Below are 72089 nucleotides of genomic sequence, written 5' to 3'. Positions count from 1 at the left end.
CTACTGTGCTGTAAAAGGCATCAATTCTCCTGCAGTGTGTGAGTGTGACTAATACACTTTATAAAGTCTGTCAAAATCATCCAATACATCATTGGTCAGTGTTGATGTTTAGTGAAACAGACATCAAATAGGGCTACTATTTCATTTAGATTAATGGATGTTGATTTTACAGTTCAAAATACTTACACAATTTCATAATGAGAAGCCAAACTTTTAATTTGTCTGTTATCCAGATGGCCCAAAGAACACCTCAGTGTCAGTCAGTCCCTCTGGTGAAATAGTGGAGGGCAGTTCAGTGAATCTGACCTGCAGCAGTGTTGCCAACCCACCTGTGGACAAATACACCTGGTACAAGATAGCATACAAGAAAATGTCAATGAGACATTCTGGACAGAGATACACCATCCATAACATCAGCTCTGAGGAGAGAGAGGGATACTACTGCGAGGCTCTGAACATTATAGGGAGAGAACATATCCCTGTCCATATTAATGTTATATGTAAGTATGTCACATTCTGATCATTTTTGGTTCTCTGTAATTTTACAGATTTCATTCTGACATCATGCATTTATAATCTCAAGATCCTGCAGCAGTGTTTCCCTGGGTTCCTGTGGTGGGGGTGGGGGCTGTCCTGACTGCTGGAGCTCTGCTACTCACCATCTACTGCAGTCTGAAGAGGTGAGACTTTCATTGAGATATACTGTTAGTTACACATCAACCTCCACTAGAGGTCAGTAGAGAGCAGAACTCACTCTGTCCCTCATTACAGGAGACACACAGGAGGAAGTGATGCCACAGCAGACACACAGGTAATAATGTCAACAACCAAAGATTTCAATCCTAATACCATAGACAGTAAGCAAATTAATTTACATAAAAATGTTGGAGGGAGGGGTTCGTAAAGTGCTCATTCAGTGTGTCTTCTTTCAGATTAAGGGACTCCCCTGTGACACAGCCCCTCAGACAGATGCTGAGCCCTCCGATTATGAGAACTGGGGAGAACCACCACAGAACCTGGACAGTGACACAGCCCCTCAGATAGATGCTGAGCCCTCCGATTATGAGAACTGGGGAGAACCACCACAGAACCTGGACAGTGACACAGACCCTCAGATAGATGCTGAGCCCTCCGATTATGAGAACTGGGGAGAACCACCACAGAACCTGGACTGAACAGAACCACCACAGAACCAGGACTGAAGAGAACCAAAACAGAACCTGGACTGAAGAGAACCAAAACAGAACCTGGACTGAAGAGAACCACCACAGAACCTGGACTGAAGAGAACCAAAACAGAACCTGGACTGAAGAGAACCAAAACAGAACCTGGACTGAAGAGAACCACCACAGAACCTGGACTGAAGAGAACCAACACATAACCTGGACTGAAGAGCGACAGCATCAAGGTTTACCAGACAATGATCTTTATCTTTTGAGTAAATGCTGGAATGTAGATTGTTCTCCTAATGATCAATACAATATGTATATAGATGATAAATACAGTTAATAGATGATAAATGGGATAGATTATGCTTCTGCTCTTTTTCTATGAGATTTGGTAATTTCCTGATTACATTTCACATAGTGAGAAACAGCAAGTTACAGCAGCAGAGTCAGTGGAGGAAAAGAAGCCAGCGTATAGTAACAGTAGTTACAGCAGCAGAGTCAGTGGAGGAAAAGAAGCCAGCGTATAGTAACAGTAGTTACAGCAGCAGAGTCAGTGGAGGAAAAGAAGCCAGCGTATAGTAACAGTAGTTACAGCAGCAGAGTCAGTGGAGGAAAAGAAGCCAGCGTATAGTAACAGTAGTTACAGCAGCAGAGTCAGTGGAGGAAAAGAAGCCAGCGTATAGTAACAGTAGTTACAGCAGCAGAGTCAGTGGAGGAAAAGAAGCCAGCGTATAGTAACAGTAGTTACAGCAGCAGAGTCAGTGGAGGAAAAGAAGCCAGCGTATAGTAACAGTAGTTACAGCAGCAGAGTCAGTGGAGGAAAAGAAGCCAGCGTATAGTAACAGTAGTTACAGCAGCAGAGTCAGTGGAGGAAAAGAAGCCAGCGTATAGTAACAGTAGTTACAGCAGCAGAGTCAGTGGAGGAAAAGAAGCCAGCGTATAGTAACAGTAGCAGTAGTAGACTGATGTGAGAACAGACCCGGTCAGTTTAAATAGACCACAGAATAAGGTGGTGGTGAATGATACTAGTCTCTAATTGGACACTCGGGTTTCCTTTCTGAACTGGCCTACTTTTCTCGTGTACTTATCTGTTTACTGTCTATAGATTGTATTGCTTATCTGTTTTTATGGGATTTTGCCAATTCCAGATTTTATAACATATAATGTTTTGGCTTGTCTGCGTGACACAAAAAGAAACAATATTAACAGGAGCTTTTAAATATTTGTAGCTCTGGAGTTGTTCCTGATTGGTTTAAAGATGTTTTACTTTGTATTGCTGTCAGATATTATTGGGCATTTTATATTTTGTATTATGTAATACCATATTGTTCAGTGTCATAACATTGCTTGTTTTATTATCAAATTATTCATTATTCATTATTATGTATTTTAGATACATTGAGTACAGTATAAACATCATGTTGTAAATAAGCTCAAGGTTAGGCAACAAATAAAGTGATTGTTTTATTAACTTACATTGATTCATAACTATTTCCACTTTGATGTTGTTTCTTGTATTTCTACCTATTGGACACAAGATGGTAATACTGAACCATGTAAAAGTGAGTGGCTATACACACACACACACACACACACACACACACACACACACACACACACACACACACACACACACCTCTCGACCTTGCCAGATTATTTCCCAGTAGTTCAGACATTGTACAAGTGTGTGCGTGTGTGCGTGTGTGTGTGTGTGTGTGTGTGTGTGTGTGTGTGTGTGTGTGTGTGTGTGTGTGTGTGTGTGTGTGTGTGTGTGTGTGTGTGTGTGTGTGTGTGTGTGTGTGTGTGTGTGTCAATCCCTAGACTATTGCAGGAGTACTATAATATAAGTTGTCCAACAGATTTCCTAGGTGGTGAAGATCTGGATGGACTATTTCTACTTTCTTGTATTTCTTTGGGAATCGTTCATACTGCTACTGGTGTCTGGAGCTCTACCCCTCAGCCCTATCCAGAGCCGGGCGGCCCTATACGCTCACTACGCAAGTTGCGTAGGGCCCCACAAATTACGCAAGGGCCCCGCCTCCCCCTCGTGTTAAAGCGAGTGTCAATGTGTCAATGTTTACAACTTCGATGAAAGGATGAAGTGGAACTATCCTTCCGGTCACAAAAAGAGAAATAAAAACAACGAGAGTGAATTGCGGGAACAGCAATCAGGTAAACTTGTGTTCTCTCCTCTCCAAGTTTGATGTAAAGTTAAATTGATGTGCTAGCTTGCAGTGCATCTGTCTCTAGTCTGTCTATTTTGTTATCCTAGCTGGGCAGTGCATCTCTTGGTCTGTCTGTGTCTTGCTTGATTACCAGCCACTTCCAGGGCTGTGTTCTGTTACTTTGTGCCTGACAAAAGTGAGAGTGAAATACAACTATCTATTAAGTTTGATAAACGCTAACGGGCAACGGTGTTTATAAACTGCAGCTTGGAAAAGATAACCGCGTCGCCCGTGAACATGCGTTCATATGTGTTCATATGATTGTGCACAAAATGAAACTTGCGCTTTCCAGTGGCAACCTCTGTGGGGACCAGTCCAGACAATATATGGGCGTGATGGCACTCCTCTTAGGCGCACATCATTTTAAAGCAAGACAATGAATATCTAGTCTCTCAGTCAAGGTTTAGTTACAACTCTGGACTAATGCATTATGGAAAGCAATGGATTGACATTGACTATTTTTAAGGGCTGTCGTGAGAGAGAGTGGACCAAGGTGCAGCAGAGTTAGTGTTCATCATAGAATATTTAATAGCAGAGAGAACACTATACAAAACAATATGAGAAAACTGACATCCAAACAGTCCTGTCAGGTGCAAACACTAACAGAAACAATTACCCACAAAACCCAAAGGAAAAACATGCTCCTTATGTGTGACTCCCAATCAGCAACAACGAGCTTCAGCTGTGCCTGATTGGGAGCCACACACGGCCCAAAACAAATACAAAAACATAGAGAAAGGAACATAGAACGCCCACCCAATGTAACACCCTGGCCTAACCAAAATAAAGAACAAAAAACCCCTCTCTATGGCCAGGGTGTTACACTATTGATCTATATATTTAATTTAAAATCTTGATTAGCTGGGCATACTCGGCAATATGGATGCACATCTCTCAGTAAATAATAACCATCAATTATTCATCCAAGCCATAGTGTAAATAGTATTTTATATTTTAAAATGTATAAAAGGAAATCTGGGGGAGCCAGTTTGAATGGGCCTGATGCAGCTGATAAAATTAATAATAGTATTGATATCTTTAATTTATAGGTGCTATGCTTAGGTTTGTCAGTAGAGGAGATGCTCGATCATCAGCCAGTACAAGCACAGACTCAGTTGATCCACATCCAGCTTCAACCAGTACTAACACAGACCCAGTACAGCCGGCTTCAGCAAATACTAACACAGACCCAGTACAGCCGGCTTCAGCAAATACTAACACAGACGCAGTACTGGCAGCTTCAGCAAGTACTAACACAGACCCAGTACAGCTGGCTTCAGCAGGTATTAACACAGACCCAATACAAGTACTAACACAGACCCAGTATGGCTGGCTTCAGCAAATACTACCACAGACCCAGGTGAAGTACAGGCAGCCTCAGCCAGTACTAGCACAACCAGAGGTGTACAGCCAGCATCAGATACAAGCAGCTCAGACCCTAATAGAACAGTTTGCTGCTCCACCAAATGACCCAGCAGACTGGCCCCCCAGTCTTAACAGACTCTATGAGGACTGAGTTAGTGCGCAGAGGTCCATTCAAACCAGGACTGGATTTTTCTTACCCTAAAGACAAGTCTAGAAGAGGTTTCCATTCAGGCTTATTACAGAGACAGCTGTCAAATGGGGAAAAGATTACCAGGAGCTGGCTAAATGGGGAAAAGATTACCAGGAGCTGGCTAAATGGGAAAAAGATTACCAGGAGCTGGCTAAATGGAGAAAATATTACCAGGAGCTGGCTAAATGGAGAAATGATTACCAGGAGCTGGCTAAATGGGGAAAAGATTACCACGAGCTGGCTAAATGGGGAAAAGATTACCAGGAGCTGGCTAAATGGGGAAAAGATTACCAGGAGCTGGCTAAATGGAGAAAAGATTACCAGGAGCTGGCAAAATTGGGAAAAGATTACCAGGAGCTGGCTAAATGGAGAAAAGATTACCAGGAGCTGGCTAAATGGAGAAAAGATTACCAGGAGCTGGCTAAATGGGGAAAAGATTACCAGGAGCTGGCTAAATGGGGAAAAGATTACCAGGAGCTGGCTAAATGGGGAAAAGATTACCAGGAGCTGGCTAAATGGGGAAAAGATTACCAGGAGCTGGCTAAATGGGGAAAAGATTACCAGGAGCTGGCTAAATGGGGAAAAGATTACCAGGAGCTGGCTTTCATACTCAATTAAAAACAACGCTGTGTATTGTTTTTGCTGTAAGCTCTTTTCTACAAAAGACTACAAAATAATAAAGGAAGGCGTGAATGACTGGTCAAATATCAACGCCATTCTGATACACCATGAGGGTAGTCCTGAACACAAACAATATGATTAAGTGGAGAGAACTTGATCTGCGCCTAAGTCGGGGACAGACTCTTGACCAGATACAAATGACAATTTTGGAGGCTGAAAGAAAGAGATGGTGGGATGTCCTTACACGTTTAATAAGTATCATCACCCAGTCTCTGGCTGAAAGAAACCTAGCATTCAGTGGTTCATCAGACAAACTCTTCCAACCAGATAATGGAAACTTCCTAAAAGAGGTTGAATTACTGGCAAAATGTGGCCCCGTTATGGAAAATCATCTCAGCAGAATTAAAGATGGAGAGACACATGCTCATTACCTTGAAGTGCACACAGAATGAACTGATACAGATTATGGAAGCAATAGTGACTCAAGTAAGAGACAAAGTACTTCTCAATTATCGTGGACTGTACACCTGACATTAGTCACCAGGAGCAAAGTCCATTATTCTGAGAAGCGTGGCTTTAAAGGGAAAGCCAGAGATCAAGGAGCACTTCCTCTGCTTTGTGAATTTAGAGGTTTACAACAGGCTTGAATCTGTCCACTGTCATCTTAGATAAGCTCAACAAGATGAAGATTCCATTTGAAGATTGCAGAGGGCAAGCTTATGACAATGGGGCCAACATGAAGTGCAAGCACCAAGGAGTACAAGCCAGACTTCTCAAAGAAAATCCCAGAGCCGTGTTGGTCCCATGTGGAGCACATACTCTAAACCTTGTCATTGCAGATGCTGCCAAATCTTCAAAAGATGCAGTTGTTTTTTTTGGGCATGTGCAAAAGCTCTTCACCTTCTTTTCAGCTGGTACACAAAGATGAAGTATTCTGAAGAAACACGTGAACATAACAGTGAAGTCATGGAGTGACACAAGATGGGAGAGTAGGCTCCAAAGTGTTCATGCAATCAGGTATCAGGCTTCTGAGGCTCGGGAGGCAACTCTAATACTCTCTATGTTCTGTCTCTCTCTAGTTGTGGTTATATGTGTGGTGAGATAGAGAGTATCAGAGTTCTACATGAGAGATTATGTGCCTTCGTCAACTTCAAGAATACCAACATGACCACTCGCGCCTTGGAGAGGCTCCAGGTGAGTGGTGGGATGAAACATAATGCTGTCAAATGCATTTAACTATGTGAGATGTGCTTTCAATTATTTAGCATGCATTATAGGAGATTGTACTTTTGGGACTATGCAATTGGTTCCATTGTACTATTAGGACTAGGCCATTGGTTCCATTGTACTTTTGTAACTGTGTTATTGGTTCCTATTGGTTCCACTTGATGTATTTTGACAGTGGCCACTGGAGAGCACCAGGCTGGTGATCAGGTACCCAGACCACTAGATACAGAGAACCCCTCCCTCTTCTCAGAGGACCAACCCTATAGGCCTCAACACCTCCTCAGCCTTCCAGTACGCCGCCACAGGGTAAGGACATCTGTCTGTCAAAACATAATCTATCATTTAAAATGATATAAGCATTTGTAATGTTTTATTCTAAAGTGTTACTAATCTATGGGCCATGAATTGTACAAAATTACAGACAACTGACAGAAGGTGGGGACAGGATTGTGTTTTCATACTGTTTGTGTGTCTCTCTCCCAGTCCCAGGAGGATGGCTCCCATCAATTGTGATGAGTGTTTCTTCTGGAGGACCACTGGCTGTCTCTATGACGATAAATGTTGCATCAAATACAAGCCTGACCATAGAGGAAGAGACAGGAAACCATGGCAACCCTGACCACTCTGAACACCATGACCATCCAGACTATCCTGAACACCACGCACCGTCTGGATATGACAGAGGGAGGAAGAAGAGGAAGAACAGAATAATGAATATGAAGATTGAGGAAGAGGAGGAGGGACCGTGTACTGTACCTACCTTAAAAGGGAACAGGTAGCTTGGATAGAATGGGGGTGTTGGGGAGTGTCACCACTTTTGTAGTCCTCTGACACACAGACAGAACACTGGACATACAGTATGAGTGTGTGAAGTGTCAATCAAAGTGAAGAGGGGTGCTTCTCTGATTTCCTTTCCCCTCTCCCTCGGCCTGAGCTGTTTTGGAAATGAATTGCAATTGAATATAGGGCATGTTCCAGGCAGACTATATTGTCCCAGGCAGACTATATATATATATATATATATATAGGTATGTGTTTAAGATATGAGTTAACCCGTGATTCCTGACTGCGCAATTGATGATGTGGCACACAAACATTGGTTGCTGCGCACAGCTTGACTGTACAGCCTTCCCTGTAGCTCAGTTGGTAGAGCATGGTGTTTGCAACACCAGGGTTGTGGGTTTGATTCCCACGGGGGCCAGCACAGAAAATTTTTTATGAAATTGTATGAAATGTATTCACTACTGTAAGTTGCTCTGGATAAGAGCGTCTACTAAAATGTAAATGTAATGTAGTCAGCCTGGAACGCCCCCAGTGTCCATGAGGTGTTCTAACATCCACACCAGACCACCTTAACTGAAACAAGTAGTGTGCTACTGTGATATTGGAATGAGACCCACATCTTCAGTTCAGTGAATATATACTGTACATGTACAGTCAGTGGACTAATACATGTATGTTCAGTGGACTAATACATGTATGTTCAGTGGACTAATACAATTGAAGTTGACTAAAGTGACAATATGAGGAGCACAGAATGACTGAGAGCATCAACGTAAAATAACAATCTGTCTGTATCCTCTCAGCATATGGGGGAGCTGGATGTACAAATGACTGTTTTATTATGTCAATCAGTTGTACTAATTCATGATAAAATACAGTTTTATCAAATCATATGTAGTGTTGTTATTAATGTAATGTCATTATTCAGAAAGGCTATGTATAACGGTGTTATAAAAACCAAATACAGTTTTAGCAACAAGTTTGGGGAATGAACACCACCCCCACCAGAACTAGTGTTTCTCAAACCTCTCAGGAGGGACCCATCTATCCTCTCTCCATATTGTAGCCACCAATGAAGAAATACAAGTAGCCTATGACATATAAGACAGACATTTCTTGTAAAGTCCCTCTCTCTCCTCATGAAAATGTTCACACCTTTCTTAAAGCTCTTCACCGACGTGTTGGTTGCCAGGAAGAGACGTCATGAAGACAGGGTTTTGTCGGGTTTTGTACCCATATATTTATTCTTCTGTTTTCCGGTGTTTTTTTATTATTAAACTGCGCCGTTGGAAACACAGTTTTTGCTCTCCTGCGTCTGACTTCTCTGCCGCCAGTACGCACCCCTTTCAGTCACTCGCTCTGAGAACTTGAAGTAGTTGTTCCCCTTTTGTGGAGCGATGGGTAACGATGCTTTGTGGGCGGCAGTTGTTGATGTGTGCAGAGGGTCCCTGATTCGAGCCCAGGTAGGGGCGAGGAGAGAGACTAAAGCTATACTGTTACATTGATGCTGTTGACTCGGATCACTGGTTGCTGCGGAAAAGGAGGAGGTCAAAAGGGGGGTGAGTGTAACCGATGTGAAATGGGTAGTTAGTTAGCGGTGGTGCATGCTAACAGCGTTTCAATCGGTGACGTCACTTGCTCTGAGATCTTGAAGTAGTTTTTCCCATTGCTCTGCAAGGGCCGCTGCTTTTGTGAAGTGATGGGTAACGATGCTTCGTGGGAGGCAGTTGTAGATGTGTGCAGAGGGTCCCCGGTTCGAGCCCAGTTAGGAGCGAGGAGAGGAACGGAAGCTATACTGTTACATATGGATGAAAGGCTACATTAGACCTTATATGGATAACAGGCTAAATTAGACTATATATAGATAACAGGCTACATTAGACTATATATGGATAACATGCTACATTAGACTATATATGGATAACAGACTACATTAGACTATGTATGGATAACAGGCTACATTAGACTAATTATGGATAACAGGCTACATTAGACTATATATGGATAACAGGCTACATTAGACTATATATGGATAACAGCCTACATTAGACTATATATGGATAACAGGCTACATTAGACTATATATGGATAACAGGCTACATTAGACTATATATGGATAACATGCTACATTAGACTATATATGGATAACAGACTACATTAGACTATATATGGATAACAGGCTACATTAGACTATGTATGGATAACAGGCTACATTAGACTAATTATGGATAACAGGCTACATTAGACTATATATGGATAACAGGCTACATTAGACTATATATGGATAACAGGCTACATTAGACTATATATGTATAACAGGCTACATTAGACTATATATGGATAACAGGCTACATTAGACTATATATGGATAACAGGCTACATTAGACTATATATGGATAACAGGCTACATTAGACTATATATGGATAACAGGCTACATTAGACTATATATGGATAACATGCTACATTAGACTATGTATGGATAACAGGCTACATTAGACTATATATGGATAACAGGCTACATTAGACTATATATGGATAACATGCTACATTAGACTATATATGGATAACAGACTACATTAGACTATGTATGGATAACAGGCTACATTAGACTAATTATGGATAACAGGCTACATTAGACTATATATGGATAACAGGCTACATTAGACTATATATGGATAACAGGCTACATTAGACTATATATGGATAACAGGCTACATTAGACTATATATGGATAACAGGCTACATTAGACTATATATGGATAACATGCTACATTAGACTATATATGGATAACAGACTACATTAGACTATATATGGATAACAGGCTACATTAGACTATGTATGGATAACAGGCTACATTAGACTAATTATGGATAACAGGCTACATTAGACTATATATGGATAACAGGCTACATTAGACTATATATGGATAACAGGCTACATTAGACTATATATGTATAACAGGCTACATTAGACTATATATGGATAACAGGCTACATTAGACTATATATGGATAACAGGCTACATTAGACTATATATGGATAACAGGCTACATTAGACTATATATGGATAACAGGCTACATTAGACTATATATGGATAACAGGCTACATTAGACTATATATAGATAACAGGCTACATTAGACTATATATGGATAACAGGCTACATTAGACTATACAGTATATGGACAGCAGCAGTCAATACAGCAGGCTATGGTGATGATGATGCTGATTCCTCTGCTAACTAATGCTACTACCAGTACTGTACACAAGGGTCAACAGTGTAACATAATATGATAGTGGTATGTTGTATTACTACAGACATCAGTGTTTGTGTGATTAAATGTGACTTTGTCAAGTAGCCAGTGTTGTGTTTCACCATTCTATCTGATGTATTGTCAGTATGTTATGTTGTTATTAGCCGAACATTATTGAGGACATTATTATTAGGATGGTGCAGTAATGTTGAGATGCCAGTAAGGAGAGCTCTAGTCTAGATCACTGGAACAGACAAGTTAATGTCTTAAAGAGGAAGGAAAGGACAGTTCTGTATCAGCTACTTGTGTTCTGACTACTATAAATATGTATCAACCACAGAACTGACACTTACTAGCAGTTTCCACTCACTACCAGTCAGTTGACTCACTGTACAAGACCTCTCCTCTTCACTTCACTCTATAAGTACTCTAGATAATATCTGGAAATATAGTTTTTGGTTATTTGTTATTAGTCATTAGTCATATTCTTGAGGGTAATATATCATTTTATTTCCTGTTATGTTTTGAGCTGTGTTTTGGTTGTTACTTCAGGGTCAGTATTCATAAAGTGTCTCAGTGTAGGTGTGTTGATCTACATAGAGATGAGATGATTAAACAGGGTAAAAAAGACATGTAAACAAACATTGTAACACTGCAGTGTGTGTGTGTGTGTGTGTGTGTGTGTGTGTGTGTGTGTGTGTGTGTGTGTGTGTGTGTGTGTGTGTGTGTGTGTGTGTGTGTGTGTGTATGACACAGTGGATTTATCTGAGGGCCCTTCAGGACCAGACTGATAAGGAGTAGTGTTGACATCTATACTGTGTAGGATGTGTGTTTTAACTTTTCTACATCCGTAACAACCAGCTCTATAGACGTTGATGGCCTTATTGGCCTTCCTACAGATGGTTTCTGTATTTGTTTGCATGTGTGTGTGTGTGCGTGCGAGTGAGTGACTGTCTGTCTGTCTGTCTGAGTCACTTGCTGTTTATCCTCACAGCTTGGGGATAGGAGTTATCATTGAACCTGGTGGTCAGTCTTTAGGCTGCTGTACAGCTTGATGGACCGTAGAGGATTGAACCTTTATCCTCCTATATTTGTGGATCTGAGAATAAAACAGCTTCAGAACAATCAATGTAGAAATACGTGTTTACAGTTCTACAGATCCGTTCAATAAGTGATTGTTGTTTATAATGATGACGACTTCATTGTAATTATTGCATCATACAGCATGTCATCTTAAATAGACAAACGTAGACAGACATGCAACACATCACACACATTACATACATAGTGCAATAGACTTACAGACAGACAGTATTCACATAGACAACCATATAGCACAACACAACACAACACAATATGAGCCTGGTTCATTTTCAGTAATGAGGCCCTGTACCCCATTTACAGTTTCTACTTCAATGTATCAGGTGGAGTTATTCACCAGCTATAGAGTGACTTGTTGTTTATGTTTCTAAGACTGCAGGGTGGGAGATGCAACAATGGCCTTGAGAACAGCAGGAAGTGTGTTGGTGATCTTTCTCTGGTCTGTAGCAGGTATGGTCTCATTCTTATCTTTTAGTTGCTCTGTTTAATAATCTACAGACATTTCTAAAAGGATATGAATCATAATGTTATTCTGGTGTGTTCTGTTAGGTGTCTCCACTTCACTTAAATGGTTATATTTCATACCTCACTGAGTGATGCTTATCTGTGGTTTTTATTCACACTTCTGCACATCAGCAGCAGCAGCAGTATAATGTTGTCAACCACCAGCAGGGTTGGGGCCAATTTCATTACAATTTCACTCAATTCAGGAAGTAGACTGAAATTCCAATTGAAATTATTTTCAATGCTTTTCAATTAGGAACATTTGGAAATTGTGGAATTGGAATTTGGTTTACTTTCTGAATTGACTGGAATTGAAACGGGATTGGCCCCAACTCTTGCCACCAGTGCTTTTTACTTCCATGATGTATACTGAAATGAATCCTATAATGATATAAGGGAATGTACATTAGAGTAGATGGGTCCTACAGTATCCTGCACATGTTTACATGCATTTGGATGTAATATTGTAATGTCTGTTTTTTTATAGTCTTGATGTCACAGATGAAGTTCTCTCATTTTGTGTTTCAGGTGTTCTGGGACAAAATACAGTGAGGAGTGTCTGTGCCTTAAAGGGGTCATCAGTGGACATGCGCTGTCCTGTTCCCAGTGTGACCCAAGTCACAGAGATTGTCTGGTATAACAAATGGTTGAATCATGAGCCTTATGATCTGAGATGGGACCCTAAGTATGAAGGTCGTGTGGAGTTCCGTGGAACTACAGAGAAAGACTGCATCCTGAGAATAACAGACATGAGACAGAGTGACATAGCAACATATTACTTCAGATATAAAACATACCAGGATTCAGAATGGAAATATTCATATGGATTCACTCTCAGTCTCACAGGTACTGTATAAATAGTATAGTACAACTCAAGTTATTTATTACATGTTCTATGAGAACAGTGAAAAGGTGGTGACTGACAGACTTCCTCCATTATTGTTTCATAACCTCTCCCTTCAGATCTGGAGAGGATATATTACAACAAACTGACCTGTAGCACCACCTGTACTCTGACTGGTAACCCCACCTACATCTGGTACAAGAACAGACAACATCTAGATGAGAGCACCTCCCCCCAGTACAAAGACCCAGTCTACAGTAACAGTAAAGACAGTTACTCCTGTGCTGTAAAAGGCCATGAGGATCTCCACTCTCCTGCAGTGTGTGAGTGGGAAAAAAAGTGCTGATTCAAACAATGTGTTTCCCTCTAGCAATACCAACAGCTAAAATGGTTATGATTTATACTGAAACGACTTGAAATGAAAAGTTTACTTCTTTACTTTGCACCTAAAGGTGCTCAGGGTCTCAACTGCTGGAGGGTGACTTACACCAAGAGGAGAATCTGTGTCTTGAAGGGCTCCACAGTGAACATATCCTGCTCTTACACTCATCCCACTAGTTATATAGAACAAGGTTCATTCTGGTTTACACAGAAACACCCTGTAGATCTCAGTTCATATCCAGAGTATGCAGGTCGTGTGGAGTACAATAGGAACACAGAGAACCACCAAACCATGACAATAACAGACCTGACAGAGAAGGACTCGGCTGAATACACATTCACATTACTAACAACAGATGAGGGGAGATTTTCTGGACTTCCTGGTGTGATGTTGACTGTCACAGGTAATACTCCACCTTCCATTAGTACTGTAATAGGACAAGTCTAATCACATGACAAGCCTGTCTGGAGTCAAATATGACTGATGTTTCCTCTTAGATATCCTGTTGGAGATGGATCCTACGTCTGTGTCAGAGGGGGAGAGAGTCACACTGAGATGTAGAACCAAATGTAGAGTCAGTCTCAACCCCACCTACACCTGGTACAAGAATGGACAACGTCTGACCAACCCAATCACCAGTTATAACAGCCTGATCCTAGACCCAATCACTAGTTAAAACAGCCTGATCCTAGACCCAGTCACCAGTTATAACAGTCTGATCCTAGACCCAGTCACCAGTTATAACAGTCTGATCCTAGACCCAGTCAGCAGTTATAACAGTCTGATCCTAGACCCAGTCAGCAGTTATAACAGCCTGATCCTAGACCCAGTCAGCAGTTATAACAGACTGATCCTAGACCCAGTCAGCAGTTATAACAACCTGATCCTAGACCCAGTCACCAGTTATAACAGCCTGATCCTAGACCCAGTCACCAGTTATAACAGCCTGATTCTAGACCCAGTCAGCAGTTATAATAGTCTGATCCTAGACCCAGTCAGCAGTAATAAAAGTCTGATCCTAGACCCAGTCAGCATTTATAACAGTCTGATCCTAGACCCAGTCAGCAGTTATAACAGTCTGACCCTAGACCCAGTCAGCAGTTATAACAGCCTGATCCTAGACCCAGTCAGCAGTTATAACAGTCTGATCCTAGACCCAGTCACCAGTTATAACAGTCTGATCCTAGACCCAGTCACCAGTTATAACAGTCTGATCCTAGACCCAGTCAGCAGTTATAACAGGCTGATCCTAGACCCAGTCACCAGTTATAACAGCCTAATCCTAGACCCAGTCACCAGTTATAACAGCCTGATCCTAGACCCAGTCACCAGTTATAAGAGCCTGATCCTAGACCCAGTCAGCAGTTATAACAGCCTGATCCTAGACCCAGTCAGCAGTTATAACAGTCTGATCCTAGACCCAGTCAGCAGTTATAACAGCCTGATCCTAGACCCAGTCACCAGTTATAACAGCCTGATCCTAGACCCAGTCACCAGTTATAACAGCCTGATCCTAGACCCAGTCAGCAGTTATAACAGCCTTATCCTAGACCCAGTCACCAGTTATAACAGCCTGATCCTAGACCCAGTCACCAGTTATAACAGACTGATCCTAGACCCAGTCAGCAGTTACAACAGCCAGATCCTAGACCCAGTCACCAGTAATAACAGCCTGATCCTAGACCCAGTCAGCAGTTATAACAGTCTGATCCTAGACCCAGTCAGCAGTTATAACAGCCTGATCTTAGACCCAGTCACCAGTTATAACAGCCTGATCCTAGAACCAGTGAGTAGTTATAACAGCCTGATCCTAGACCCAGTCAGCAGTTAAACAGACTGATCATTGACCCAGTCAGCAGTTTTAACAGCCTGATCCTAGACCCAGTCACCAGTTATAACAGCCTGATCCTAGACCCAGTCACCAGTTATAAGAGCCTGATCCTAGACCCAGTCAGCAGTTATAACAGCCTGATCCTAGACCCAGTCAGCAGTTATAACAGTCGGATCCTAGACCCAGTCAGCAGTTATAACAGTCTGATCCTAGACCCAGTCAGCATTTATAACAGTCTGATCCTAGACCCAGTCAGCCGTTATAAAAGTCTGATCCTAGACCCAGTCAGCAGTTATAACAGCCTGATCCTAGACCCAGTCAGCAGTTAAAACAGTCTGATCCTAGACCCAGTCACCAGTTATAACAGTCTGATCCTAGACCCAGTCACCAGTTATAACAGGCTGATCCTAGACCCAGTCAGCAGTTATAACAGGCTGATCCTAGACCCAGTCAGCAGTTATAACAGCCTTATCCTAGACCCAGTCAGCAGTTATAAAAGTCTGATCCTAGACCTAGTCACCAGTTATAACAGCCTGATCCTAGACCCAGTCACCAGTTATAACAGCCTAATCCTAGAACCAGTCACCAGTTATAACAGCCCGATCCTAGACCCAGTCAGCAGTTATAACAGCCTGATCCTAGACCCAGTCAGCAGTTATAACAGCCTGATCCTAGACCCGTCACCAGTTATAACAGCCTGATCCTAGACCCAGTCACCATTTATAACAGCCTGATCCTAGACCCAGTCAGCAGTTATAACAGCCTGATCCTAGACCCAGTCACCAGTTATAACAGCCTGATCCTAATCTGATTACGGTGCTCAGACACAAAAACATGCCATACAATATATCCACCATGTTGGAGTCACTCAATAGTCAGAAATAGCATTATAAAGATTCACTTACCTTTGATGATCTTCATCAGAATGCACTCCCAAGAATCCCAGGTCCACAATTTTTTTTTGTTTTGTTCGATAAAGTCCATACTTTATGTCCAAATACCTCCTTTTTGTTCGCGCCTTCAGTTCACAAATCCAAATTCAGGACGCGCATGTCAGACGAAAACTAAAAAATGTCCATTACAGTTCGTAGAAACATGTCAAACGATGTATAGAATCAATCTTTAGGATGTTTTTATCGCAAATCCGCAACAAAGTTTCAACCGGAGAAATCCTTTGTCTTCAGAAATGCAATGGAACTGAGGTACCTCTCATGTGAAAGTGCATGCCTCAGGCTCATGCCCTGCTGGCAGTGTTCTGACTCCAGTAGCTCTTATTTATCATCACTTTACAGTAGAAGCCTCAAACAAGGTTCTAAAGACTGTTGACATCTAGTGGAAGCCTTAGGAAGTGCACAATGACCCCACAGACACTGTAGTTTGAATAGGGAATTAATTGAAGTCCTACAGACCACTTCCTGTTTGGATTTTTTCTCAGGTTTTTGCCTGCCGTATGAGTTCTGTTATACTCACAGACATAATTCAAACAGTTTCAGAAACTTCAGAGTGTTTTCTATCCAAATCTACTAATAATATGCATATCAAATCAAATGTATTTCTATAGCCCTTCTTACATCAGCTGATATCACAAAGTGCTGTACAGAAACCCAGCCTAAAACCCCAAACAGCAAGCAATGCAGGTGTAGAAGCACGGTGGCTAGGAAAAACTCCCTAGAAAGGCCAAAACCTAGGAAGAAACCTAGAGAGCAACCAGGCTATGCGGGGTGACCAGTCCTCTTCTGGCTGTGCCGGGTGGAGATTATAACAGTACATGGCCTAGATGTTCAAATGTGCATTAATGACCAGCATTGTCAAATAATAATAATCATAGTAGTTGTCGAGGGTGCAACAAGTCAGTAACACAAGAGTAAGTGTCAGTTGGCTTTTTCATAGTCGATCTTTGAGAGTATCTCTACCACTCCTGCAGTCTCTAGAGAGTTGAAAACAGCAGGTCTGGGACAGGAGCATGTCCGGTGAACAGGTCAGGGTTCTATAGCTGCAGGCAGAACACTTGGAACTGGAGCAGCAGCACGGCCAGGTGAACTGGGGACAGCAAGGAGCCATCAAGCCAGGTAGTCCTGAGGCATAGGGTTCAGGTCCTCCGAGAGAGAGAAAGAAAGAAAGAAAGAGAAAGATAGAATTAGAGAGAGCATATTTAAATTCACACAGGACACCGGAAAAGACAAGAGAAATACTCCAGATGTGACAGACTGACCCTAGCCCCCCGACACATAAACTACTGCAGCATAAATACTGGAAGCTGAGACAGGAGGGGTCAGGAGACACTGTGGCCCCATCCGATGAAACCCCCGGACAGGGCCAAACAGGTAGGATATAACCCCACCCACTTTGCCAAAGCACAGCCTCCACACCACTGGAGGGATATCTCCAACCACCAACATACCATCCCGGGACAAGGCCGAGTATAGCCCACAAAGATCTCCGCCATGGCACAGCCCAAGGGGGGGCGCCAACCCAGACAGGAAGACCACGTCAGTGACTCAACCTACTCAGGTGACGCACCCCTCCCAGGGACAGCATGGAAGAACACCAGTAAGCCAGTGACTCAGCCCCCGTAATAGGGGTAGAGGCAGAGAATCGCAGTGGAAAGAGGGGAAACCGGCCAGGCAGAGACAGCAAGGGCGGTTCGTTGCTCCAGCCTTTCCGTTCACCTTCACACCCCTGGGCCAGACTACACTTAATCATAGGACCTACTGAAGAGATAAGTCTTCAGTAAAGACTTAAAGGTTGAGACTGAGTCTGCGTCTCTCACATGAGTAGGCAGACTATTCCATAAAAATGGAGCTCTATAGGAGAAAGCCCTGCCTCCAGCTGTTTGCTTAGAAATTCTAGGAACAATTAGGAGGCCCGCGTCTTGTGACCATAGCGTACGTGTAGGCATGTACGGCAGGACCAAATCGGAAAGATAGGTAGGAGCAAGCCCATGTAATGCTTTGTAGGTTAGCAGTAAAACCTTGAAATCAGCCCTTGCCTTAACAGGAAGCCAGTGTAGGGAGGCTAGCACTGGAGTAATATGATCACATTTTTTGGTTGTAGTCAGGATTCTAGCAGCCGTATTTAGCACAAACTGAAGTTTATTTAGTGCTTTATCCGTGTAGCCGGAAAGTAGAGCATTGCAGTAGTCCAACCTAGAAGTAACAAAGGCATGGATTCGTTTTTCTGCATCATTTTTGGACAGAAAGTTTCTGATTTTTGCAATGTTACGTAGATGGAAAAAAGCCTTCCTTGAAACAGTCTTGATATGTTCTTCAAAAGAGAGATCAGGGTCCAGAGAAACACCGAGGTCCTTCACAGTTTTATTTGAGACGACTGTACAACCATCCAGATTAATTGTCAGATTCAACAGAAGATCTCTTTGTTTCTTTGGACCTAGAACAAGCATCTCTGTTTTGTCCGAGTTTAAGAGTAGAAAGTTTGCAGCCATCCACTTCCTTATGTCTGAGACACAGGCTTCTAGCGAGGGCAATTTTGGGGCTTCACCATGTTTCATTGAAATGTACAGCTGTGTGTCATCCGCATAGCAGTGAAATTTAACATTGTGTTTTCGAATGACATCCCCAAGAGGTAAAATATATAGTGAAAACAATAGTGGTCCTAAAACGGAACCTTGAGGAACACCGAAATTTACAGTTGATTTGTCAGAGGACAAACCATTCACAGATCCTAGTTTCTGGGAGTGAGTAGCAGGCAGTTTACTCTGGGCACGTCAGTCATCCAAGCTACTCAATACTGCCACCATCCATAAGAAGTTAAATATTGCAGGTTAGCCTGTCATAAAAAAAGAAAGATTTTAAACGTATTCCACAGTTATTATCATATTGTTTGACATCATTGGCTGTCAAGCATGTAAATGTGGCCGCGTTTGACATTGCAGCCGACTTTGAAGGCGAGTCAAGACTGACTGATCTACAAATAATCTGAAGTAGTTATTTATCATGCAAGGTGATTTGTAGATCAGTCAGTCAGTCAGAATTTACCCGTCACACGTCACAGTTTTGATGCTCTTGAACACAGCCTGTTTGAATGAGGAAGGAAGCCATCTCTGAATCAGCATCTTGGTCACAGACATAGAGTTGGATAGAGGGCACAGATTTGCTTCTTTTCATGATGGCTTCTGTTACAATATCGGCAGCGCAACTGAGGGCTCTCTCTATTTTAAAGTAGTACATTTCTTCTTCTTCAACCTCCATGATTTTAATGACAGTCGATAAACAAACTGGAAGGATGCATACAACGTTATGCCCATGCTTAAACAGCCTTTGTAGCTAGTGTGCCTTTTATCCAACTCTATGGTCTTTCACGACTTCAAAGTTATGTCAACCACAGACCTCATACCTCACAGTCAGTGTCTGTTTCCTCAGACTGACAGATAGTTCATTACAAGACCTCTCTCCCCTTCACTCTGTAAGTAAGCTTGACAATATCTTAAAAAGCTCAGACAGTGGTAGATTATAGTAGATTGTTGTGTTTAGGAGTAGTATTAACATGAGACACAGTGATGGTGGGTTGTGTTTAGGAGTAGTATTAACATAAGACACAGTGACGGTGGGTTGTGTTTAGGAGTAGTATTAACATGAGACAGTGATGGTGGGTTGTGTTTAGGAGTAGTATTAACATGAGACACAGTGATGGTGGGTTGTGTTTAGGAGTAGTATTAACATGAGACACAGTGATGGTGGGTTGTGTTTAGGAGTAGTATTAACATGAGACACAGTGATGGTGGGTTGTATTTAGGAGTAGTATTAACACGAGACACAGTGATGGTGGCTTGTGTTTAGGAGTAGTATTAACATGAGACACAGTGATGGTGGGTTGTGTTTAGGAGTAGTATTAACATGAGACACAGTGATGGTGGGTTGTGTTTAGGAGTAGTATTAACATGAGATGCAGTGATGGTGGGTTGTGATTTTGTTGGTTTAGATGCACACACTCAGTTTCACTTCCCTGTTCTACTTTCCTGTCTGTCCTCTCACAGGCCTCCTGAATCATATTAGAAATCTATAGATGCACATTAGACTATACAGAATATGGTCCTCTGTAACTCAGATGGTAGAACATGGCACCTGCATCATAATGGGTTTGGTTCCTGGGACCACCCATATGTAAAATATATGCACACGACTGTATATTGCTTTGGGTAGTTGAGTCTTCTAAGTGGTATTATTTATGTACAGCAGACTACAATAGACTTCACAGTCAATACAGCAGGCTGTGGTGATGTTCATTGATGTCTCTGCTAGATAAAGCTACTACCAGTACTGTACACCAGAGGAGACTGGTGAGTGGATATATAGGAGGATGGACTCATTATATTGGCTGGAATGACGGGAACAACATTCATTGTATTCCCATTACTTCCCAAATGAATGAGGACATCATGAGGACTGGAGGCTGCAGTAATGTTGAGATGCCAGTAGGGAGAGATCTAGTCTAGAACACTGGAACCTTCAGTACCACTTTGATGCTGCTGATGAGGAGTGACGGTCATGGGTGTATAAATTAAATGGGTTCTAATTGGATGACATCATGGAACTTTGACCTGTATATACAGAACTCAGAATGGCAAGGCAACACAATACATTGTTAACGTTATAAATAGTTGTCACAGCGTCCACAGAAGGTGGCGCCCCTCCCCGGTCGGGCGGTGCTCGGCGGTCGTCGTCGCCGGCCTACTAGCTGCCACCGATCTACATTTCTGTGTCTTTTGGTTTTGTCTGTCTAGGTCCGCACCTGTTCCTTGTTAGTCATTAGTGGGGGGGTATTTAGTTTGTCTTTTTTGTTTGGGAATTTGTGCGGGATTACTACATGTGATGTTCTGTGTGGTAGTCGGCATTTTGCGCTGCTTCAGCTACGCCGCGTAATTTTTGGATTAGGCATTAGGGTTGCCGGGCTGCGCCCCGTATGTTTTTATTTTGGAGCTGTCCTCCTGTCTTGTGTTCTGCGCACCCTGCCTTGTGGCGACTTTATTTATCAGTGAATATTAAACATCTGTTCAAACGGACCTTTGTGTCCTGCACTTGACTCTAGCCCTTTCCTGCCATAAAGGATAGCTCTGACAATAGTACAGTCAACACATTGTTTACATGGATCTGTATGTTGTATAAAGATCACATTGGAAATGAACACATATTTTAAATAAAATAATTGTAGGGCCAGACTCGTCTTTTTCACAATTTCTGTTAAAATACAGTAACAGCCCTTTTCTGACGTGCTGGTCTGGTCGTCGTGCATGTTACTGTGTTAATTAAACATGAAGGACAGTTCTGCATTAGCTACTTGTGTTCTGACTGCTTTTATAATGTTTCAACACTTACTTCTTGTTTTCACTCACTACCAGTCAGTTGACTCACTGTTCAAGACCTCTCCCCTTCACTTCACTCTGTAAGTACTCTTGATAATATCTTGAAGTATAGTTTTGGGTTATTTGTTTTTAGTCATAAGTCATATACTTGAGGGTAATGTATCATTTACTTCTTGTTATGTTTTGAGCTGTGTTTTGGTTGTTACATCAGGGCCAGTATTCATAAAGTGTCTCCCCCGGTGTGGGTGTGTGTGAATGACACAGTGGATTTATCTGAGGGCCCTTCAGGACCAGACTGATAGGGAGTAGTGTTGACATCTATACTGTGTAGGATGTGTGTTTTAACTTTTCTACATCCATAACAACCAGGTCTCTAGAATTTTATACAGACTCCATGGGCCTTATGGTTCTTCACCTCAGATGCACTCTGTGTGTGTGTGTGTGTGTGTGTGTGTGTGTGTGTGTGTGTGTGTGTGTGTGTGTGTGTGTGTGTGTGTGTGTGTGTGTGTGTGTGTGTGTGTGTGTGTGTGTCACTTGCTGTTTATCCTCACAGCTTGGGGATAGGAGATATCATTGAACCTGGTGGTCAGTCTTTAGGCTGCTGTACAGCTTGACTGACCGTAGAGGATTGAACATTTATCTTCCTATATTTGGGGTTCTGAGAATAAAACAGCTTCAGAACAATCAATGTAGAAATATGTGTTTACAGTTCTACACATCTGTTCAATAAGTGATTGTTGTTGTTGATAATGATGATGATGATTATGTAGTTATTCACCAGCAATAGAGTGAGTTGTTGTTTATGTTTCTAAGACTGCAGGGTGGGAGATGCAACAATGGCTTTGAGACAAGCAGGAAGTATGTTGGTGGTCTTTTTCTGGTCTGTGGCAGGTATGGCCCCTTTCACAACTGTTTTAGTTGCCCTGTGTTTCAATTTACAAACATGTCTAAAAGGTTAAGAGTCATAATGTTATTCTGCTGTTCTGTTTGGTGTATCTACTTCACTTTATATAGTTGTCTTTCACTCCTCATTGAGAGATGCTTATCTGTGGTTTCCATTCACACTCAACTCAGCAACTATGGCAACAAAATGTGGACCAACTTTACTGTTAGTGAGAGCCATTTTTGCTTAATTTCCATTTAATAAATGTTGTGTTGTGTGACTGTGTTTCAGTTGTACTGGGGCAGTATGGCTGGAGTGTGACTTACACCACTCAGAGTATCTGTGCCTTGAAGGGGTCAACAGTGGATCTGTCCTGCTCTTTCAGATATCCCAGAGGTCATAAAGTCACATCAACCTTCTGGTTCACTAAATGGGAGACTGAAGATATAGGTCGGGACCCAGAATATGCAGGTCATGTGGAGTATCATGGGGATAAGGAGAAAGACTGTACCCTGAGAATCACAGATCTGAGAGAGAGAGACTCATCTACGTACAGGTTCAGATTATTAACAGATCAGGAAGGAGGGACATATACTGGAAGTCCTGGAGTCACTCTGTCTGTCACAGGTACAGTAAAAACCTGCTATTATGTTCAATTACAATTAGTTCTGGACAATTGGTGTGGTGTGTATGTATGATAGTCTGTATAACATAGGATTTCTTCCATCTTTGTATTAGAGTGATAAGTCAGTGATAAAGGGATTTACAGTGATATTGTTTTTTCTCCAGGTCTTCAGGTGAAGGTGACTGGTGGACATCAGGATAAGACACTAACCTGTATCACCACCTGTACTCTGACTGACAACCCCACCTACATCTGGTACAAGAACGGACAACATCTAGATGAGAGCACCTCCCCCCAGTACAAAGACCCAGTCTCCAGTAACTATGAAGACAGTTACTCCTGTGCTGTAAAAGGCCATGAGGAGCTCCACTCTCCTGCAGTGTGTGAGTGTGAATGTAATACATTATACTGTGTTGGTTTCACTTTGTCATTTGAGAACTTTTAGCATTTCCAGAAATAACTGAGAATATAATCCAGTTGATCTCTTGTTATGTCACTGTGTTTCAGGTGTTCAGGGTCAGAGCTGCAACAGAGTGACTTACACCAAGAGGAGAATCTGTGTCTTGAAGGGGTCAACAGTGGACATATCCTGTACTGTTGGTTATTATTCCACCACATCAACATTCTGGTTTAGAAGTGATAAGTCGACCCCTGAAGACCTAACCAGAGACCAAGGGTATGCAGGTCGTGTGAAGTACACTGGAAAATACAGAGGTCCCTTCACCCTGAGAATCACAGATCTGAGAGAGGAGGACTCAGCTGAGTATCGCTTCACTTTTAAAACATACAACTTTGAATGGGGTCATAGTTTCCCAGGAACAACTCTGTCTGTCACAGGTAATACTACACTGTATGATACAACTGTATATCATATTGAATTACAGGAGAAAATACATGAACCATCCTGTTAACACAGAGGTGTATGTGGTTTTATACATATTGTTTCAGGTCTGCAGGTGAAGGTGACTCCTGCTGCAGAGGGACAGAAGACACTGACCTGTAGCACCACCTGTACTCTGACTGACAACTCCAACCCCACCTACATCTGGTACAAGAACGGACAACGTCTAGATGAGCCCACTTCCCAGCAGTACTCTGTCAATAGTTATTATTCAGACAGTTACTCCTGTGCTGTAGAAGGCCATGAGGATCACCACTCTCCTGCAGTGTGTGAGTATGAATGAAACTAGTATTTTAAGTGGTATCATTTAGAACCAATAAGAATGGTATTACTTTCTCTATCAATATTCTTAACAATATACATTGGAATGATAAACAGTTTTATAGATGTATGTATGTCAAAAAATATATATTATTCAAAAATGAAACTGTCCAATACATCTAAAACACTTAGTCTAATTATCGTTTCAGGAATTGATCAGTTACATTTTGTTTCAGGTGTTCGGGGTGAGAGTTGTATGAATGTGACTTACACCCATCAGAGTATCTGTGCTTTGAAAGGGTCAACAGTGGACATATCATGCTTTTACACACATCCCAGTTGGCATAACGTCACAGAAGTATCCTGGTTCAACAAATGGGAGTCTGGTGTAACTAAAGACCTGAGCCAGGACTCAGAGTATACAAGTCGTGTGGAATACCATCGACAAACAGACAAGGACTCCATCCTGAGAATCACAGACCTGAGAGAGAGTGACTCAACTGAGTACAAGTTCAGATTTACAACTAATGAGGCAAGATGGGGGTACAGCTTCCCTGGAACAACTCTGACTGTCACAGGTAACACTGCATAGCACATTATAACGTTTTGAAGACTCACAACGTTAATAATTAACACCAATTCTGAACCATGTACTCTTTTTTTGCTCTCCTTTCATTCAGGTTTTCAGGTGAAGGTGACTGGTGGACATCAGGATAAGACACTGACCTGTATCACCACCTGTACTCTGACTGACAACCCCACCTACATCTGGTACAAGAACGGACAACATCTAGATGAGAGCACCTCCCCCCAGTACAAATACTCAGCCTCCAGTAACTATGAAGACAGCTACTCCTGTGCTGTAAAAGGCCATGAGGATATCCACTCTCCTGCAGTTTGTGAGTGTTTATTTATTAAGGGACAGATCGAAATGTACTTGGGCACGGGACGGGACAGGACTGGTCTCCAAAGTTTAAAATATTTTCACATGACCATCCCCTTGTACTGTAAAATAAATTGAACACCCTCCCCCTCATAGAATTAACTCAAAATGATGTTTACTGCCACAAATAAAAAGAACTGTAGCGGCCCTGCATTAATACACGTGAATACCGACCTAGTCACTTCAGCATGCTTTTGTGGCATGGACGATGCCACGCAGGGCTACGGGTCAGAAGTTTGAGTGTTCGCGACCATCACAAACAAGCTCGCCCTGCCTGCCTGTTCCATTACACTACGATCATATACAAAATATATGCAACAAATTTTCCACCAACAGGTTTCTGTGCCAATGCATCGCACAACCAATAAACAAAGCATTCCAACTTCGGGCACATCAATGTCATGGTTTGCGTTTTCAACACCACAATAAATAGACAATGTAAATCTGGACAAACAGAGAATACATCCCTCCCTACCTTGTAGTCTTACCCATTATTGAAGGCTTGGCTTGACAATCTCTGAATGTCATTAAACTTTTTGGTGTTTTGTAACAAATGTCTCTTTCCATTCATCAAATGGCTGCTGCAAGGTTTGGATTGATTTACTGATTGATTTCATTTGTCAGTTAAAAAAAATACGCATATACACAATATTTTTTTAAGTGAACAGGATTGCACAAGTAAGTCAGGGATGTATTTCCATTGTGGTCCCTATGTTTTACATAAATACATATACAATTATACTGAACAAAAATATAAATACAATGTGCAACAATTTCATCCATTTTACTGAGTTAGGGTTCAAATAAGGAAATCAGTCAATTGAAATAAATTCATTAGGCCCTAATCTATGAATTTCACATGACTGGGCAGGATCGCAGCCATGGGTGGGCTTTGGAGGGCATAGCCCCAACCACTGGGGAGCCAGATCCAGCCAATCAGACTGAGGTTTTCCTAACAAAAGGGCTTTATTTTAGACAGAAATACTCCTCCCTTTCATCAGCTGTCCAGGTGTCTGTTCTCAGATGATGCCGCATGTGACTAAGCCGGATGTGGAGGTCCTGGGCTGGCGTGGTTACAAGTGTTCTGTAGTTCCGAGGCCGGTTGGACGTACTGCCAAATTCTCTTAAACGACATTGGCAGAGAAATTTAAATTACATTTTCTGGCTACAGCTCTGGTGGACGTTCCTGCAATCAGCATTCCAATTGCACGCTCCTTCAAAACTTGAGACATCTGTGGCATTGTGTTGTGTTACAAAAATGCACATTTTAGAGTGGCCTTTAATTGTCCTTAGAACAAGGTGCAGCTGTATAATGATCGTGCTGTTTAATTAACCTTTTTATGGATAGGGGGCAGTATTGTCACTTTCGGATGAAATACGTGCCCGTATTAAACTGCCTCCTACTCAAACTCAGAAGCTAGGATATGCATATTATTAGTACATTTGGATAGAAAACACTCTAAAGTCTGGGCAGGATCGCAGCCATGAGTGGGCTTTGGAGGGCATAGGCCCACCCACTGGGGAGCCAGATCCAGCCAATCAGACTGAGGTTTTCCTAACAAAAGGGCTTTATTTTAGACAGAAATACTCCTCCGTTTCATCAGCTGTCCAGGTGTCTGTTCTCCATCCACCTGACATGTGTGGCAAATGAAGAAGCTGATTAACTTCTATGGGCTACGTGGGACGATGTTCAAAAGCCGAGGACAGGAGTGGTAGAGGGTAATGATTCTTAACTGTGATGTCATTGAGTCCATGGTAGTCAATACATGGACGCAGGGTCTTGTCCTTCTTTTACACAAAGATGAACCCTGCGCCAGCAGGGGAGGCAGAAGGACGGATTCTCACAGCAGCCAGAGAGTCCTCAATGTACTCCTCCATGGCCTTGGTCTCAGGGCCAGACAGGGAATATAGCCCCCTATGAGGTGGTGTGGTGCTCGGGAGAAGGTCAATACCGCAATCGTAGGAGGAAGGGAAGGGGCACGAGCCTTCCTGAAAACCTCCAGGAGGTCCTGGTACCCACTGGAATGGCGGAGAAATCTGAGTCTTTACCAGAGCCCACAGGAGGACCTCCCGGGGCAAGCTGTTCCGCCTTAAGGCAATGTGAGTGTCAGAACGTGCTCCAGACTAGGATAGAAGCAGTGGTCCAGTTGTGCCTCTGGAGCCATAAAAATCCCAAAACAACAGGAACATGGGGAGATTCAATAAGAAGAAACCTTACGGACTCACTGTGATTGCCCAACACACACAGGTTATTAATAGGAACCGTACAGTGAGTGACCCTGCCAATGGAGCGTCCGTCCATTGCACTGGCTAAGTAGGGAACGGAGAGGAGTTGTGTGGAGATAACCAGCTCATATACCAGAGTAGCGTCCATGAAGCGCTCATCAAATCAAATCAAAGAATACAACAGGTGTAGACCTTACAGTGAAATGCTTACTTACAGACTCTAACCAATAGTGTGAAAAAAAGGTGTGTGCGTGTGTGTGTGTGTATGTGTGTGTGTGTGTGTGTGTGTGTGTGTGTGTGTGTGTGTGTGTGTGTGTGTGTGTGTGTGTGTGTGTGTGTGTGTGTGTGTTTGTGTAGGTAAGTAAAGAAATAAAACAACAGTAAAAATACATTTGAAAATAAGAGTAGCAAGGCTATATACAGACACCGGTTAGTCAGGCTTATTGAGGTAGTATGTACATGTAGGTATGGTTAAAGTGACTATGCATAAATGATGAACAGAGATTAGCAGTAGCGTAAAAAGAGGGGTTGGCGGGTGGTGGGACACAATGCAAATAGTCCGGGTAAACATTTGGTTACCTGTTCTGGAGTCTTATGGCTTGGGGGTAAAAACTCTTGAGAAGCCTTTTTGTCAGCCCCAGAGTCAATGAGCACCAGGAGAGATTTAGACCGGTCAACCCACAGCAGGATAACATGGAAAGGGATACGACTAAAAGGAGCCGAAACCCTCACAGCATGGCCCACCATTGTACTCGTACCTAACCAATGAGTCTGGTCTTTACTTGACAGTTGGATTTGTAATGCCCTGTAGCACCACAATGCAGGCAACTGTTGGAGTTAAGCCTGCATAAACTCTACAACATTCGCAGAGTACGACCCTGCCTCACACAGGAAGCGGCGTATATCCTAATCCAGGCACTTGTCATCTCCCGTCTGGATTACTGCAACTCGCTGTTGGCTGGGCTCCCTGCCTGTACCATCTAACCCCTACAACTCATCCAGAACGCCGCAGCCCGTCTGGTGTTCAACCTTCCCAAGTTCTCTCACGTCACCCCGCTCCTCCGCTCTCTCCACTGGCTTCCAGTTGAAGCTCGCATCCGCTACAAGACCATGGTGCTTGCCTACGGAGCTGTGAGGGGATCGGCACCTCCGTACCTTCAGGCTCTGATCAGGCCCTACACCCAAACAAGGGCATCGCATTCATCCACCTCTGGCCTGCTGGCCCCCCTAACTGTGAGGAAGCACAGTTCCCGCTCAGCCCAGTCAAAACTGTTCGCTGCTCTGGCACCCCTATGGTGGAACAAGCTCCCTCACGATGCCAGGACAGCGGAGTCAATCACCACCTTCCGGAGACACCTGAAACCCCACCTCTTTAAGGAATACCTGGGATAGGATAGGATAAAGTAATCCTTCTAACCCCCCCCCCTACCCCCCCCCCCCCCCAAACAAAAAGATATAGATGTACTATTGTAAAGTGGTTGTTCCACTGGATATCATAAGGTGAATGCACCAATTTGTAAGTCGCTCTGGATAAGAGCGTCTGCTAAATGAGTTAAATGTAAATGTAATGTAGGCGTCGGGCAGCCGTGGATGAATGAGCAGCCGTGGATGAACGAGTGGAGCCGAGAACAGACTACCTCTCCCTCCTGCATTCCCGTAGGCACCCATTGATCCTTATGGTTAAAGCTATGAGGGAGTCGAGGTCTAGGGGTAACTCCCGAGCTGAGAGCTCGTCTTTAACCTCCTCCGATAAGACATGAAGAAAGGTATTGAACAGAGACTCTGGGTTTCAGGCACTCTCGGTGGCCAATGTGCGAAAGTCTACTGTGTAGTCTGCCACACTGCGGGGGTCTTGACGTAATCGAAGTAGCTTTCGGCCGCCTCTCTCCCGGAAACTGGAGAATCAAACACCTTCCTCACCTCTGCAATGAAATCCTCCAGACGAAGGCAAATTACGGATTGTTGCTCCCAAACCGCCGTTAGTCAGGTGAGCACCCTTCCAGACATTAGCGTTATCAGATACGCTATTTTCAAACAATCCGAAGGGAACGAAGACGGCTGCAGCTCAAAGATGAGAGAGCACTGGGAAAGAAACGCCCGGCAGGTTCCAGGATCCCCAGCATAGCGCTCCGGAGGAAGTAAGCGGATTCTCGGGAAGCCGGGGTAGGCTGTACAAAATCACCACTTGGAGGGGGATTACTGTGCGTCCGGGAGGTCTCCGTTGTGGCATGCTGCTTGATAGATAGTCCACGGAGTTGCTCAGTAATGTTTTGCAACCCTGGTCATGGCTTCCCGCCAGTGTATGGAGTCCTTCCATAAGGTTCTGGAGTAGCTCCTCATGTCTTCCAATGGTGGCTCCATGCATAGAGACAGTGTTGTGGAGCTGGTCCGAGTCTGCTGGGTGCCAGACAACATGACAAGGAAGATTTCAATTTACCGGACATTTTATGGATGTTGGCCTAATGAGCAACATTCACATATCCTTAGAAACAGCCTATAACAAATTGTAAAAAGATAAGCATTTTATTGTTAGATTATAGGAGTAAATCTGGTAGGCCAGAAACAGTCTTACTCACCTCAAGTTCATTTGTCGGAGTCAGTAGGAGCGCCGGGGTGCACTGCATTCAGTAGCTGAAACTTAATAACAGCCACAAAACACCAGACCTTCACAAATGGTTATAAACTTTATTAGGATAATATCAAAAGTAATTCAAGCCATTGCTTACAGGGAAAATACGAATAGAAGAGTCAATGTAAACCAGGGAAAAATTGCACTACCCTCTCCTGTGCACACCAAAAAAAACACACAACCCACCTCAAAGCAAAATAAATTGTTTGACAACTCTCCCCCAGTAAATTTCAATCTGTCCCTAATACATAATTGTACAACTGTAACTATTTAACTGTGTTGGTTTCACTATGTAATATTAGAACTGTTAGCATTTCTAGAAATAACTGAGAATACAATCCAGTTGACCTCTTGTTATGTCACTGTGTTTCAGGTGTTCAGGGTCAGGACTGCAGCAGAGTGACTTACACCAAGAGGAGAATCTGTGTCTTGAAGGGGTCAACAGTGGACATATCCTGTACTTATGTTGGTTATGATACAGTCACATCATCACTTTGGTTTAGTCCTAAACGGAGTGCTAGTTGGACAAATAAGTTGACACCTGAGGACCTAACCAGAGACCCAGGGTATGCAGGTCGTGTGGAGTACGCTGGAAGAGAGAGTGGAACATACAAAGGTCCCTTCACCCTGAGAATCTCAGATCTGAGAGAGGAGGACTCAGCTGAGTATCGCTTCACTTTTAAAACATACAACTTTGAATGGGGTCATAGTTTCCCAGGAACAACTCTGTCTGTCACAGGTAATACTACACTGTATGATACAACTGTATATCATATTGAATTACAGGAGAAAAAAAATGAACCATCCTGTTAACACAGAGGTGTATGTGGTTTTATACATATTGTTTCAGGTCTGCAGGTGAAGGTGACTCCTGCTGCAGAGGGACAGAAGACACTGACCTGTAGCACCAACTGTACTCTGACTGACAACCCCACCTACATCTGGTATAAGAACGGAAAACGTCTTGATGAGCCCACTTCCCAACACTACTCTAGTAATACCCTAGTAGTCTTGCGTCATTCTGCGGACAGTTACTCCTGTGCTGTAGAAGACCATGAGACTCTCCACTCTCCTGCAGTGTGTGAGTATGAAATAAACTATTATTCCACTTAGAAAGAATCAATAATTTAAGGTCAATGAGAAGGGTATTACTGCTTAATCTATAAATATTCATCATTACATAGAAAATACAGACAATGTCATAGATGTATGCATGTCTATACGTATCTCCAAATGTATTCTTGTTCATTTTTTTTGTAAGTGATAGTTTTAGATAGTCCTCTGACTTTAGATATAATTTATTGTTGACATGACGTCATTTGAGGAAGTATACAATAGTCCTAACCCTCTGACAAATTCTGCTTTACTAGATGCTCCAAAGAACACCTCAGTGTCAGTCAGGCCCTCTGGTGAAATAGTGGAGGGCAGTTCAGTGACTCTGACCTGCAGCAGTGATGCCAACCCACCTGTGGATATATACACCTGGTACAAGAAGAATGGAGCTTCACTGAAAGGATCTGAAAATACCTTCCTCATCACCAACATCAGCTCTGAGGACAGTGGAGAATACTACTGTGAGGCTGAGAGTATATATGGGAGTCTCAACTCTTCTTCTGTGTCTGTGGACATTAAGTGTAAATACACCTAACCTTCTCTTCTTTCGATCAGAGAATCACACATATTTAAAGTAATATTTAATTTATTTCAATCATAAGTCCAAGTTCCATGATGGTCCTCATGTAAAGCACCTTGTATGAACAATGTGTTACATATTGTCCACCAGATGGCCCAAAGAATACCTCAGTGTCAGTCAGTCCCTCTGGTGAAATAGTGGAGGGCAGTTCAGTGACTCTGACCTGCAGCAGTGATGCCAACCCTCCTGTGGACAAATACACCTGGTACAAGAAGAATTTAACCTCACCAAAAGCATCAGGACAGAGTTACAGCATCACTAACATCGGCTCTGAGGACAGTGGAGAATATTACTGTGAGGCTGAGAATACAATAGCATCTAAGAACTCTACTACTCTGATGATCATTGTAGCAGGTAAAGTTTCATCTTTAATACCTCAATACAAAATTACTTTCCAAAAAATATCTTAATAATTATACTTAGGATTATTACACTTTTGTTTATAACTACAGGTTGGCTTATAAAATCCCCAAGTATTAACAAGTATTATATTGATATTCTATTTTATTATTATAATAATGTTCAGTTCATTAGAACATGCTGTGTACTCATATCATCCATATTTTATTATAGTGAAACAGACCTCAGTTATGACTGCAGCTGTAGGAATCATAGTGGTTGTTCTGGTTCTCATCCTCTGTCTCTCTGGACTCATGTGGTTCAGGTGAGTTTTTTGGTTGTTTATTATTTCACTTTAGAAGATGAATTAATTAATTAATTAATTAATTCATTCATTCATTCATTCATTCATTCATTCATTCATTTGTTTACAAAACAGGAAGAAGGCCTCCAATACCACCTCTGACACAAAAGGCACAGCAGACGGTGGACAGGTGAGTCTGTTGGAATCAGAAGATGACTGTGTATGCTTTGTGGAACATTTCCACTACTCATGTTGTCTGTCCCCTCTCTCCATCAGGGAGACTCTTGTCCAGTGTATGACAACATCTCAGGCTTGGCCATGACCCCTACTGCAGCACAGACAGCAGCCACAGACGACCAGGATGATGTTCACTACACCAGCGTCCACTTCTCTCGCTCCAAAAACCAGGAAGTGCCTCAGCCCCAGAAAGAGGATGAGGATGTCCAGTACGCTGCTCTGAAATTCAACCTCCCAGTGCTGCCACCTGATGAGCATATTCTGCATTAAGGTCATTCACATGCTGCAGTTAATTGTAGATGTCATCAATAAGCAAAACAGTTGACCCTTACACGGAACCCAAACCTGCTGTGCGGGTGCGCGTGCGCCATCGTGCGCTATCGTGCATACATTTATTTTGTCCCCTACACCAAACACGATCACGACACGCAGGTTAAAATATCAAAACAAACTCTGAACCAATTACATTAATTTGGGACAGGTCGAAAAGCATTAAACATGTATGGAAATGTAGCTAGCTAGCTTGCTTTTGCTAGCTAATTTGTCATGGGATATAAACATTGAGTTGCTATTTTACCTGAAATGCACAAGGTCCTCTACTCCGACAATTAATCCACACATAAAACGGCCAACTGAATCGTTTCTAGTCATCTCTCCTCCTTCCAGGCTTTTTCATCTTTGAACTTATATAGTGATCTGCATCTAAACTTTCATAGTATTGCCACGACGACCGGCAAAACAGTTTGTCTCTCAATCACCCACGTGGGTATAACCAATGAGGAGATGGCACGTGGGTACCTGCTTCTATGAACCAATGAGGAGATGGGAGAGGCAGGACTTGCAGCGCGATCTGCGTCAGAAATAGAAAGGAGTTCTATTCTAGCCCTTGGCATCGCAGACGTCGTTGGCAGCGTGCGAGCAGTGTGGGTGCAATAATTGAATAACATATATTTCTACATTTATTTTGCGACGCTTGCGCACCCGACGTGTCCGGTCTGCATGTAAGTGACCACTATGAACCCAAACTATGAACCCAAAAATGGAAATCTTAATACAATTACTATGACATGTCTATAATGAGGGAGTGATGTGATGATGGTTTTGAGGAACTGTTCTTCTGTTCCAAATGGCACCATATTCCCTATTTAGTGCACTACTTTAGACAGAGCCCTATAGGGTGCCACCATTTGGGACGCTGTCTTTGTTTCATTTTTGTTTCTCTCTCTTCAGCAGCACAAGCAGCTGAGGAGGACTCCTCTGTTCTCTACAGTACAGTCAACAAACCCTGAACCAAGAAGACCCGAACACAACAAACCCAGAAAGAAGACCTGAACAGAACACGTTTGACAAAAACCTTGTATATCTGGACCTGTAAATTTAAACAAGTAATATGTGTAATGCCTGTGGAGGTGTGGAATATTGACCATTATAAACCAGGTGGTTTGAGCCATGAATGCTGATTAGCTGAAAGATGTGGTATACCAGACCGTATACATGGATATTTAAATTTGTATTTACTGGTCTAAGTACATTGGTAACCAGTTTAAAATAAGGCACCTCTGGGTTTGTTGTATGTGGCCATATACCACGGCTAAGGGCTGTATCCAAGCACTCCGCGTTGCGTTGTGCATAAGAACAGCCCTTAGCCGTGTTATATTGGCCATATACCACACCTCCTCTGGCCTTATTGCTTAAGTTTATAATAGCAATAAGGCACTTCTGGGGCTTGTGGTATATGACCAACATACTGTTCCACGGCTTATTTTAAACTGGTTAACAAAATAAATAGAACAGTAAACAAGTATTTTTACGTCATACCCGTGGTATATTGTCTGATATAAAAAATAGACTTCTGAAATGCTGTTTCAGCCAATCAGCATCCAGGAACCAAACTACCCAGTTTATAATAGTGTATTATAATATATGCCATCCTGTAGACACTTTTATTCAAATTCACTGTTATTACAGTCATGTTTGAATACACATTTCGTATGGGAAGTCCCAGCAGGAATGGAACCAATGCATCATGCTGTACCAACTGAGCCACAGGACTACTCTATTGAAACTTAGAGTAGGAGTTCTGATCTCAGGTCAGTTATGACTTTGAAACAATGATGAATAAGACAGGGACTTAACATTTTTTTAAATATATTTTTCATTTGAAAAATGTTGTATTTCTGACGTCGGCAACCTTGAGTTCCAGTAAAATTTTACAGTGCATTCGTAAAGTATTCAGACCCCTTGACTTTTTCCACGTTTTGTGATGAGACAAGCTTATTCTCAAATTGATGAAGTTGTTTTCTTTCCTCATCAATCTCCACACAAAACCCAATAATGATGAAGCAAAAAAGATTTTTAGAAAATTTTGCAAATGCATAAATACAACAAACTGCAATATCACATTTACATAAGTATTCAGACCCTTTAATCAGTACTTTGTCGAAGCGCCTTTGCCAGCGATTACAGCCTTGAGTCTTCTTGGATATGATGCTACAAGATTGGCACAGATGTATTTAGGGAGTTTCTCCCATTCTTATCTGCAGATTCTCTTAAGCTTGGTCATGTTCAAATCAAATCAAATCAAATCAAATGTATTTATATAGCCCTTCTTACATCAGCTGATATCACAAAGTGCTGTACACAGATATTTTCAGGTCTCTCCAGAGATGTTCGATCAGGTTCAAGTCTGGGCTCTGGCTGGGCCACTCAAGGACATTCAGAGATTTCTCCCGAAAGCCACTCCTGCGTTGTCTTGGCTGTGTGCTTAGGGTCCTTGTCCTATTGGAAGGTTGAACCTTCGCCCCAGTCTGAGGTCCTGAGCCCTCTTGAGCTGGTTTTCATCAAGGATCTCTCTGTACTTTTCTCTGTTCATCTTTCCCTCTATTCTGACTATTCTCCCAGTCCCTGCCACTGGAAAACATCCCCACAGCATGACGCTGCCACCACCGTGCTTCACCGTAGGGATGGTGCCAGGTTTCCTTCAGACGTGACGCTTGGCATTCAGGCCAAAGAGTTTAATATTGGTTTCATCAGACCAGATAATCTAGTTTATCATGGTCTGAGAGTCTTTAGGTGCCTTTTGGCAAACTCCAAGCAAGCTTTCTGTAACGGCTGTCGTCGGAAGAAGACCAAGGTGCAGCGGAGTTAGTGTTCATCATAAAAGGTTTTAATGATCAACGAACACTATACAAAAGAAACCAAAAAACGACTAGCAACAGTTCTGTAAGGAACACACTAAACAGAAAACAATTACCCACAAAACCCAAAGGAAAAACATGCTCCTTATGTGTGACTCCCAATCAGCAACAATGAGCTTCAGCTGTGCCTGATTGGGAGCCACACACGGCCCAAAACAAAGAAATACAAAAACATAGAGAAAGGAACATAGAACGCCCACCCAATGTAACACCCTGGCCTAACCAAAATAAAGAACAAAAAAACCCCTCTCTATGGCCAGGGCGTAACACTTTCATGTGCCATTTACTGAGGAGTGGCTTCCGTCTGGCCACTCTACCATAACCTCTTACATCTAGACATTCCGCTAGCGGAACACCTGCTCCAATATCCAATGATGGGCGAAATACAAAGTCCTCGAAAATCCGAAAACTTCAATTTTTCAAACATATGACTATTTTACACCATTTTAAAGACAAGACTCTCCTTTATCTAACCACACTGTCCGATTTCAAAAAGGCTTTACAGCGAAAGCAAAACATTAGATTATGTCAGCAGAGTACCCAGCCAGAAATAATCAGACACCCATTTTTCAAACTAGCATATAATGTCACAAAAAACAAAACCACAGCTAAACGCAGCACTAACCTTTGATGATTTTCATCAGATGACACTCCTAGGACATTATGTTATACAATACATGCATGTTTTGTTCAATCAAGTTCATATTTATATCAAAAAACAGCTTTTTACATTAGCATGTGACGTTCAGAACTAGCATTCCCACCGAACACTTCCGGTGAATTTACTAAATTACTCACGATAAACGTTCACAAAAAACATAACAATTATTTTAAGAATTATAGATACAGAACTCCTTTATGCAATCGCGGTGTCCGATTTTAAAATAGCTTTTTGGTGAAAGCACATTTTGCAATATTCTGAGTAGATAGCTCACCATCATGGCTAGCTATTTTGACACCCACCAAGTTTGGTACTCATCAAACTCAGATTTACTATAAGAAAAATTGGATTGCCTTTGCTGTTCTTCGTCAGAATGCACTCCCAGGACTTATACTTCAATAACAAATGTTGGTTTGGTTCCAAATAATCCATAGTTATATCCAAATAGCGGCGTTTTGTTAGTGCGTTCAAGACACTATCCGAAGGGTAAAGAAGGGTGACGCGCCCGGCGCGTTTCGTTACAAAAAATTTCAAAATATTCCATTACCGTACTTCGAAGCATGTCAAACGCTGTTTAAAATACATTTTTATGCGATTTTTCTCGTAAAAAAAGTCATAATATTCCGACCGGGAAACCCTGTTTTCGTTCAAAGACGAAAAAATAAAAACATGGAGTCGTCTCGTGCACGCGCCTCAGTCTCATTGTTCTCAGATCGACCACTATCCAAATGCGCTACTGTTTTTCAGCCATGGCCTGCAAAGTCATCATTCAACGTTCTGGCGCCTTCTGAGAGCCTATGGGAGCGTTAGAAAATGTCACATTACAGCAGAGATCCCCTGTTTTGGATAGAGATGATCAAGAAGGCCAAGAAATGGTCAGAGAGGGCGCTTCCTGTTTGGAATCTTCTCAGGTTTTGGCCTGCCAAATGAGTTCTGTTATACTCACAGACACCATTCAAACAGTTTTAGAAACTTTGGGGTGTTTTCTATCCAAAGCTAATAATTATATGCATATTCTAGTTTCTGGGTAGGAGTAATAATCAGATTAAATCGGGTACGTTTTTTATCCGGCCGTGAAAATACTGCCCCCTATCCATAACAAGTTGAGATTTAACAACTACTTTCAACAAAATTACCAAACCTGACTTAAAATCGAAGCTAAAATACATGCCTGCCAACAGAGCCGATAGTCTCTCCATGAATTAATATCCTAAAGCTAAGTGAACCAAATTCTCTTCCTATCTACTCCTGCTGGCCCCCCTTCTTTCTTCCTGCTACTCCCCAACCCTCAAGGTTTCAGCAGTGCAGGGGAGGATTTCTCCGTCTCCCCTTCTATCTGTCTCCAGCTTTTTCTCATAACAGAAAGTATCAAATATGGGTTGTTTCCAAATATTGACTAAATGTCTCATTGTCTCCTTGGTTGCACTCCTGAATTTTAGAAAAATCAACCTGTCTAGATATTGCATATCTACTTAAATGTATCTCGATACCCTCAATGATCCTGGATCACCTACAGATGTCATATATCCCTGTCCTGTTGACATAAGACTACCATTATTAACCTGTCTGGGGTATGTGGGACGATTTCGTCCCACCTACGTAACAGCTACTGAAATTCCAGTGGCGCGATTTTTGAATCGTTAGAAATACTATTACTTCAATTTCTCAAACATATGACTATTTTACAGCTATTTAAAGACAAGAATCTCGTTAATCTAACCCCACTGTCCGATTTCAAAAAGGCTTTACAACGAAAGCAAAACATTAGATTATGTCAGCAGAGTGCCCAGCCAGAAAAAATCAGACAGCCATTTTTCAAGCTAGCATATCATGTCACATAAACCCAAACCACAGCTAAATGCAGCACTAACCTTTGATGATCTTCATCAGATGACACACCTAGGACATTGTGTTATACAATACATGCATGTCTGTTCAATCAAGTTCATATTTATATCAAAAAACAGCTTTTGCATTAGCATGTGACGTTCAGAAAACGCATAACCCCCGGCAAACTTCCGTTGAATTTACTAACAGTTTGCTAAATTACTCACGATAAACGTTCACAAAAAGCATAACAATTATTTTAAGAATTATAGATACATTACTCCTCTATGCACTCGATATGTCCGATTTTAAAATAGCTTTTCGGATGAAGCACATTTTGCAATAATCTAAGTACATAGCCCGGCATTACAGGGCTAGCTATTTAGATACCCACCCAGGTCAGCATCCACCAAAATCACATTTCCTATAAGAAAAATGTTCTTACCTTGCTTGTTCTTCATCAGAATACACTGCCAGGACTTCTACTTCAATAACAAATGTTGGTTTGGTCCCAAATAATCCATCGTTATATCCAAACAGCGACGTTTTGTTCGTGAGTTCTAGAATGCTTCTTCCCGGTTTCGCGCATGGCGCATTGGCGTGTCAAAAATGTCTAAATATTCCATTACCGTACTTCGAAGCATGTCAACCGCTGTTTAAAACCAATTTTTATGCCATTTATGTCGTAGAGAAGTGATAATATTCCGACCGGGAGTATGCATTGAGCCTAATAAAATTTCTCCTCAGAAGCGACTCATGCACGCGCATCATTCAAAGGTCCTCGGAGCAGCCACTTACAAAAGGCGATAATCTGTTTCAACCTGAGGTTCCCTCGTAAACCTTCAGTTATTTCGCGGGCTCTGAGAGCCTATTGGAGCCCTGGGAATTGTCACGTTACAGCTAAGATCCTTACTTTTCAATAAAAAGATGCAAGACGCACGACTCCTTGTCAGACAGGGTACTTCCTGCTTGAAACCTTGTCAGGTTTTTGCCTGCCATAGGAGTTCTGTTATACTCACAGACACCATTCAAACAGCCACATTGAAAAGCCATTTGGATGGTGAATTTAAGGTCATTGGTGATATTGATTTTAAGGGAATTTGTAGAACTGATAATTATGATGGAGTTAAAGTTCTTAGACACAATTGATAATTTTAACCAATGAGAAGACTAAAAGGGCAAAGCCTTAGACTAAGGGTAGGCTTCCTTAAGTCTATTTTCCTAGAACAATAAGAGTACAATCATTTTTCTTGGTGGAGAAAATCAGATTAGTCATTTTGATCTGATTATGTTATTTGAAAATGTTTTGACCAGTAGCAGGGGTATTTTTTACATGATCTAGATAAGTTTATTGTCCCTTAGGAAGTCAGCTGTTGTTGAATTCAGTGTAAGAGATTAAACACAACAAGGCTGTGGAATTGATATAATAGTATTACTATATTTTGTTGTGAATAAGTTTAACCTGTCTGGGCTAGGGGGCAGTATTGAGAATTTTGGAAAAAATATGTGCCCATTTTTAACTGCCTCCTACACCAACTCAGAAGCTAGAATATGCATATTATTGTTCAGGTTTGGATAGAAAACACCCTAAATTTTCTAAAACTGTTTGAATGGTGTCTGTGAGTATAACAGAACTCCTATGGCAGGCAAAAACCTGACAAGGTTTCATGCAGGAAGTGGCCTGTCTGACAAGGAGTCGTGCGTCTTGCATCTGTTTATTGAAAAGTAAGGATCTTAGCTGTAACGTGACAATTCCTAGGGCTCCAATAGGCTCTCAGAACCCGGGAAAAACCTGAAGGATGACGAGGCGGCCTCTGGCTGAAACAGATTATCGCCTTTGGTAAGTGGCCGATCAGAGGACCATTGAATGAGGCGCGTGCACGATTCGCCCCCGTGGAGAAATTTCATTCGGCTGTTTAGGCTCATTGCAGATTCCCGGTCGGAATATTATCGCTTTTCTACGAGATAAATGGCATAAAATTGGTTTTAAACAGCGGTTGACATGCTTCGAAGTAGGGTAATGGAATATTTAGACATTTTTTGTCACGCCATGCGCCATGCTCGTGACCGTGATGTAGCATTCTGATAGTGTCTAGAACTCACGAACAAAACGTCGCTGTTTGGATATAACGATGGATTATTTGGGACCAAACCTACATTTGTTATTGAAGTAGAAGTCCTGGCAGTGTATTCTGACGAAGAACAGGAAAGGTAAGAACATTTTTCTTATAGGAAATGTGATTTTGGTGAAGGCTGAACTGGGTGGGTGTCTAAATAGCTAGCCCGTGATGCCGGGCTATGTACTTAGAATATTGCAAAATGTGCTTCATCCGAAAAGCTATTTTAAAATCGGACATATCGAGTGCATAGAGGAGTTCTGTATCTATAATTCTTAAAATAATTGTTATGCTTTTTGTGAACGTTTATCGTGAGTAATTTAGCAAACTGTTAGTAAATTCCCCGGAAGTTTGCGGGGGGTATGCTTTTTCTGAACGTCACATGCTAATGTAAAAACGTATAAGTTATACTTATTTTCCTGTCGTTCCTTGCGACTCTTGACTTTATCAATATATCTTTCGCACACGTAACTAATTATCTTTTTCCATTATTAACCTAGAATTTGGAGAATAATTATTATGACACATTGATTCTATCTCACGCGTAGAAGAACTACTCAGTCTTTCTCGCGACTCTCGACTTTATCAATATATCCTCTATGTGTAACAACAGCCATTATTTTCCTTAATTATCAATATAGAGTTATTCTGCTAGAATGATTGATCCCCCACACCGATCCTGACTCACGCATAGACAAACACCGCAACCCGTTTTATTTTTAGGTTTTACTGCCTGTTTTTTTTTCTCGCGATTGTTGACTGGATTCTCCTCTCATGCAATCACTCATCCCAGCATAATCACTCTATCTCTCTCGAAACTTTATCTATAGAGGGGACTCTTGATCGGACATTAGGTCGCATACGTATGCAACTATAAACTATTTTCCAGGGGTTGTAAAGCCCTAGTTAACAGCCTATTTATCTGTTGCTCCATGTAACTCTTGACAATAATATCTGTTTCTCACTCCGCCATATTAGGTCTCTCTTCTCCCATGGATAATCAGACCTAGGTTGCGCCTCCGGAAGATCTGACCATCCCCTCCTAGACGTATTTAGACAGGCGACCTATATTAATGTAAACATGTCTCTGTCCTCCTCCCTCATAATTATATTACTATATTTCGCCTTCCAATTTACGTTTCCTGCCAATGTCTTTCCACCAATTTTACGTTTTAGGTACTCAACATTTAGCTAGTTTATATTGGTAGTGGCCACAGATACCATGGAGTCATTTCGGACCCCTCCTCCTCCTGTTTGAACTTATACCCGATTCCTATCTTTCATTTGCACAGAATACTTGGTTCCCTTTAAAACATTTTTCTCCACACAAACTTATAAAGACAGGTCACCAGATACAAACTCCCTTCCGGATAGTTCCAGCGTCTAACACCCAGAGTACATTAAAATCCTCTAATCGCTCCCGCCTTTCACTCTCACATCAATTGTTTCCTCATTTAATGCCAACACACAGTTGTATCCTTCATTCCATCATGCAATGCAGACACACAGGTGCATTACTCATTCCTTATTTAACTTCTTACATCTACACGTTCCGCTAGCGGAACGTCTGCTCCAATATCCAATGATGGGCGGGGCGCGAAATTCAAACTCCTCTAAATCCGAAAACTTACACTTTTCAAACATATGACTATGTTACAGCTATTTAAAGACAAGACTCTCCTTTATCTAACCAAACTGTCCGATTTCAAAAAGGCTTTACAGCGAAAGCAAAACATTAGATTATGTCAGCAGAGTACCCAGCCAGGAATAATCACACAGCCATTTTTCAAGCTAGCATATCATGTCACATAAACCCAAACCATATCTAAATGCAGCACTAACCTTTGATGATCTTCATCAGATGACACACCTAGGACATTGTGTTATACAATACATGCATGTCTGTTCAATCAAGTTCATATTTATATCAAAAACCAGCTTTTTACATTAGCATGTGACGTTCAGAACTAGCATTCCCACCGAACACTTCCGGTGATTTTACTAAATTACTCACGATAAACGTTCACAAAAAGCATAACAATTATTTTAAGAATTATAGATACAGAACTCCTCTATGCACTCGATATGTCCGATTTTAAAATAGCTTTTCGGATGAAGCACATTTTGCAATAATGTAAGTACATAGCCCGGCGTTACAGGGCTAGCTATTTAGACACCCACCCAGTGTAGCCTTCACCAAAATCACATTTCCTATAAGAAAAATGTTCTTACCTTGCTTGTTCTTCATCAGAATACACTGCCAGGACTTCTACTTCAATAACAAATGTAGGTTTGGTCCCAAATAATCCATCGTTATATCCAAACAGCGACGTTTTGTTCGTGCGTTCTAGACACTATCCCAACGCTAAATCTCGGCCACGAGCATGACGCAAAATATGACAAAAAATTTCGAAATATTCCATTACCGTACTTCGAAGCATGTCAACCGCTGTTTAAAAACCAATATTTATGCAATTTATCTCGTAGAGAAGCGATAATATTCCGACCGGGAATCTGCCTGTCTGTAAACTGAGGAAAAAACCAAAAGCCGGGGGCGGGGCGTGTCACGCGCCTAAGGCTTAGTCCATTGACTGACCACTCAGCATTTGCTCTCGTGTGCTTCAGCCAGGGCTTTGAATGACATCATTCCTGTTTTTCCCGGGCTGTGAGACTCCATTGTTGACGTGAGAAGTGTCACGTGAGAGCAGAGATCCTTTGTAAACGACAGAGATAATAAAGAAGGGCAAGAAATGTTCAGACAGGGTACTTCCTGAACAGAAGCATCTCAGGTTTTTGCCTGCCATAGGAGTTCTGTTATACTCACAGACACCATTCAAACAGTTTCAGAAACTTTGGAGTGTTTTCTCTCCAAAGCTAATAATTATATGCATATTCCAGTTTCTGGGCAGGACTAATAATCAGATTAAATCGGGTACGTTTTTTATCCAGCCGTGAAATTACTGCCCCCTAGATGTAACAGGTTAATGTAATCATACAGGTGCTATTCCCCAAAACATTGAATAAAGCTTACTAACCTTGTTATTTGCAGCTGAGTTTTTCAATGTTTGTTGAATCTCATCACCACCTCTGTCGCATACCAGTTTGCCACCGGCCTGTAAAGAACCCACAGTAAAGGGCCAGGTCTTTGACTTACGGATTTTTCATCTGCCCGTGCACTGTTTCGGTGTCTCCTTGGAACGACAGCGGCAGTTTTTTGAGATCCGGCTCGAATAGGACCAATTGTTAGAATAATTTGATATCTTGATGATAATAATCAATAATCAATTCGCCTTGACTAATGCCCAAGGTTTGTAAGACAATGGGTTAAATAATTAGGCAAGGACTCAGCTTTCTACAAAAGGTTTCTGTAGCTTTATTCAGAGAACGTTCTGAGGTCAGGATAACAAAACAGTCATTTTATAGTTCTTGCTTACTTACGCACATGCATTTACACACAAACTGTTGGTAACCTGCATCCCCCATTGACTTCCCACACTGTTTATCACTACCTAGCTCAGCCTGTTCCTTTCCCTCAAGGTTAGGAATCCTTTGAAGTTTTACTCCCTTTACCATCTGTCCCCTGCTCTCTAAACTAATTACATACACACATTTCTTTCCCTCTCCAGTGGTTCCTGGACTTTCTGGAACTAATCAGACCAATCGATCACTACATTGATCATTACATTGATTATTCATTAACCATGCTGTATGACTAATAATTCATCATGGTTTATTGATTCATTTACCTTTATTAGATAATTCCCTTATCAAGTGTTTAGCCACAAGTCATGTACTCAAGGGCCTCAGACTTGGAGTGCTGATCTAGGATCAGGTCCTCCTGGTCCATATAATTATGATCTAAATGGGAAAACTAATCCTAGATCCTACTCTCAGACACTTTGTGAATATGGACACTATCATATAATGATGATATTAAAGGTATGTGTGTGTGTGACTTGCTGTTTATCCTCACAGATTGGGGATAAGAGTTATCATTGAACCTGGTGGTCAGTCTGTAGGCTGCTGTACAGCTTGACGGACCGTAGAGGATTGAACATTTATCCTCCTATATTTGGGGTTCTGAGAATAAAACAGCTTCAGAACAATCAATGTAGAAATATGTGTTTACAGTTCTACAGATCTGTTCAATACGTTGTTGAAGACATGCAACACATCACACACATTACATACATAGTGAAATATACTTACAGACAGACAGTATTCACATAGACAGACGTAGACAGACATGCAACACATCACACACATTACATACATAGTGAAATATACTTACAGACAGTATTCACATAGACAACCATATAGCACAATACAACACAACACAATATGAGCCTGGTTCATTTTCAGTAATGAGGCCCTGTACCCCATTTACAGTTTCTACTTCAATGTATCAGGTGGAGTTATTCACCAGCTATAGAGTGACTTGTTGTTTATGTTTCTAAGACTGCAGGGTGGGAGATGCAACAATGGACTTGAGAACAGCAGGAAGTGTGTTGGTGGTCTTTCTCTGGTCTGTAGCAGGTATGTTATCATTCATAATTATATTATAGTATCCTTAGACATTTCTAAAAGCATACAGATCTTAATATTATTCTGGTGTGTTCAGTGGTGTCACCTGTTAGGAATCCACTTCACCACTTCACTTTATTAGCTGAATTTCACACCTCAATAAGTGTAGCTGTGGTTTCCATTCACACTCAACTCAGAAACTAGAGACACAAAGTGTGAACACACCCTACTGTTAGTGTAAGCCAATAGGTAATACCCTTGTGTGAATGTTTCAGTGGTACTGGGGTCAGACTGGTTGGAGTGTGACTTACACCAAGAAGAGTATCTGTGTATTGAAGGGGTCAACAGTGAACCTGGCCCTGGCCTGCACTTACAAGTATCCCAGAGGTCATAAGTGAGAGGTTATTTTCCCGACACAACACTCCGAGGGCCCTCACCTCCTCCCTGTAGGCCATCTCATTGTTGTTTGTTATCAAGCATACCACTGTAGTGTCGTCTGCAAACTTGATGATTGAGTTGGAGGCATTCATGGCCACGCAGTCATGGGTGAACAGGGAGTACAGGAGAGTTCTCAGAACACACCCTTGTGGGGCCCCAGTGTTGAGGATCAGCAGGGTGGAGATGTTGTTTCCTACCTTCACCACCTGGGGGCGGCCCGTCAGAAAGTCCAGGACCCAGTTGCACAGGGCGGGGTCGAGACCCAGGGTCTCGAGCTTAATGACGAGTTTGGAGGGTACTATGGTGTTGAATGCTGAGCTGTAGTCAATGAACAGCATTCATACATAGGTATTCCTCTTGTCCAGATGGGATAGTGCAGTGTGCATTGTGATGGCGATTGCATTGTCAGTGGACCTATTGGGGCGGTAAGCAAATTGAAGTGGGTCTAGGCTGACAGGTAGGGTGGAGGTGATAAGATCCTTGACTAGTCTCTCAAAGCACTTCATGAGTGCAATGGGGCATTAGTCATTTAGTTCAGATACCTTAGCTTTCTTGGGAACAGGAACACTGGTTTCCATCTTGAAGCATGTGGGGACAGCAGAGTGGGATAGGGATTGGTTGAATATGTCCGTAAATACACCAGCCAGCTGGTCTTTACATGCTCTGAGGACGCGGCTAGGGATGCCGTCTGAGCTGGCAGTCTTGTGAGGGTTAACACGTTTAATGTTTTACTCACGTCGGCCACAGAGGAGAGCCCACAGGTTTTGGTAGCGGGCCATGTCAGTGGCACAGTATTGTCCTCAAAGCGAGCAAAGAAGTTGTTTAATTTGTCTGGGAGCAAGACATTGATGTTTTCTTTTAGTAATCCCTGATTGACTTTAGACCCTGTCACATGTTTGAGCCATTGAATTGCTACTCTACTTTGTCTCAATACTAACGCTTTGCTTGTTTGATCGCTCACCGAGTCAGCGTATACATCAATGTTGTTGTCTGAGGCTATCCGCAACATATCCCAGTCCACGTGATCAAAGCAATCTTGAAGCGTGGAATCCGATTGGTCAGACCAGCGTTGGATAGACCTGAGCACGGGCATTTCCTGTTTTAGTTTCTGTCTATAGGCTTGGAGCAACAAAATGGAGTCAAGGTCAGATTTGTCGAAGGCAGGGCGGGGTAGGACTCAGCTGAGTATCTTTTCACTTTTAAAACTTACAACTTTGAATGGGGTCATAGTTTCTCAGGAACAACTCTGTCTGTCAAAGGTAACACTACCGTGTATGATACAACTGTAAATCATATTGAATTACAGGATAAAATAAATTAACCATGCTGTTAACACAGAGGTCTATGTGGTTTTATACATATTGTTTCAGGTCTGCAGGTAAAGGTGATTCCTGCTGGAAAGGGACAGAGGACACTGACCTATAGCACCACCTGCACTCTGACCGACAACTTCAGCCCCAACTTCATCTTGTACAAGAACAGACAACCTGTAAAAAAGGGCTCCTCCCCATGTACTCCATCAGCAGTGAGGATGCAGACAGTTACTCCTGTACTGTAAAAGGCCGTGAGGATCTCAGATCTCCTGTAGTGTGTGAGTACAGTACAATAGTACTGTCACGCCCTGGTCTGTTTCACCTGCCCTTGTGATTGTCTCCACCCTCTCCATGTGTCGCTTATTTTCCCCAGTGTATTTATCCCTGTGTTTCCTGTCTTTCTGTGCCAGTTCGTCTTGTATGTTCAAGTCAAACAGCGTGTTATCCCGTGCTTCTGCCCTTTCTATTCTCCTTTACTAGTCCTCCCGGTTTTGACCTCTGCCTTTTTTTCTGGACTCCATTCCCGCCTACCTGACCATTCTGCCTGCCCTGACCTCAAGCCTGCTTGCCATTCTGTACCTCTGGAACTTTGAACTGGTTTTGACCTTTTGCCTGTCCACGACCATTCTCTTGCCTACCCCTTTTGGATTGTTAATAAACATCTTGGACTCTAACCATCTGCCTCCTGTGTCTCTATCTGTGTCTCATCTTGTGCCTTTATAAGTACAGTATACTTGTAACAGTCGTCGTATGTAGTGGACCAAGGCGCAGCGGGTCGAGTGCTCATCTTAACTTTTATTTAGAACACTTAATAAACAAAACAAGAAAACGATCGACCGAACAGGATTACAGGCTAAACACAGCTATACAACCAGAACTTCCCACAAAGGGACAGGTGAAAACAGGGCTACTTAAGTATGACTCTCAATCAGCAACAACGATGTACAGTTGTTCCTGATTGAGAGCCATACTAGGCCAACAAAGAAATACACAACATAGACAGAACATAGAAATATGAAATATAGAACATAACCCAAAAAACCCCGGAATACTCTAACCAAACACCCCTCTACATAAACACATATACTAACACACCCCGAAACACATAAAACAAATACCCCCCTGCCACGTCCTGACCAAACTACAATAACAAATAACCCTTTTACTGGTCAGAACGTGACAATACTACTTAGCAAGTATCATGCATCTTACTTTATCAATCATTACAGAACAAAAAGCATTTTTTTAACTTATTGTCTATATTACTTTAAATTATTATAATTTTTATGAAAGTATTGTGACATTAAGGCTTTGGGACTTTAATATTTTACATCAGATAAACCAAAGAGCACCTCAGTGTCAGTCAGTCCCTCTGGTGAAATAGTGGAGGGCAGTTCAGTGACTCTGACCTGTAGCAGTGATGCCAACCCACCAGTGGACAAATACAGTGGGGGAAAAAACTATTTGATCCCCTGCTGATTTTGTACGTTTGCCCACTTACAAAGAAATGATCAGTCTATAATTTGAATGGTAGGTTTATATGAACAGTGAGAGACAGAATAACAACAAAAAAATCCAGAAAAACGCATGTCAAAAATGTTATAAAATGATTTGCATTTTAATGAGGGAAATAAGTATTTGACCCCTCTGCAAATCATGACTTAGTACTTGGTGGCAAAACCCTTGTTGGCAATCACAGAGGTCAGAAGTTTCTTGTAGTTGGCCACCAGGTTTGCACACATCTCAGGAGGGATTTTATCCCACTCCTCTTTGCAGATCTTCTCCAAGTCATTAAGGTTTCGAGGCTGACGTTTGGCAACTCGAACCTTCAGCTCCCTCCACAGATTTTCTATGGGATTAAGGTCTGGAGACTGGCTAGGCCACTCTAGGTCCTTAATGTGCTTCTTCTTGAGCCACTCCTTTGTTGCCTTGGCCATGTGTTTTGGGTCATTGTCATGCTGGAATACCCATCCACGACCCATTTTCAATGCCCTGGCTGAGGGAAGGAGGTTCTCACCCAAGATTTGACGGTACATGGCCCCGTCCATCGTCCCTTTGATGCGGTAAAGTTGTCCTGTCCCCTTAGCAGAAAAACACCCCCAAAGCATAATGTTTCCACCTCCATGTTTGACGGTGGAGATGGTGTTCTTGGGGTCATTCCTCCTCCTCCAAACACGGCGAGTTGAGTTGATGCCAAAGAGCTCCATTTTGGTCTCATCTGACCACAACACTTTCACCCAGTTGTCCTCTGAATCATTCAGATGTTCATTGGCAAACTTCAGACGGGCATGTATATGTATTCTTGAGCAGGGGGACCTTGCGGGCGCTGCAGGATTTCAGTCCTTCATGGCGTAGTGTTACCATTTGTTTTCTTGGTGACTATGGTCCCAGCTGCCTTGAGATCATTGACAAGATCCTCCCGTGTAGTTCTGGGCTGATTCCTCACCTTTCTCATGATCATTGCAACCCCACGAGGTGAGATCTTGCATGGAGCCCCAGGCAGAGGGATATTGACAGTTCTTTTGTGTTTCTTCCATTTGTGAATAATCGCACCAAATGTTGTCACCTTCTCACCAAGCTGCTTGGCGATGGTCTTGTAGCCCATTCCAGCCTTGTGTAGGTCTACAATCTTGTCCCTGACATTGTTGGAGAGCTGTTTGGTCTTGGCCATGGTGGAGAGTTTGGAATCTGATTGATCGATTGCTTCTGTGGACAGTTGTCTTTTTTACAGGTAACAAGCTGCGGTTAGGAGCACTCCCTTTAAGAGTGTGCTCCTAATCTCAGCTCGTTACCTGTATAAAAGACACCTGGGAGCCAGAAATCTTTCTGATTGAGAGGGGGTCAAATACTTATTTCCCTCATTAAAATGCAAATCATTTTATAACATGTTTGACATGCGTTTTTCTCGATATTTTTGTTGTTATTCTGTTTCTCACTGTTCAAATAAACCTAACATTAAAATTATAGACTGATCATTTCTTTGTCAGTGGGCAAACATACAAAATCAGCAGGGGATCAAATACTTTTTTCCTCCACTGTACACCTGGTACAAGAAAAATGGATCTTCACTGAAAGGATCTGAAAAGACATACAATTTCACAACCATCAGCTCTGAGGACAGAGGAGAATACTACTGTGGGGCTGAGAATAAATATGGACGTGTCAACTCTTCTTCTGTGTCTGTGAACGTTCAATGTTAGTACACCTAACCTCATCTTTTGATCAGAGGATCACATTTAAAGGATCATCAACAGCAGCGTGGAAGAATGGAAGAACAGTCTAGCTTACTACTGTACAATTCCCATTAATTTGCTCTACTAAGTTGAGTGTGACAGTGGTGGCACCTTTCCATCCCTTTCCTGCTCCTTCAGTAATCAAGGTATTTATCTTAGGTCTACTAGCTACATGGCTTGGTTTTGTGCTTGTGTCCATTTGTGTGGCTCTCACTAACTCCTTTGTGTTGTATCCACTCAATGGGTAAGCTGTGTGTGTGTGTGTGTGTACTGCTTCTGCAAACCTAAGCCAGGCATCCAGCTTAGGATGCTCCTCCATTGTTCATTCATTCACTCACAAACACACAAACACTCAACGTGTACATGGTCATCCACCTGAACTCAACCCTGTTGATGTTGTCCACTATTGATTGCACACGTTCAGATAGTATTCTACTTTCTGTTTCTCAGTGTTTCTTCTGTGTTGTGCCTTATGAACATTACTCTGTCCTTTACTGACTTCTTCTCTGTAGTGGCCTGTTGTTGTTATTGTTGTATTGACCATGTTGTCTTTTGTTGTTATGTCCCCAGTGGCCTGGCTGTGTTGGGCCGGGCTGTGAGGTGGTGGTGGTGGTGGTCTCTGGGGGCTGGTCTAGGCAGAGAGGCAGAGGCAGGAGGAACCTGCAGTGGCTGTGGGTGTTGAGGTGTTGACCATGCCAGGCCATGCCCAGGGCCTGGCTGGGGTACAGTACTGTACTACAACAAGCAGACTTAACACCCCCTAACTAATCACACACATGGCTGGGGTACAGTACTGTACTACAACAAGCAGGCTTAACATCCCCTAACTAAACACACACACGGATGGGGTACAGTACAGTACTACAACAAGCAGGCTTAACATCCCCTAACTAAACACACACATGGCTGGGGTACAGTACAGTACTACAACAAGCAGGCTTAACATCCCCTAACTAAACACACACGGCTGGGGTACAGTACAGTACTACAACAAGCAGGCTTAACATCCCCTAACTAAACACACACACGGCTGGGGTACAGTACTGTACTACAACAAGCAGGCTTAACATCCCCTAACTAAACACACACATGGCTGGGGTACAGTACTGTACTACAACAAGCAGGCTTAACATCCCCTTTCTAAACACACACATGGCTGGGGTACAGTACTGTACTACAACAAGCAGACTTAACATCCTCTAACTAAACACACACATACTTGACTTATTTACACAAGGCTCCATGGGATATGAAATGTGTAGGCCTATTTGATCAGACCCCCTTTTGAGAAACATGTTAAAGTTGATTATCAGTCTGCAACTACCACAAGACAGTCATATCTTCTTCCTTCCTGTCCTGACTGTGATGTAAGATACCTGCCTTTCAGTCTTCTCTCCCATCTTCTCTAACTCTAACATAATGGAGGTTACATTAGTCAAATAAATCAGTGACTGAAGGGGAGAAGAAATGTAATTACACTGTAACAAGCATTGTAGTTCATTGTAATAACTCATAGTTACACAGTAATAACAACATGTAACTGGTGGTAATTGCAGTTTGTAATTACAGAGATGTAACAACGAATGGTTGTTACCATGCTTGTTTCAAAATATTTTCACTAAATTCAATAATTTATTTTATTTTTATTTTATTTAACCTTCATTTAAGGTTAAGGACAAATTATTATTTACAATGACAGCCTACCACGGCCAAACCCTAACCTGGACGACGCTGGGCCAATTGTGCGCCGCCCTATGGGACTCCCAAACACTGCTGGTTGTGTACAGCCTAGAATCGAACCAGGGTCTGTGCCTCTAGCACTGAGGTGCAGTGCCTTAGACCACTGCGCCAGTCAGGGCCCCAAATGTAGTGTTTTCTTCTCAGCTGCATCTGATTCTGTAATAACTATCACAAGGTTGTAATCTCTTTTGGACTGAAGCGCTGGGTGTCTAGAGATTACATAGGCTCTAATTACCTACCCGTGAATGCACAAAATACCTAGAAATCAAAGATGAGCTTCTCCTTTAGTCCACTTTAAAGAAGAATAATGTAGCTATGACAATTTACATTACCCTATACTAGTTGTCATCATCATGACTTAGCTAATTGATGTGTTATCCAGTTTGCAATAATAGTGCTTACTAACACTAATAAGTTAGCTGGTGTTTAGCTACATTCAAAAGGAACTAACGTTACTCATAGTGTGTTGACATAAGTATATAGCTAGCTAACTAAGGTTAAAATGCTAGGTGTGTCTTACTTAATACCATCGGGGTACCGATACCCTGAGAACAAGGTTCCGGGAAGATTAGACCATTGAGGTCATCTAACTTTAGCTAGCTAGTTAGCTAGCGAGTAGCCATTATAGCATAGCTATTTGACAGCATTAGGTAGCTAGCTAGTCAAGGTAAGAAAACTAGGTAGCTTGCTAGCTAATCTCCAGATTGCATGGGAAAGTAAATTCCGTAGATGGTAAATAGCTAGCCCGCGTAGTTGGTAGGCTTAACAAAAACGCAAGAGAAGCTAACGTTAGCTAGTTACAGTTAATAAGCCAGCAAACACTAGGCTAGCTAGAGGCTAGTTCTCGAAAACTCTAGGCGACATTCTGCCTTCTCCCTACAGTTAACAGCCATTAGATTCGCCCACGACTGCCTCATGTGAACTACAATCCTGACGCTGTGGTTTAACGCTTAGAATCGTCAATAATCATTGCGATATGGCTATCGAAACATATGGCCCTTATCCTTCGTAAGCGAGACAGAATCCTTCAAATAAAAATATACACTTACTGCAGCAGTTTTAAAACATATCCATACAGCTATGGGTGCTTCCATCCGACGAAGCTACACTTCCTGAGTTACGCTTACACACAGGTGTTCGGCGCATTCTAGATAGCTATTTAGCACAGGTGGTCTCTGCATATCTTCCATCCATTTTTCATAAACAAGCGCTGTAACATGGAGATATGGCCTTGTGGGAACACTAACCCTAACCCTCTCAAAACGTGTGTCAATTTAACCTTTTGTTTTTTGAAAATGATTTCTTGCTGATATGAAAGACAAGGTCTTTCTTCTTCCAAAACCATACTGTAAGCGATGCGTGTTAATGTACAGACCAAGCGTCGGGGATCTTAACAAAACTTCCCCCTACAAAACACGCCTTCGTCTAATGATTCTTATATGTAATGGAATAGAACTGAGAGTCATGATCAAAGGCTAGCGGCTAGCATCTATGCTAAATCTTCCAGCAGAATTCATGTATACAAAAAAGCTAAACTCATTGTATGGAAAACATACTTTCTATCTCCTGTGTTGATGTTTTTGTCTTGTCTACAACACTGTGTTTCTTTAGCAGCAATCTCTCATGTCTTTTTTTGCACATTGACCTTATTCTCAACCCTTTCTTTGTGCACTGTTAGGCCACGCCCACAGGTAGTTTCACTAAATAACGTTGTCGAACAGATGATGTTCTCATCCTGGACGGGAGGCAAGAAGGGACAAATAGCATAACGGGTAAGAAGAAATTGGAGAGAAGCATTTAACAGTAGAATGGCAGGTTCTTAAAGTAACTGTCCAGTGAAATTCTCACTTTTAAAAGTTAATTTTCTGTTAACTCACCCAAATAATTTTGTTGACTCATCAGATACTTGTATTTGCGGCCAAACTATTTTTTTTAAACTCACCTAAAACAGACTGTTTCAAAAATGCTTGCTATTTCCTAATAGAATATGATGTCATACTCCTGAGGAGGATGAGCTGGCCAATAAGTGGTCTAGAGGAGGGTGAGCTGTCCAATAAGTTATCTAGAGGAGGATGAGCTGGCCAAAAAGTGGTCTAGAGGAGGATGAGCTGGCCAATAAGTGGTCTAGAGGAGGATGAGCTGGCCAAAAAGTGGTCTAGAGGAGGATGAGCTGGCCAATAAGTGGTCTAGAGGAGGGTGAGCTGTCCAATAAGTTATCTAGAGGAGGATGAGCTGGCCAATAAGTGATCTAGAGGAGGATGAGCTGGCCAATAAGTGGTCTAGAGGAGGGTGAGCTGGCCAATAAGTGATCTAGAGGAGGATGAGCTGGCCAAAAGTGGTCTAGAGGAGAATGAGCTGGCCAATAAGTGGTCTACTGTAACTATTCTGTCAGATAAACAGCCCTCACAGTTAACGTAACTGTAATACAGGATGGCTGAACTATTTTACAGGCTGCATTACCAGGCTGTACTACCAGACCCTACCACAGGGACATAGTAAAGACAGGCTGCTTTACCAGCCCCCACCACAGGGACATAGTATAGACAGGCTGCACTACCAAACCCTACCACAGGGACATAGTATAGACAGGCTACATTACCAGACCCTACCACAGGGACATAGTATAGACAGGCTGCACTACCAGACCCCACCACAGGGACATAATATAGACAGGATGCACTACCAGACCCCACCACAGGGGGCATAGTATAGACATGCTGCGCTACCAAACCCCACTAAAAATCACTTTATTTGCCACATGCGCCGAATACAACAAGGGTAGACTTTACCATGAAATGCTTACTTACCAAGTAGACTAAAGCAAAAAGTCATAATAAAAAATAACACAATAAGAATAACAATAACAATGCTACATACACTGTACATGTAGGTGGGGGCGAAGTGATGATGCATGTACAAGAGGGGGGGTGTCAATGTAAATTGTCCTGTGGTGATTTTTATGAATTGTTCAGCAGTCTAATGGCTTGGGGTTAGAAGCTGTTGAGGAGGCTTTTGGTCCTAGACTTGGCACTCCGGTACCGCTTCCCGTTCGGTAGCAGAGAAAACAGTCTACAACTGGAGTCTCTGTCAATTTTATGGGCTTTCCTCTAACACCGCCTATTATATAGGTCCTGGATGGCAGGAAGCTTGGCCCCAGTGATGTGCTGGGCTGTTCTCACTACCCTCTGTAGCACCTTACGGTCAGATCCTGAGCAGTTGCCATACTAGGCGGTGATGAAACCGGTCAGGATGCTCTCGATGGTGCAGCTGTTGAACCTTTTGAGGATCTGTGGGCCCATGCCAAATCTTTTCGGTCTCCTGAGGGGGAAAAGGTTTTGTCGTGCCCTCTTCACGACTGTCTTGGTATGTTTGGACCATGATAGTTTGTTGGTGATGTGGACACCAAGGAACGTGAAACTCTCGACCCTCTCCAGTACAGCCCCATTGATGTTAATGGGGGCCTGTTTGGCTCGCCTTTTCCTGTAGTCCACGATCAGCTCCTTTGTCTTGCTCACATTGAGGGAGAGGTTTTTGTCCTGGCACCACAGTGCCAGGTCGCATAACCATTGAATATAGAGGAGTTTGATTTATGATTTACCCAAAAATACTACAACAATATAGAAATACATACTGTACATCTAACATTGATTTATTTTGATGTTTAGCTACAATGTTTCACCAAAGATAGTAAATTCAAATGACTCTCTTGTTTTACAAATAATGACTGAACTTTTTCTTGTACTTTTGGGACTAATCTATTGGTTTCATTGTACTTTTGGGATAATTATTTTGGTTCATTGTACTTTTGGGACTATACTATTGGTTCCATTCTAAGTATTTGGCTGTTACTGCTGTTTGTCCTGCTGTCCAAAGGGTGGAGCTGGAGAACACCAGGCTGGTGATCAGATACCCAAACCGCTTGATGCAGAGAACCCCTTCTTCTCCTCAGAGGACCAACCCTATAGGCCTCAACACTTCCTTAGCCTCCCTGTACACCTCCACATGGTAAGGACATCTGTCTGTCTGTCAAAACATCAACTTCCATTTCTAAACATATATAAGCATTTATAATGGGATAATTATGAGTTATTCTGAAGTTTTACCAATCAACTCATATGATACTTTTTGATACAGAAAAATGACAGACAAATGCTGGATTGAGCAGGCGGGAGCACAGGCATGCGGGTGAAAGTGTTTTCATATGTCCTCCATAGAGATAGATAGAGGACTCTAGTTCCCAAAAAGTCAATTTTAGCATGGGCAGCACCATTGAGGACTTCCAATTTCAATTGGGACTTCCAATGTGTTAAGGAAGGATCACATAATTCCATCCGGATCATCAGGAGGGATCAGTTAATTCATTATACTCATGAGCAAACATTCCATGACTGCAGGTGGCAGTAAATCGCTTACCTTGGCTTTATACCTGTTCAAACAACACGCTCCAGGTGGCAATATGCACCATTTCAGTTTGTTTACCAACTCATAGAAGTAGTAGAAGAAGAAAATGGACTACTTCAAAATGGAGATGGCCTCAATGGCACTGCTTAGTTCAAACTGCCCGTGAGAGCTCACTGAAGCAAAAATTGGACAGATACAAAGAAGAGTCCTCTGTCATTCTTTATGGTGACCTCTCTCTCTCTCCTCTCTCTCTCTCTCTCTTCTCTCTCTCTCTCTCTCTCCTCTCACCAGCCCTCCATCTCTCTCTCTCTCCTCCTCTCCTCTCTCTCTCTCCTCTCTCTCCTCTCCCTCTCTCTCTCTCTCTCTCTCCCTAACCCTAAATCCCCTCCTCTCTCTCTCACTCTCTCTCTCTCTCTTTCCAAACTCAAGCCTGACCAGAGAGGAAGAGACATGAAACCATTGCAACCCTGACCACCCTGACCACTGTGTATCCCTACTTTAAAAGGGAACCGGAGGCTTGGATAGAATGAGGGTGTTGGTTGGTACTTTTGTAGTCCTCTGACACAGACAGAACACTGGACATACAATATGAGTGTCACGTCCTGACCATAGTAAGAGGTTATTTCTATGGTAGATTAGGTCAGTGCGTGACAGGGGGGTGTTTTTCTATGTTTTGTATTTCTATGTTTATGTTCTAGTTTTGTATTTCTAGGTTGGCTTTGTTTGGGATGATCTCCAATTAGAGGCAACTGGTCGTCATTGTCTCTAATTGGAGGTCATATTTAAGTTGGTGTTTGTCCCACATGGGTTTGTGGGAAATTAGTTTTGAGTTTGTGTATGTTAACTCTGCGTCATGGTTAGTTGTTTTTGGTATTTAGCTTATTTATATGTACTGCATAGTTTCACAGTGTAAATAAAATGTGGAATGAAACACGCGCTGCACTTTGGTCTGCTCCTTCTTCATCCTACGACAACCGTGACAATGAGTGCGTGAAGTGTCAATCAAAGAGGAGTGCACCTCTAATTTCCTTCCCCCTCTCCCTCGGACTGAGCTGTGAAAAATGTCATCATTGATGTCAGATGATCGACATCATCTGCAGACCATATTGTGGACACTGTCTGACCTGCAAATTTACACCCCCCCACCCCTCAACACCCCCATGAAGATGTTCACACATTTCTTAAAGCCCTTCACTGACGTGTTGGTTGTCAGGAAGAGGCATCATGAAGACAGGAAGACAGCTCTGCATCACCATCTTATTCCCTCAGTACATACAGTTGTTGTGAACCACAGAACTCACACCCTTCTGTTTCATTCTCTTCTTGGACAGTAAGCTCACCTCCCCTCTCTCTCCTCACGCTGTAAGTATGCTTGATGTCTATCTTTTCATTATTATTTGTTTCTAGTCATCAAACTTCTGCAAGGCAGGAGAATTCCAACTTATGCAGGGCTTAACAATGTTTTTATACTGCTGTTTGTTTGTCTGTTAACCAAGAGATACATAAAGTAGACCTACATACAGTTTGTTTGTGTTAGCCTAGACGTACATACTGTAGACCTACATACAGTTTGTTTGTGTTAGCCTAGACGTACATACTGTAGACCTACATGGGCAGGTAAGATGTTTGGAGAATGAGGGACTTCTGTACCCTTGAGTGCCATGCATACAGGGACCTTTGAAATGTTCAATTTGATTGGTGGATTCAAATAAAGTGTTTAAAATGTGTGTGACACAGTGATTTAGCTGAGGGCCCTTTAGGACCAGTCTCACAGAGAGTGGTGTTGACATCTATACTGTCTAGGATGTGTGTTATAACTTTTCTTCATCCATAACAACCATCTCTCTAGACTTTGATACAGACTCCATTGGCCTTATGGGTCTTCAGTACAGATGCTCTGTGTGTGTGTGTGTGTGTGTGTGTGTGTGTGTGTGTGTGTGTGTGTGTGTGTGTGTGTGTGTGTGTGTGTGTGTGTGTGTGTGTGTGTGTGTGTGTGTGTGTGTGTGTGTGTGTGTGTGTGTAAGTCATTGCTGTTTAGCCTCACAGCTTGGGGATAGGAGCTATCGTTGAACCTGGTGGTCAGTCTTCAGGCTGCTGTAACAGCTTGACAGACTGTAGATGGAACATTTCTCCTCCTTTGGGTTTCTGAGAATAAAACAGCTTCAAAACAATCAATGTAGAAATCGACCGGCTCAATTCGGTCTTGAAATTGTGTTTTTTACATTGGATAAAAGTGCAAACTCGGAGCTAGAAAATGGCATATCATACACTGCAGTTGAGGAACAATGGGAAAGTATTCTGCTTTGAAAGTTGATAAACTTGTAACCTCACTTTTGAGAAAATGGCTTTTGAATGTTTTGGTACACCTACTGGAGAGCTCTTTTTTGTCTACACCCATTCAGCATTGTTCACACCCTCTTAAACGGCCCCACAAACCGTGGACCCAGCTTCCGGCAGGGCAGGCGGAGGGTCAGGTTTTGAGTTGAGAGCCAGACTCTGTTCCCCGGTGTGAACACCGGGGCCTCACTGCGGTGACGGTCTGCGGCAACTTTCTGGTGCCGTACGGCGCACGGAAGGTGGACGTGAGCGGTGTCTCAGGTTTCCTCCGCGTGCCGGAACCAGTCGTCCACCGCAAGAGCCTCGGTCTGACTCTGATTCCAAGGGGCCAGAACAGGCAGATACCCCAACACACACTGAAAGGGAGAGAGGTTAGTGGAGGAGTGGCGGAGCGAGTTCTGGGCCATCTCTGCCCAGGGCACGAACGCCACCCACTCCCCCGGCCGGTCCTGGCAGTAAGACCTCAGAAACCTACCCACATCCTGGTTAAGTCTCTCCACCTGCCCGTTACTCTCAGGGTGAAAACCTGAGGTAAGGCTGACCGAGACCCCCAGATGTTCCATGAACGCCTTCCAGACCCTTGACGTAAACTGGGGGCCCCGATCAGACACTATATCCTCAGGCAGCCCGTAGTGCCGGAAGACGTGTGTAAACAGAGCCTCCTCAGTCTGTAGGGCCGTAGGGAGACCGGGCAAAGGGAGGAGACGACAGGACTTAGAAAAACGATCCACAACGACCAGGATCGTGGTGTTACCTTGTGAAGGTGGAAAAATTGGTTAGGAAATCCACCGACAAGTGCGACCACGGCCGTTGTGGAATGGGTAAGGGTTGTAACTTACCTCTGGGTAGGTGTCTAGGAGCCTTGCACTGGGTGCACACTGAGCAGGAGGAAACATAAACCCTCACGTCCTTAGCTAAAGTGGATAACAGATAACAGGCTACATTAGACTATATATGGATAACAGGCTACATTAGACTATACAGTATATGGACAGCAGCAGTCAATACAGCAGGCTATGGTGATGATGATACTGATTCCTCTGCTAACTAATGCTACTACCAGTACTGTACACAAGGGTCAACAGTGTAACATAATATGATAGTGGTATGTTGTACTACTACAGACATCAGTGTTTGTGTGCTTCAATCTGACTTTGTCAAGTAGCCAGTGATGTGTTTCACCATTTTATCTGATTTATTTCCAGTTTGTAATGTTGATATCAGCCCAAGATTATTTGTATTTTTTTATTTAACCTTTATTTAACCAGGAAGGGCTCATTAAGATTTTAAATCTCTTTTTCAAGAGAGTCCTTGCCAAGATAGGCAGCACCAAGTCATGACAAAAATTACAGACAAACAACATGAAAAACTACAAGTAATCTCGTAAAAACCATAGAATTCACAAGAGTGTAACAAAATCAAAAACAGCAAATTAAAAACGTTGACAGGTCAGGGAATCAGTCTCAAGATCATCCATCAGTGATTTAAAAATACCAATCGAGACAAGTTCTTCCAGTTTAAAAGTATTTTTTAAGGCTTTATTATTATTGAGGACATTATTATTAGGATGGTGCAGTAATGTTGAGATGCCAGTAGGGAGAACTCTAGTCTAGAACACTGGAACCTTCAGTACCACTTTGATGCAGCTGATGAGGAGTGTACATTGAATGTGTTTGTAGAATAGAATGAATGACATCATGGATCTGACCAAATGTAAATGGAACTTTGACCTGTTCCATGTGGAACTCAGAGGGACAAGGCAACACATTCTAAGATATTATAAACATTCCATATAGAATAGTCAACATATTGTTAACATGGTTCTGTATTTAAATAAAAGTGGAAATGGGGGACATTTTGTCCATTTAAGAAATGTAGGGCCCACTCTAATACAGTAACCTCCCCTATCTGACATGCTCTTCTGGTCCTCATGCATGTTAATGTCTTAAAGAGGAAGAAAGGACAGTTCTGTATCAGCTACTTGTATCCTGACTAATTTAAATATGTATCAACCACAGAACTGACACATACTAGCAGTTGCCACTCACTACCAGTCAGTTGACTCACTGTACAAGACCTCACCCCTTCACGTCACTCTGTAAGTACTCTTGAAAATGTCTTGAAATATAGTTTTTAGTTAATTGTTTTTAATCATAAGTCATATTCTTGAGGGTAATGTATCATTTTACATCTTGTTATGTTTTGAGCTGTGTTTTGCTTGTTACATCAGGGTCAGTATTCATAAAGTGTCTCAGTGTAGGTGTGTTGATCTACATAGAGATTAGATGATTAACCCGAGCAAAAAATACATGCAAACAAACATTGTAACACTGCAGTGTGTGTGTGTGTGTGTGTGTGTACTGGCCTGTGTGTGGGTGTGAATGACACAGTGGATTTAGCTGAGGGCCCTTCAGGACCAGACTGATAGGGAGTAGGGTTGACATCTATACTGTGTAGGATGTGTGTTTTAACTTTTCTACATCCATAACAACCAGCTCTATAGACTTTGATACAGACTCCATGGGCCTTATGGGCCTTCACTACAGATGGTGTCTGTGTGTGTGTGTGTGTGTGTGTGTGTGTGTGTGTGTGTGTGTGTGTGTGTGTGTGGTGTGTGTGTGTGTGTGTGTGTGTGTGTGTGTGTGTGTGTGTGTGTGTGTGTGTGTGTGTGTGTGTGTGTGTGTGTGTGTGTGTGTGTGTGTGTGTGAGAGAGAGAGACACACAGTGGATTTATCTGAGGGTTCTTTAGGACCAGACTGATAGGGAGTAGTGTTGACATCTATACTGTGTAGGATGTGTGTTTTAACTTTTCTACATCCATAACAACCAGCTCTCTAGACTTCGATGCAGACTCTATGGGCCTTATGGGCCTTCACTACAGATGGTGTCTGTGTGTGCAGGGTACCTACACTACATGACCAAAAGTATGTGGACACCTGCTTGTCGAACATCTCATTCAAAAATCATGTGCATTAATATTGAGTTTGTCCCTGCTATAACAGCCTACACTCTTTTGAGAAGGCTTTCCATTAGATTTTGGAACATTGCTGCGGGGACTTGCTTCCATTCCGCCACAAGAGCATTAGTGAGGTTGGGGATTGATGTTCTGCGATTAGGCCTGGCTTGCAGTTGGCATTCCAATTCATCCCAAAGGTGTTCGATTTGGTTGAAGTCAGGGCTCTGTGCAGGCCAGTACAATTCTTCCACACCGATCTCGACAAACTATTTCTGTTTGTATCTCGCTTTGTGTACGGCATGTTCATGCTGAAACCAGAAATGGCCTTCCCCAAACTGTTGCCACAAAGTTGGAAGCACAGAATTGTCTAGAATGTCATTGTATGCTGTAGCGTTATGATTTCCCTTCAATGAAACTAAGGGGCCTAGCCCAAACCATGAAAAACAGCCCAATACCATTTTTCCTTCTCCACCAAACTTTCCAGTTGGCACTATGCATTGGGGCAGGTAGAGTTTTCCTGTCATCGGCCAAACACAGAATCGTCCATCGAACTACCAGATGGTGAATTGTGATTCATCACTCCAGAGAAAACGTTTCCACTGCTCCAATGTCTGAAAGCTTTATACCACTTGGCATTGGGCATGGTGATCTTAGTCTTGAGTGCGGCTGCTCGGCTATGTAAACCTATGTCATCTATGTAATCTATGTAATATATGTAAATCTATGTAAACCTGCTCTAGCAGGGCAGAAATCCATTTCGTGAAGCTCAGGACTAATAGTTCTTGTGCTGAACGTTGCTTCCAGAGGCAGTTTGGAACTCGGTAGTGAGTGTTGCAAACGAGGACAGAAATTTGTCAAACTGAGCTGTTGGAAAGGTGGTATCCTATGACGGTGCCACGTTGAAAATCAAGTCTTCAGTAAGGCCTTTCTACTGCCAGTGTTTGTCTATGGAGATGGCATGGCTGTGTGCTCGATGTTATACACCTGTCAGCAACGATAGTGGTTTAAACAGCTGAATACACTCATTTGAGGTGTGTGTGTGTGTGTGTGTGGGTGTGTGTGTGTGTGTGTGTGTGTGTGGTGTGTGTGTGTGTGTGTGTGTGTGTGTGTGTGTGTGTGTGTGTGTGTGTGTAAACCAGAAGGGTTTATTGTTAAGTTTAGGGTTAAGGTTTGGTTTTGTGGTTAGGGTTAGGGTATGGGTTAAGGATTGGTTTTAGGGTTAGGGTTAAGGTTAGGGTTAGCGTTATGATTAGGGTTTGGCTAAGGGAAAATAGGATTTTGAATGGGAATTAAATCTGTGTCCCCACAAGGTTAGTTGTACAAGACTGTGTTTGTGCGTGTACATGTGCATGTGTGTGAGTCACCTGCTGTTTATCCTCACAGCTTGGGGATAAGTTATCATTGAACCTGGTGGTTAGTCTTTAGGCTGCTGTACAGCTTGACGGACCGTAGAGGATTGAACCTTTATCCTCCTATATTTGGGGTTCTGAGAATAAAACAGCTTCAGAGGAATCAATGTAGAAATATGTGTTTACAGTACTACAGATCTGTTCAATACGTTGTTGTTGTTGATGTTGCTGATGATGAAACATTTACTGTATCCATTAGGAAATTATTTTTGCATCATACAACATGTCATCTTAAATAGACAGACGTAGACAGACATGCAACACATCACACACATTACATACATAGTGAAATATACTTACAGACAGACAGTATTCACATAGACAACAATATAGCACAATACAACACAACACAATATGAGCCTGGTTCATTTTCAGTAATGAGGCCCTGTACCCCATTTACAGTTTCTACTTCAATGTATCAGGTGGAGTTATTCACCAGCTATAGAGTGACTTGTTGTTTATGTTTCTAAGACTGCAGGGTGGGAGATGCAACAATGGCCTTGAGAACAGCAGGAAGTGTGTTGGTGGTATTTCTCTGGTCTGTGACAGGTATGGTCTCATTCATAACTTGATATGTTTGTCAGTCTAAAACGTGTAGAATGTTCAAATTACATTTGCTTGTGTTCTGTTAGGCATCCCCACTTCACTTTAAATAGATATGTTTCACACCTCACTGAGTGATGATTATCTGTGGGTTCAAATATGGCAACAAAGTGTGGACAAATCCTACTCTTAGTGTGAGCCAAAATACCTTGTCCTAATTCTGATACCATTGTGCTGTCTAACTGTGTTTCAGTGGTACTGGGTCAGAATGGCTGGAGTGTGACCTACACCACTCAGAGTATCTGTACCTTGAAGGGGTCATCAGTGGAGCTGTCCTGCTCTTACATATATCCCAGAGGTCATACAGTCACATCAACCTTCTGGTTCACTGAATGGGGGACTAGTGTAGAACCTGAAGATCTAGTTCAGGACCCAGAGTATGCAGGTCGTCTGGAGTATCATGGGGATAAGAAGAATGATCACAACCTGATAATCAGAGACCTGAGAGAGAGTGACTCAGCTACGTACAGGTTCAGATTATTAACAGATCAGACCGGAGGGAAATATTCTGGAAGTCCTGGAGTCACTCTGTCTGTCACAGGTACAGTAACATTCTATATACTGGAAGTCCTGGAGTCACTCTGTCTGTCACAGGTACAGTAACATTCAATATAGTTAAACTGTTGAATTCCATTTAGTTCAGGATAAATGTCTTGGTTTGTATTTATGTCTGTATAACACAGGATGTTCAATTAGAATTAGAATTCCAATAAGTTCTGGACAATTGTTGTGGTGTGTATGTACAGTAGTCTGTATAACATAGTATTTCTTCCATCTTTGTATTAGAGTGATAAGTCAGTGATAAAGGGATTTACAGTGATATTGTTTTTTCTCCAGGTCTTCAGGTGAAGGTGACTGGTGGACATCAGGATAAGATACTGACCTGTATCACCACCTGTACTCTGACTCTGACCACCTACATCTGGTACAAGAACGGACAACATCCAGATGAGAGCACCTCCCCCCAGTACAAAGACCCAGTCTCCAGTAACTATGAAGACAGTTACTCCTGTGCTGTAAAAGGCCATGAGGAGCTCCACTCTCCTGCAGTGTGTGAGTGGGAATCTAATATGGAATGTATACAGAATGTTTGTACTAATTCCTTTTGGTCTCACTGTATAATTTGATAGGGCTTGGCTTTTATGAAAATAACTGAAAATACTGTATAATGAACTTATGTGATTCCATTATGTTTTAGGTGTCCAGGGTCAGGACTGCAACAGAGTGACTCACACCAACAGGACCATCTGTGCCTTGAAGGGGTCAACAGTGAACATATCCTGTACTTATTTTAGTCTTTATAGCATCACATCATTACTCTGGTTTAGTCCTAAACAGAGTGACAGCTGGGGGGATAGGTCGATCCCTGAGGTCTTAACCACAGACCCAGTGTATGCAGGTCGTGTGGAGTATGCTGGAGAGAAGGAGAGCGGTCGCTCCACCCTGAGAATCACAGATCTGAGAGAGGAGGACTCAGCTGAGTACAAGTTCATCTTTAACACACAGACATCAAGATGGGGATACAGCTTCCCTGGAACAACTCTGACTGTCACAGGTAACACTGGATCATGTTTTTCATACAGGATCATGTTTATACATAGATTTCTATTTGATGTTTAATTATACATTTTTTTATCCATAATACACTATTGGTTTAATTATGTTATTGTCAATGACTCTGTATTCAGACTTGCAGGTGAAGGTGACTCCTGCCACATATGCTGGGAAGAAGACACTGACCTGTAGCACCACCTGTACTCTGACTGACAACCCCAACCCCACCTACATCTGGTACAAGAACGGACACAAAGTAAAGGAGGACACATCCAGCCTGTACTCAGACTCCTTTAGTGATGCAGACAGTTACTCCTGTGCTGTAAAAGGCCATGAGAATCTCCACTCTCCTGCAGTGTGTGAGTCTGGACTTTTACATACAACATTTGTTTCAGGTTGTCAGACAATCATTATTTAATTTGTTGTGAATGTGACGTCCACTTCTGCTTTAGTTCCGTATCCTTTGCCACGCAGTGTTGAATGGGCTTCAAGATATATAATCAAATTCATGAAAATGCAGTCAATGGATGAATTTACCAGATACCTTTCATTACGTTTTTGCACCAAAGTTTAACAACTACAAAGCTGAGGGGATAGTCACTTCCTGGTTACTTTCACAGCATATGATTTAAACATTGTTGATTTTGTTTTTCTATTTATATTTGGAGGTGGGGTGCCCTGATTGGCGTCACTCGTTAGACAGTACGTGTTACACCTGTGCTGGCATGTGGGTTTTTATTTTGTTTGCCTCTTCTTGGGAAAATGTTGTGGGCGCTCGTGGTGGGCACTCGTGGTGGGCACTCATGGTGGGCGCTCGTGGTGGGCGCTCATGGTGGGCGCTCGTGGTGGGCGCTCATGGTGGACGCTCGTGGTGGGCACTCATGGTGGGCGCTCGTGGTGGGCACTCGTGGTGGGCACTCGTGGTGGGCACTCGTGGTGGGCACCCATGTCTATTTGGTTCCAGTTGTTGTTGCTAGTCAATTTTCAATGGACACCCCCTTGAGTGTCTTTCAGAACCCCTCCTAAAAACCCACTGGTCTCATTTTTGTCTTTAATTCCCCCTTTTGTTTGGGTGACATTTTAGGTTATCTTGCTGGGTAACGTAACAGCATAAGTGTATACAGTAGATATTGTAATTAAATAATTTTATAAAGGTGATATATTGTCTTGTATTTCAGGTCAGAAGTGTTGGAGTGTGACTTACACCCATCAGAAGATCTGTGCCTTGAAGGGGTCAACAGTGGACATATCCTGCTCTTACACATATCCCAGTTATCATGAGATCAAAAAAGCTTTCTGGTTTACTAAATGGTCTGGTAAGGATGCTGAAGATCTGAACTCAGTGCCAGGGTATGAGGGTCATATAGAGTACCTTGGGGATAAGAAGAGTAACTGTACCCAGAGAATCACAGACCTGAGAGTGAGTGACTCTGCTGGGTACAGGTTCAGATTCATAACATCTGGAGGAAAGTTTTCTGGCTCACCTGTCTCCCTGACTGTCACAGGTAATCTGTCACTCATCTCACATCTATGACACATATCTAGATAGCTGTAATGTGAGTGTGGTTTTGTATGATTGCTAATGCATATGATGTGTGTGCTTCAGTGTATAATTGATTTTAGCTGTGATTTTGTATGCATGCTAATGAGAATGTTGAGTTTTAATCTGTTTTTATTGATTCTATTGAACCCAGGACTTCCTGGAAAACAGTGGAAATTATTACAGAGTTGACTGTCCTGACTAAATAAATCATATTAATGACCGTAATATCCTTATTAAAGGGCAGTCATACAGACACTGCAGTGTTATGTAACAGGGAAAAACAAATATAATATTTCAAATATAATATTTCATAAGAGGACATATATAGGAGGAGAATAATGATTTGTTTCTTTTTACTCCAGATGTTATGTTGGAGATGGATCCTACATCTGTGTCAGAGAGGGAGAATGTCACACTGACATGTAGAACCAAATGTACACTGGACCCCATCACAGCCTATAGTTGGTATAAGAATGGACAGCCTATACCAAACAGCAACACCTACTCTCCTGTCTATATACTATTCTCAGTCAGCAGTGAGGATACAGGCAGATACTCCTGTGCTGTAGAAGGCCATGAGGATCTCCCCTCTGCTGAAGAGACTCTCACTGTCACATGTTAGTACATTGGGGGTTTTAATGTCCAGTTTGATATACAGACAATGTTGATACTTGAATTTAGAATAGATTGTTTTCCACATAAATATATCTATCAATCAATATTTTTGTGTTTAACATCATTTCCCTGAATTTGTATTACCACAATATCATCATTATTTTTAGTGATTCTGTTTCAGATTTTCTTTTACTCTGAATTAATAATTTATTATAATTTATAAACTATTTCAAACTCACCCGTAAAATGTAAACACAAATGTTGCTATAAATAAATACAATGTATTTGACATCAGATGGTCCAAGGAACACCTCAGTGTCAGTCAGTCCCTCTGGTGAAATAGTGGAGGGCAGTTCAGTGACTCTGACCTGCAGCAGTGATGCCAACCCACCTGTGGACAAATACACCTGGTACAAGAAGAATGTAACCTCACCAAAAGCATCAGGACAGAGTTACAGCATCACTAACATCATCTCTGAGGACAGTGGAGAATATTACTGTGAGGCCCAGAATGGAAGAGGATCTATGAACTCTACAGCTCTGATGATCATTGTAGCAGGTAAAGTTACATCTTCAATACTTCAATATAAATTCATGTTCAATAACTAATTATTTTTCAAGGTAATCTTCTCATAGTTTGCCTTATTACATTTTGGTTTATAACTATACTAGGCTTTATATAGTATTGCATTAATGTCCTGTATTGCTGTATATTCATTTTCAGTTCATAATAACATGTACTCATATCATCTATATAATCTTTTAGAGAAACAAACCTCAGTTATAGCTGCAGCTGTAGGAATCATAGTGGTTGTTCTGGGTGTCATACTGGCTTCATGTCTCTCGGGCTTCATGTGGTTCAGGTGAGTGAAAATGCAGATTTTAAAGATTATTTCACTTTATTTTCTTCATTACTTTATTCATATATTCATTCATTCATTCATTCATTGACAAAACAGGAAGAAGGCCTCCAAATCCATCTCTGACACAAGACACACAGCAGACAACGGACAGGTGAGTCTGTTCAAACAGATGTAAGATCATTATCGTTAGTCCCGTGTGGCTCAGTTGGTAGAGCATGGTGTTTCAAACGCCAGGGTTGTGGGTTCAATTCCCCGGGGATCAGTACGGAAAAAATGTATGAAATGTATGCATTCACTACTGTAAGTCGCTCTGGATAAGAGTGTCTGCTAAATGACGTAAATGTAAAGGCATTTTTATTGCTTTGTGGGACATTTCCACTCTTCATGCTCTCAGTCTCCAGGTCTATTTATATTGTCTGTTCTCTCTCTCCATCAGGGAGACTCTAGTCCAGTGTATGACAACATCTCAGGCAGGGCCATGACCCCTACTGCAGCACAGACAGCGGCCACCGTCGACCAGGATGACGTTCACTATGCCAGTGTCCACTTCTCTGGCTCCAAAATCCAGGAAGGGCCTCTGTACTCCACCGTCCAGCTGCATCAACCCCAGAAACAGGACGAGGATGTCCAGTACGATGCTGTGAAATTCAACCGCTCCAGTTATGCCAACCAGTGAGCATATTCTGCCATTACATTAACAGTCAATTCTAGAGCATTGTGAATACACCACATTAAAGGAGAAGTTGGCTTTTTTACAACCAAATGTCGATTTTGTATCTAAATGCCATGTTATAGAAACGTCCAGACACCTTTTTTGTGATTTCTCTTGTTTTAGAGAAACTTGCCCCAACCAGAAATTCACTTCCTCATCCTCGTTGTGCAGTAGAGGCTCTGAAAAAACATGAGCAAATGCTCCAAAAACACAATACTGTCTTTTAGAAACAGAAAGCTGTCAGTATAGTGATGCAGGATTTTAGATGTAACAGTTGTACACATGAAATTGTGTCATTCCAAACTTTATCCACAACGTTATATTCCATTTTGTGTGACTCGTGCTGTTTCCCCGTCCAACTGTACTATTCTCCGTGTATCATGCTGCTAGAACGGACGAGAGGCATCGTTCAAGTCTCAACAACATGGAACATAACGTTGCGGATTAAGTTTAGAATGACACAATTTCATGTGTACAACATCTAAAGACATGCGTCACTATTGACTACTTAGAGCTTTTTAGTTTCTAAAAGGATGTTTTGGGGTGTTTTTGGAGCCCACTTACTGAACAACGAGGATGAGGAAGTGAATCGCTGGTTGGGGATAGTTTCTCAAAAAAAGAGTGAATTCGCCCAAAAGAAATCTGGACCCTCCTATAACATTCCAGTTACATATGTTTTTAGATTTGGTTGTAAACAAGCTATATTCTTGATTACAGCTCATTCATATGCTGCTGCTTATTGGACGAGAAGACCATGATGTCATTAATAAGTGAAAGAGTTGACCCCTAGTGGCGGCATTTCCTTACAAACCCAACAATATAATGAGAGAGTGGTGGTTTTGAGGAACTGTACTGTGTTCCAAATGGAACCCTATTCCCTATTTAGTGCACTACTTTTCACCAGAGCCATATAGGCCTTGGTCAACGTAATGCACTATAAAGAGTATATGTAGGTTTTTTGGGGATGCAGATTCTGTTTCATTTCTGTTTCTCTCTCTTCAGACCCACGACAGCACAAGCAGCTGACGAGGACTCCTCTGTTCTCTACAGTACAGTCAACAAACCCAGAACCCAGAAAAGCTGAACACAACAAACCCAGAACCCAGAAGTGCTGAACACAACAAACCCAGAACCCAGAAGAGCTGAACACAACAAACCCAGAAGAGCTGAACACAACAATCCCAGAACCCAGAAGAGCTGAACACAACAAACCCAGAACCCAGAAGAGCTGAACACAACAAACCCAGAACCCAGAAGAGCTAAACACAACAAGTTTGACAGAAACCTTGTATATCTGGACCTGTATAGTCCAACTAAGTGTTATAATAATATATCATGATATGCCATTTAGAAACACTTTTATCCAAAGTGACTTATTATGCGTGGATACATCTTTCATGCCGGTGGCCCCATTGGGAATTGAACCCAAACACCATGTTCTACCAACTGAGCCACAGGACTACTGTATTCACACTTAGTTGGAGTGCTGATCTAGGGTCAGTTTTGCCTTTTAAACTATGATGAATAAGTGGGGGAACCTTGTAAATAATTTATATGTTAATTATTTTTTTCCATTCATTTTTTAAGTAACATGGAACAGAATCTGAACAGAATAACTTTGCTTTGTATTTCTAAAATAGCCTCAATGTACAGTTAGTTATATTTTATTAGAAGGCTGAGAACATTATAAATATATGTTTTAATTTTTTCTTGATGTTCGCGCACAGGAACAATGCTTCTATTCTACAGTACTGTACAATTCTGTTACTTTCTACAGTACTATTCTGTTACATTCTACAGTCCTGTACTATTCTGTTACATTATACAGTAATATTCTGATACATTCTACAGTACTGTACTATTATGATACATTCTACAGTACTATTCTGTTGCAATATACAGTACTGTACTATTACAGTATACAGTAATACTACAGTATACAGTACTATTACAGTATACAGTACTGTACTATTAAAGTATACAGTCCTGTACCTATTCTATTACATTATACAGTCCTGTACCTATTCTGTTAGTCCTGTACTATTCTGTTACAGTCCTGTACTATTATGTTACAGTATACAGTCCTGTACTATTCTGTTACATTCTACAGTACTGTAAGATTATACATAATATGTTTACTTGGTATGTTCATATACATTTATTCTTGGTTTTATGACAAAGTTATGGTAACATTTTGCCTCAATGTTCTGATGCAACGTTTCTTATCACTCTGTAGTGTCTGTGACTGTCATTAATGTGATGACATGCTATTTTATCAAATCCATTACCTAACGTTTAATTGATTACGTGACTGAATTAAATTATGTAACAATTGACTCAGTAATAACCTGGGGCACCACGGAGAAGCTTATTTAAAGGAGTTCCCTCTTCCGAAATAACTCTTACAGATCTAAAAAATATCTTACATTTCAGTCATCAATTATTCTTGACCTCATTCAGTCTCATCTTGGTTATCTGCACGAACTCTAGTTTCCATAATGAATCAGCAATATACAAATTGGCTTATTTAATAACTAACTAAATAATCACACAGAATGACATAAACAAACAGTAGATATTGCTGATAGAAAAGTCCCTAGTGGACTAAGCCGATATGACAGCTTGATAGTCAAAGGAAAGGGGCGGGAAAGTCAAAATGGATTCACTACACAGTCTATCATTATATTCATTGAAATGCTAATTCTTTGCACATGAAAGGCCGCTCATTCGAGAATGATTTCAATATATATATTTACGCCCCTATGTTGTTGTCGTCCTCTCTGTTGGAATCCTCAATCGTCCTGTAGGGTTCCTCAGTCTCATTTTGTCCAACTAGTAGTTAGAGAATAGATTACGTCATTGTTTATTGAGAAAGTGATGTCATATAGAATAAGTGCTATGGTCTCCAAAATGGCGTGGCTTTTGAACCCCTAACTGTTGACCGACCTTCCAGGGTAGGGGTGTCTCTTTTGGGGGGCAGAGATCACAGGGCTAGCTATTTAGACACCCAGCAAGTTTAGCCTTCACCAAACTCCGATTTACTATTAGAAAAGTTTGATTACCTTTGGTGTTCTTCGTCAGAATGCACTCCCAGGACTTCTACTTCAATAACAAATGTTGGTTTGGTCCCAAATAATCCATAGTTATATCCAAACAGCGGCGTTTTGTTCATGCGTTCAAGACACTATCT

The 72089-nt window shown here is 42.1% G+C and overlaps 2 protein-coding genes and 1 long non-coding RNA gene across 13 annotated transcripts; all 3 read left to right on the top strand.

Annotated features, from left to right (window-relative positions):
- The first annotated feature begins 12293 nt into the window (after positions 1-12293).
- LOC115178713 (sialoadhesin) lies at positions 12294-71246 on the top strand. Of its 10 annotated transcripts, none has more exons than XM_029739996.1 (17): positions 19819-19918; positions 21852-21895; positions 22629-22706; positions 22990-23325; positions 23488-23706; positions 23831-24160; positions 24272-24493; positions 24722-25063; positions 25166-25384; positions 30657-31022; positions 31134-31364; positions 31654-31857; positions 32067-32330; positions 32550-32640; positions 68284-68338; positions 68624-68859; positions 69902-71246. In XM_029739996.1, the coding sequence occupies exons 3-17, from the start codon at positions 22652-22654 to the stop codon at positions 69981-69983; spliced, it is 3252 nt and encodes a 1083-aa protein (XP_029595856.1). In that variant the 5' UTR covers positions 19819-19918; positions 21852-21895; positions 22629-22651; the 3' UTR covers positions 69984-71246. The 10 variants fall into 10 exon arrangements, with proteins under 10 accessions (XP_029595853.1, XP_029595856.1, XP_029595852.1 ...); XM_029739992.1 differs by having other exon boundaries at positions 31654-31917; XM_029740000.1 differs by lacking the exons at positions 68284-68338; positions 68624-68859; positions 69902-71246 and adding exons at positions 32755-32809; positions 32896-33127; positions 34127-34394 and having other exon boundaries at positions 19820-19918; positions 31654-31917.
- Positions 57599-63941, top strand: LOC115178731 (uncharacterized). 2 transcript variants are annotated; one of them, XR_003872683.1, is made up of 3 exons: positions 57599-57669; positions 63481-63558; positions 63806-63941. It is a non-coding gene; the product is annotated as an uncharacterized LOC115178731 (long non-coding RNA). The 2 variants fall into 2 exon arrangements; XR_003872682.1 differs by lacking the exon at positions 57599-57669 and adding an exon at positions 60657-60742.
- On the top strand, positions 65123-67443 carry LOC115178721 (sialoadhesin-like). The gene is made up of 3 exons (XM_029740012.1): positions 65123-65525; positions 66345-66671; positions 67072-67443. Exons 1-3 carry the CDS (start codon positions 65273-65275, stop codon positions 67329-67331), a joined length of 840 nt encoding a protein of 279 aa, XP_029595872.1. The 5' UTR covers positions 65123-65272; the 3' UTR covers positions 67332-67443.
- Positions 71247-72089: the final 843 nt, after the last annotated feature.

Source organism: Salmo trutta, chromosome 38 (assembly GCF_901001165.1).
Source record: "Salmo trutta chromosome 38, fSalTru1.1, whole genome shotgun sequence".
In the NCBI taxonomy this organism is placed as follows: domain Eukaryota; kingdom Metazoa; phylum Chordata; class Actinopteri; order Salmoniformes; family Salmonidae; genus Salmo; species Salmo trutta.
The sequence above is the reverse complement of the archived record's forward strand: the minus strand, read 5'-3'. Positions and strand labels throughout refer to the sequence as shown.

What these genes read in the sequence shown, in the direction of transcription:
- LOC115178713 (XM_029739993.1), top strand. Translation starts at nt 12,331, where the DNA reads ATGGCCTTGAGAACAGCAGGAAGTGTGTTGGTGATCTTTCTCTGGTCT. An exon ending in CTTTCTCTGGTCTGTAGCAG is followed by an intron (nt 12,386 to 22,989) that starts GTATGGTCTCAT and finishes ACTGTGTTTCAG; the next exon opens with TTGTACTGGGGCAGTATGGC. An exon ending in TCACCACTCTCCTGCAGTGT is followed by an intron (nt 24,494 to 24,721) that starts GTGAGTATGAAT and finishes ATTTTGTTTCAG; the next exon opens with GTGTTCGGGGTGAGAGTTGT.
- LOC115178721 (XM_029740012.1), top strand. Translation starts at nt 65,273, where the DNA reads ATGTTATTGTCAATGACTCTGTATTCAGACTTGCAGGTGAAGGTGACT. An exon ending in TCTCCACTCTCCTGCAGTGT is followed by an intron (nt 65,526 to 66,344) that starts GTGAGTCTGGAC and finishes CTTGTATTTCAG; the next exon opens with GTCAGAAGTGTTGGAGTGTG. An exon ending in TGTCTCCCTGACTGTCACAG is followed by an intron (nt 66,672 to 67,071) that starts GTAATCTGTCAC and finishes TTTTTACTCCAG; the next exon opens with ATGTTATGTTGGAGATGGAT.